This window comes from Solanum stenotomum, chromosome 11 (genome assembly GCF_019186545.1).
Source record: "Solanum stenotomum isolate F172 chromosome 11, ASM1918654v1, whole genome shotgun sequence".
In the NCBI taxonomy this organism is placed as follows: Eukaryota; Viridiplantae; Streptophyta; class Magnoliopsida; order Solanales; family Solanaceae; genus Solanum; species Solanum stenotomum.
Window position 1 is genome coordinate 11346706 of NC_064292.1, and position 72089 is coordinate 11418794.

Consider the following 72089-nt stretch of genomic DNA (forward strand, 5'->3'; position numbering starts at 1 on the left):
TGGGTTTAAAACCACACTTTTAGCACGTTTTTTAAAGTAAAAAAAAACTTGAAAAACAAACTGAAATTAAAAAAAAAAAAACTACAAAAAACTAAAACAAAAAAAAGAGAAAGATAAAATGCTTACACAAAGATTCGAACCATTGACATACAACTTAATTTCAAGGGGACTTGCCACTACGCCATCAGTTTCTCTTTGTTGTTGAGGGGGTTCAAAATATATATATCTACAAAAATACATAAAATTTACCTTATATATACCGTGTAATCTTTTGTCGAGGAGGTTCACGAACCCACGTGGATCCGCCCCTGAGTTTAACAGTACTTTTCATCATATGTCATAAAAATCAATGACATTTTTCAACATATGACATAATATATTCGATATTTGTATAAAAATGTCACTGTTTTAGCGACATTTTCACTATATATATGTCCATCGAATCAACAACATTTTGCAATAAATGTCTTAATATATTCGACATTTGTATTAAATGTCGCTATTTTAGCAACAGTTTTGCTAAAAGTCGCTAAAATCAATGACATTTTACAACAAATGTCACTATTTTAGTGACATTTTTTCTAAATGTCACTAAAATCAATGACATTTTGCAGTAAATGTCATAATATATTCGACATTTATATTAAATGTCACTATTTAAGCGATATTTTTTCTAAATGTTACTAAAACCAATGACATTTTGTAATAGATGTCATATTATATTCAATATTTGTAGCAAATGTCATCATTTAAATGACATTTCGCTAAATGTCGCTAAAAACAATGACATTTTGCAATAAATGTCATTATCATAGTGACATTTTGGACCAAATGTCATTATTTTTACGATATTTGATACCAAATGTCATTTTTTTTTACGACATTTGACATCAAATGTCACTGTTTTATGACATTTTGTTCTTAAATATCGTGAAATTCTTTATTTTCCGACATTTGTTTCAAATGTCACCAAATTAATGTCGTCATATGTATATTTTCTTGTAGTGGTTGCTGAAGGATCATGCTAGAAACAGTGAACTCGTCGTCTAGCTATGGAATAAAGGAAGAGGAAGTGACCTCATATGAAGAAGATCGCGAAAAGGAAAAGAATTACAGAGGTGTTAGAAAGAGGCAATGGGGGAAATTTCCTACTGAAATTCGTGATTCTACGAGGAATGGTGTTCGTGTATGGCTAGGTACATTTGATAATGCTGAAGAAGCTGCGTTAGCGTATGATCAAGTTGCATTTGCTATGAGAGGTTTGATGGCTATACTTAATTTTCCTGTGGAGATAGTGAAGGAGTCGTTAAGTGAAATTAAGTGTAGATTTGATGAGAATTGTTCTCCGGTGATTGATGAATTGAAGAAGAGATATTCAATGAGGAGAGAGTGTAAGTAGAAGAAACAGAACGAGAAAAGATGTTGTGGTGTTTGAAGATTTGGGTGTTGAGTATTTAGAGGAATTGTTAATTTCGTCACAAAGTATCACAAATTGGTGATTTCTTCCCCTGTTTTTCAGCTTGCTCCGTTTTATATAATGTTGAATTAGGACTTCATTTGTTTGATTGTTTTTTCATGGGTTAGGGTTGAATTATTAATTGGGTAAATTTTTTTAGTGAGTATAGTTGGCAGGCCTATGTGGCGGAATTAGTGCCATGTGGCTTGCTAAATCACTTATGTTAAGTTTTAAGGGTAATTGTGATTTCTTAGGATAACGGCAGGGGTGTTTTTTATTCTAAAATATAACGGAGGGTATAAGTGGTCTATATCTCATAGTTTAGGGGCAATTTTGACCCTTTTTCGTATTAGCTATCACATATAATATAAAAAGACAATCCTTAAAAGTATTGATAGCTTTTTCATAAGCGAAAAAATTGAAAAAAGAGAACATCTCTTCTTATATTTTGGATACAAAATCTCAATTTAATACTATGAATTAATATAATCTTATTTCGATTACATGTTAAATTCTATATGATGACAAAATTAAAATACACAATAGAAGATAATTTACAAAAAGAGTGATTGAGATAATATGAAAATATTTTCACTGAGAATTCGTTTAAAAACTAATGCAACAAAATTAAATAATACAAAAAATTGCTATCAATAATTTAGACAATAAAGAATTGCAAAAAATATAATGTTATTTGACCAATAAACACTTCGCATAAATCATATTTATTTTTTGTTGTTATCTTTAAATGCGTAAAATTATATAATGATTCAATTTTGAAGTAATATAACCGCGCACTGTAAAACTATTTAATGATTCAATTTTTAAGTAAAATGACTGTTCATCGTAAAACTATTTAATAATTTAAGTTTTGAGTAAAATGACCACGCATCGCGCGGGTAAGTATACTAGTATTTTTAATATATACAATATTCTTGGGCGAATTAATATTTATGAAGAACTCTTCTTATCACAATTTTTTGGCTGTTAAAACATCTTTGGAAGAAGTTATCATTGTTTCTTGTGAAAAAATTGTTTTAGAAGACAAACAAATCATTTTTTGGGTGGGGGAGGGGTGGTTTATAGTCTTATTCTTGAAACGACTTTTTTGGAAGAAGTTATTTTAGTTTCGGATTATAACTTTTGTTGATATAATGTTTAATTCCTAATTTTAAAAAAGATAAATTATGCACATTCAAATATTGAAAACAAACAATATTAATGATTCAATGTTTAGACCTAGAAACTACATCTTAATATTCAGATGTGCATTCAGATTCAAACGTCTTAATCTCAATGAAAACAAATGAGGCCTTAGAGTTGATATGTCTCTCGTTACAAAAGTGGCACACATATGCCCATATCGTTACAAAATAGGCTCACACATGCAAAACACCTCGGATCCGAAAGAGGGCATTATGGCTGACTTTAGAAAACTGTAGGTGGCAACCACGAGGACCACCCATGACTCGTGGATGGGACCACAGATCGTAGGTGTGGTCCGTGGGTGGCCCTGCAGGAGAAGAGCATAAAGCTCAAGACCACAGCCTGACCAACAGACCATTGGCCCGACCACGGTCCGTGGTTCGAGGCCCAAGAACCTTTTCTGACCTCCATCGATGGTCCACCAGGACAGACGGTAGGTCAGACCACGGTTCATCGACTAGAGTCCGTAGGTGGGAGGTCGGCAATTAAGTCTAGGGGCAGTTGAGTCTTTTCCTAATTAATTAACTTCTATACTACGTCGTTTTACCCTTCATTAAGACCCCTATATAAGTATTTTAACCTCCAAATTCAAGTCATTCAGGCATTTTTCCTAATTCACAAAAGAAAGATCAATTCTCATCTCTAAAATATTTCTCTCTCTAGAAACTTGAAGAAGAAGAAGGGTTCAAGCTAGGATCAAGGTCAAGCTTCAATTCCTCAATTGAAGATAAGCATTTGGCTTTGAGGTATGATATTTTTCATCCATGGATTCCTTCCATTCGTGGAGTTCTCAAATTCCTCTATTTTCAAAGTTAGAAATCCCCAATTGAGTTTGGGTTTTCTTCAATTATCACGAGTTCTCTTGATTATTGATTTAAATGATTGAATTATGATCTCATATGAATGAATTGATGAAATACTATGATTTTATGATGATTTCCCCATGAACTCATATTTTCCCATGTTTTCTTATAAATAATATGGATGTGGGATTTTGATTGTAAGGGAAGAGTTTTATGAAATTAAGCATGTATTGCTAGCTTTACATGAATTTATGATGAATTCCATATCTAACCCATGTTTTCTAAATGTTAATGATTGAAAGTGGGTTTTGAGCCTTGAAAGGTAAATTAGGGACTTATGTATTTTCTTATGAAATCTATGCAAATGTTTTAAGGATGCTTTGAGAGTAAAGCATCAAAGGTGATGTTGTTGTTGTGTTATTAAAAGGATATTCTCATATACGCACAAAAGTAAGATGTGAAAGGTTTTCTCACATAATAAGGATTCTATGGTTGAGAGTTTTTCTCACCTAATTGAGTCAAAGATTAAGAGTTATCCTAATGAAACTAGCTTTGATTGGTTATTGAAAGATATCTTTCCATGGATGATGACTTAGCTTGGATTGGCAAGATGATGTGCCTTTCCATGGATAATAAGAACAAGAAGAAATGACTATTTTGTGGGATTTATGCTTAGCACCGAAAGAATATTGAGATGGAAGCTCTTCCGTTAGTAGATGCCGGGTTTCTAGAAACAACCTTCTTATCCCTTACATATGTACCCCCATAGGATGATTTTCTAGATAAACATTAGATAGTGGATCCACTTTAGCTTAGATTTATGGTCCTTACCTTGGCAAGTAGGACACCCCTTTTCAGTGTGGGAGACACTAGGGGATCATGTTATAGCTCACATGGTCTCTATGTCGGTTAAGGCTAATTTCCCACATTAATAATGAACTAAGGTTACTTCAAGAAGTATCTCATATGTGTTCAAAGACTTTAAATGATGTTAGCTTGCATTGGCCATGGTTTCATGACTTATGTTTTCCAACCCTTTTTATATCATGTTTTAGCTTGGTCAATTGCATGCCATGAAATGAAATGTCCCTTTTAGCATGTTTTAAATGTTTTAAGCATAGCTGTCATACTTGTTACATTGTTTTGTACTAACGCATACTCTTGCCTACATTTCTCCAAATGTAGGATCCGACAGTCAGGTTTCTCAGTTTCGTGACTAGTGGTTGATTTCGAGATTTCCGAGCTTTGGTGAGTCCTCATGCTTTGAGGACCGATGTTCATTGTTTCACCTTCTTTCATATATTTCACTTTTGGACATGATGTATGGGCCAGACCCATTTTCATTCTATTTTACTAGATGACTATAGTGAGACAAGTGTTTTAGACTTCCGCTTTTCTTTTATAAAACTATTGGACTTGGACTATTGTTTTACTCTTATTGTTTAATTACTTATGTGTTAAAAGCTAAGTGGCTTGTATGGAGTCCTTAAAGTTACAAAATTAATTTTAAATTATTTTTTTATTTTTAATATTTAATTTTTTTTATGTATTTGATATTTTTCACACATAAATTATTTTTTGACTTCTTTGATTATTATTATTTGAATTTTTTATTCTTATTTCATTTTTTCTATCATTTGTCAGTGTAAAATAAGAGAAATAAGAAAGAAGTATGAATGAAAAAAAAGAAAAAAAAAATTAAAACTATTTTTTTCGGCTATATTGTAATTTAGTTTTTATATCTGTAATTTTTTTTAGGACATCTATAATAAAATTTATAAGAAAATAAGTGAAGAAAATAATTTTGACAATCAAAATAATAAATTCAATTAGCCATTGAATTTAAAAAGTAAAAAAAAAATGTGTGAGAAGAATAAAATATACCCCTACTTGAATTAATTTTTAATAAAAAAATATTCTTCACTTTCATTAGAGGATCAATATGTGAGTCATTTGTGTAATAATAGAGATGTATATGAGCCACTTTAAAAATAAGAATATATGTGTTCTAAATGACTAAGTTGAGGAACTTATTATCAAATCCCACGTGAATGGGCCTCATCTATATTTGAAGCAATTATAATAAACTTTAGACATTACGGGTACACTAAGTTAAAAAAGATGTGAAGGATAAAAAATAAATAAAAAAATACTAATTGTAACAAACTTGCCACATTTTTCTCCTGATGGAGTGCTTTTATTGAATTGCGGGTTTTATTGTTTTAGACATTTTGCAAGGATGGCGAAATCGAGCGCGGACGATGAGGAGCTACGAAGAGCTTGCGAGGCGGCAATTGAAGGCACAAAACAACAAGTTGTAATGTCGATCCGTGTTGCCAAAACCAGCGGCATCATAGGCATTGCCGGAAAATTGAGCCGTGGTGCTATGGCTAAACCCAGAGTTCTCGCAATCTCCAGTACGACTTTTCAACTTTTGTTTTTCAGTGTTGTTACATGTAATTTCACAGTTTTCTCCTTCATAACATGTGCTTTGTGCAGCAAAAGCTAAAGGCCAACGCACTAAAGCTTTTCTTCGTGTCTTAAAATATTCTAATGGTGGAGTACTTGAGGTAAATACTTACTTTTTCACTACTCCACATTATTTCACAATGTTCTAATTATGCAACATTTATTTGGTTCTGTATAAGGAAACTCTAAACTTGCCGGATTATTTTACTTACCCTCATGGATGGACCCAACTGAACTTGTGCTAACTGCCTCTCACAATAATGTTATGCTTCCACATGTAGCCTGCAAAGTTGTACAAGCTTAAGCATCTTTCAAAGGTCGAGCTCGTAACTAATGATCCAAGTGGCTGTACATTCATGCTGGTAATACTCAAACCTAAATTATTTTCCAATTCCACCTCCATCTAATATATGGACCTTATTCTTCATACAGGGTTTCGATAATCTCAGAAGTCAAAGTGTTACTCCACCTCAGTGGACAATGCGTAACGTTGACGATAGGTATTTCTATAATAATGACTCTCTATTTTATCTGTATAATCACTTTTCTTTTAACTAATTGTAGGAACCGCCTTTTGCTTTGCATCCTAAACATCTGTAAGGATGTCCTTGGTCGTCTTCCCAAGGTTGTTGGCATAGATGTGGTAGAGATGGCTCTTTGGGCAAAGGTACATATAAAAGTTCCGCCCAGTATCTTCCAACATATAGCCTAGGCCCTCGCTTGAAACTTGACTTGCTTCATTTAGTTACTCCATGTCATAAGGATTTTCTTAGTTAGTTTCGCCTAATTTGGTATATTAGAAAAATAGTTTTCTTGCTAAGCATTAATTTCTTTATGATGTAAATTATTTTAGAATTAATTGTTATGCAATATATAATACACACAAGCTAAGTATATGTTTGCCTATAGGTTGAACTACTAGCAATTTCTTCTCCCAGACATGACTCCCAAGAAATGAAATAGACCCACCAAAATCTCTTCTTTCTAGGGTCCTTCTGATCACCGGAATCTCCATCTCCAACCTTCTCTTTTCTAAGCCTTCCTCTACTCTAATGGACGGTATCTACTTTGCGATAGGTTCAAGTCTTTTGACCTCAAGAGAATTAAAGGAGTGCTAGGGGAATGGTACGAATGGCCTGAGAGGAGCAGAAATACCACCACTTGAGCTTTTTTTAACAAGGTATTTTATGTGTGAACAAGATGCATGATTCAATGGGCATCTATTCCTTCATTGCAGAACAACTGCAAATTGTGGAGTATGTTCTTATGCATTCTTGGTGTGTGCTTTGTAGTACCAAAAACCACAAAGGAGTTGCTGAATAGCTGGAAGGAGATAGGGAGAAAAGAATCTGGAGAAGACTTATGGGAATTAATCCCAACATGCATTTGGTGGGCTTTGTGGAAAGAAAGAAATGCAAGATGCTTTTGAAAGAGAAACAACATTCATAAGATTAAAATGAATTGTCTATGGTGGGGGATATAGAACTTTTTGTTGATTTCATAGGAAACTTGTAATCTCCCATAGGGTAGTTTTTGTTATGCTCTGATGAGATTGTAAGTGGCCTATGCTTTGATGAGATTGTAAGTGGCCTATTCTCATCATTTGTTTGACGATGAGTTCTGTTGTGAATACACAGTTACCTTTGCCTCCAAAAGTATATGTTTTCCATAAATCTTCAATCCCACCTTCAATTCTGCATATACAAAACTTGAGCTACCAATATTTTTATTTATTCCCAATTCCATGACTATATGACTAAAAGTTCAATCCCACTTTGTCCTGTCCATGAACCAGAGAAGGCTAGGTGGTGGCATTGATCAACTTATTGCCTCTTGTCTTCCTCTTAAAATCCCTAATGTTTCCACTTTTGTTAATTGTGTTGTATCTCCCCTCCCCCCTCTCCCCCTTCCCCCCTGATTTTAACTGCACAACAGGCATGTGAATGAAGTGATAAGGTTGCTCTTAAGATAATATAGTCATTCATGTTGTTTCTTCGTTTGATGTGAGAAAATAAGATCATTCCCATTATCTGATAAAGTATACAAATGTATTGTCTAGTTTCTGAAGATGGACTCAATTAGTGCCAATTTTTCTTCTTCTAATCTGTATTATCAATTACATATTTGATAGAGCTAGTTATCTCTTCTTCTTTTTTTGAGCAAGGTAAAGTTGTATTCCTCAGCAATGTGGGTATGGTGTCAACCATCAAAAAAATTACAATGCAAGTAATCGTAATTACAGAGCCTAGGAAGTCTGCTAGTTGTTCTACCTCATCTATACCCTTTTCTTTACACCAAAAATATAAGTATTAATGCAGTTTTCTTTTACTTTATGCATTGGATAAGTAATATTCTCAAAACATCTTTATTTCTTTCCCTCCAGACTGACCACCATATGTAAGAAGGGACTGGGCTCCACCCTTTTTTCCGTTTTTTACTCCCACCTCTCCTCATCCAGCAGGTTAGAAGATCTGCCGTATGCTCAGGCATCATCCATGGTTTTTGGAGGAGATTGAGAAACATATGCCACACCTGAGAAGTCACTCTACAATGAAGAAACATATGACTATTTGTTTCCTCCTTTTCATAGCAAAAGAAGCACCTTGAGACAATCTCAAAACCTCTCTTTTTCAGTTTCTCCCGAGTCAGACATGCTCTTCTACATACCTGCCATGTGAAACACTTGATCTTGGTAGGGATATTAGATTTCCATATTTTTTTCCAAGGTCCATGGATGTTCCAGGTTGTGAGGACAAATTTCTTCAGTACAATCTTCCAACTGAAAATTTTCCCTCCCTATCATGTCTCAATCTTATAGTAGTAGGGCTGGTATTTAAACTAGAGAAATCATTCAATCTTTGGAGTAAGTTGGCCACTCTCTCCTCCAGTCATTTAGAAGCCTCCTAAAGATGATATTCCATCCTTGGTTAGTGTAGGTCTCAGCAATAGATGCTTCAGGGTTGTCACAGAAAGAAAATAAATCTGGAAAATCCTCCATGAGTGAGTTCTGGCCGATCCATTTGTATTTCCAGAATAGAATTCTAGTCCCTTCACCCACCTTATAACTTATGCTCCCAGACAATTTATGCCACAAATTTCTGATAGTCCTCCAAACTGAGACCCCATATGTGTTAGTCACAGTATAGGTTGTCCATTGCTTAGTCCGTTCATATTTGCTAATGATAACATCCTTCCAAAGAGCATGATCCTCTTTACCAAACCTTCACAACCATTTTGATAATAGACATATGTTTTGCAGCCCTAAATTCTGAACACCCAGCTCACCAGATTTCTTACTGAGTTGCAAGGTGAATACCCTTTCCTTCCTTGTTACCCAACCAGAGGAAATTCCTCCTCAATTTATCCAATCTCTCCTCCATCAATTCCTTCTCAATTGATAGAGCTAGTTATCTTTTACTCTTGTGCCTTATATCTGTGGAAGGAAGATCACAAATGTGTCCGTTAAAATTGAGATTCTTATCTAAAGAAAAAGTTCTTTTAAGTAAAATTGATGGGAAAGTCTTTCTGAAAGGTCACTACACTTGGAACAACCTTTTGCATGTTCTGCCCTTTAAAGTTCTAATGTTACAATTTTTGCCTGTTAGTAGTTTTTATCAAGTTTGCTGAATGAGTCCTCTCAAATGGAGAGTTCTTCCATTAAATAGAAAGAATTCTGATTTACATGCCTAAAAATCTGCTAGTCACACCCCTAAATATTTGCTATTCCTAATTATAATATCACTAAAAATATGCTACATGAATCCCTCATATCTCCTATATATGGAAAGCAATTGACACAATCATTACACAAATATTTAGAGCTATTACATAGATATGTACAACTATTTAGAATCTATCCAACATACTAACACCCCCCCTCAAATTGATGTCGGTGAATTAAAAAAACATCAATTTGCCTACCAAAAACTAATGGCGTTGTCGTGCCAAAGATTTTGTATAAACATCAGCTATTTGAAGATCACCATGTGGAAGAGTAATGACCCTCTTATCTACAAATTCTCTAATAGAATGACAATCCACTTCTATGTGTTTGGTCCTTTCATGATAAATCGGATTATGTTGCCAGAATGGAGAGGAGTGGGACTAGATTGAGGAAATCCAATTTCTGCAAGTAAACCACGAAGCCAAACAATCTCTGAGCAAGCAGCGTGATACTCAGATTCTGTTGAAGATTTTGAAACACGGTCTTGCTTCTTGCTCATCCAAGATATCAAGGAATCTCCAAGAAACATACATCAACTCGTGACAGAACAATGAGTATCAGGACATCCAGCCCAATCAGAATCATTGAATGCAGTAAGCTGAATCAGAGAACTACTAGGAAAGAATAATCCACTAGTAGATCTTCCCAAGGGATATCGAATAATACGACGAATAACCACCAAATGTAGATGGCAAAGAGCCTGCATATATTGACTCACTTGTTAAAATGCAAAAGAGATATCAGGCAGAGTAATAATAAGATAATTTTGACTCCCAACTAGTTGTCGATACAAAGTTGGATCAGGAAGAAGATCTCCTTCCGCACGACGATACTTTACATTCAATTCCAATGGAGTATCTACAAAGGAAGATTCTTGAAGACCAACCAAAACAATCAAATATTGAGTATATTTGTGCTGGTTCAAGAACACACCTAAAGAATCATAATGAACTTCTAACCCCAAAAAGTATGTAAGAGTACCAAAATCTTTATATGAAAATAATCCATAAGCTATTGTTGGAGGCTAGCAATTAGTGAAGAATCAGTTCCTGTGATAATAATATCATCTACATACACCAAAAGAATAGATGTTTTTTGAAGAAACAAAGATGAATCATATTTGCTCTCCTCAAAAGAGAATTAAAGCAAAGTAGACCGAAACTTGTCAAACCAAGCTCTAGGAGCTTGTTTTAATCCATACAAAGACTGCTTCAACTTACATACATCTGATGTAGGTGATGAGAACAAACCAAAAGAGGGTTTCATATAAATATCTTCTTTGAGATCACCATGAAGAAAAACATTTTTGACATCTATTTGATGAACATGCCATTTTTTTGACGCAGTTATGGCAATAATAGTTCGCATTGTAGTCATTTTTTCTACCGGTGCAAACATCTCCACATAGTCCATACCTATGCTTGTTTGTTACCAAGGACCACCAATTGAGCTTTGTACTGATCAAGAGTTCCATCAGAATGAAGTTTAATTGAATAAACCCATTTGCATCCAATTGGACGGACATTCAAAGGACAAATAACAATATCCCATGTGTTATTTTCTTTAAGACCCAAAAGTTCTTCCTCCATTGCTTTTTGCCAACATTCAAGCTTGGAGACTTTTGAGTAATCTGTTGGAATAGAGATGGTGGATAAAGTAGAAGAAAAACCATACAAGTTAGGGCTATGAGATATTCTGGTTGATCGGTGAGGAGGCATAAGAGGAGAAAGCCTTGAAAAAATCTCAGATTCTGGTTGTGGAGCAGTCTCAAGTGGCAAATCTGTTCCGGGAAGGGGTAAAGTTGGTCGATGTCTTTCATATAAAAATCCAGGTTTGAACAGCTTAGAAGATGGATGACAAATCCTCAAAAATGGAAGAGCAGGAGAGATAAAAGATGACTCAACATGAGTAGGAAAGAAATACTGATTCTCAAAGAAAACAACATTTCTGGAAACATGAAACTTATTAGAACTTGAATCGTAGCAAATAAAACCTTTCCATGAAGTACTATAACCCATAAAAGCACATTTAGTAGACTAAACATTAAATTTATTGCGTTGAGAAGGAGGTAAATGCACAAAACAAATACAACCAAATATATGAAAATTATGATAACTAGGATTTTTGTGATAAAGACGATAATATAGAGACTCAAGATTTAATACTTTAGATGGCAGTCTATTAATCAAATATACAGCACTAGACAAAGCTTACACCTAGTATTTAGACAGGATAAATGACTGAATCAATAAAGTATGATTGACATCTAAAAGGTGATGATTTTTACGCTCAACAACCTATTTTGTTGTGGTGTATATGCACAAGAGCATTGTGAGACGATTCCTTTCTCAAGCGAGAAATTATTGAATTCATGAGACATATATTCTTCACCAGAATCAGATCTTAATATTTTGATAGAGGTGGAAAATTGTGTTTCAATATAAGCCAAAAATTTCTGGAACATGGAAAAGACCTCAGATTTGGAATGGAGAAAATACACCCATGTAAACAGACTATAATCATCTCAGAATGTCACGAAGTACTTGAAATAAGCATGAGAAACAATTGGTGAAATGCCCCAAACATCACTATGAATGAGATCAGAACACTTTGCAACAGAACTACCAAAATTAGGAAAAGGAAGAGTTATACTTTTGTCTAATTTACAAGTAGAACAATCAAAAGAAGAAACTGAAAATTATTTTTTATTTTCCAATAAACCAGAATTTGATAAATGAGACAACACAATAGAATTTGGATGTCCTAGACGTTTATGCCAAAACTTAGTCTTACTAGTTGTAGAAGTACAAGCAAAAGAGAGACCATGAGGAAAATGGAAAAGTGTATAGGAAACAATCTCCCAACTTTAGGCCCCTTCACGAATCATCCCCGACACCTTATCCTGCACAAGGCAACCATTACGTGAAAAATTCACATCACAATTGTTGTCTACCAATTGACCAACTAAAGTAAGACTAGTTGAGAGCTTTGATGATACAAAAACATTCTTGAAAGTTTGAGTAATATCCCCAACCTTGGTAATGGGTAAAGTACTACCAGTGGCATTCTGAATTGGTGAGGGACCATGATACTCATGAACATTTTTTAGCACACTAGCTGAGTTAGTCATATGATTGGACGCACCAGAATCAACAAACAAAAATAAGATGTAATATCGTTACCTTGTGTCCCTAAAGCTGAAAAGGCTGACACAATCATTTGTTGTACCATTTCAGGAATAAGAACTTGTCCAGCTGCTGGAGTAGCAAATTGATTGTTACTTCCCAATGAAATGAGCTATCAGAAGTTGGACCATTTATCCCTGCTTGAAAGACATTGATCCTGTGATTTTGAGGACGTGTGGGACACTCCTGGATGATATGCTCATGTTGCGTACAATAATTACAAAACTTCTTACCATAATTGCTAGCAATATGGCCATATTCTTTGCAACTATAGCATTGAGTTCGGCTCATATCCATTCCCTTTCCTTTTCCCTGAGCAGCAAATGCAACAGTGTTAATGTTTTCTTGCTTGGAAGCGTTTTGTGTGAAAAGATGCTGCTCTTCACGAAGTAATTCCCTGAAATAGATATCCAGGGAGGAGACGGATCACGATTCATCAAGTTAGAGCGAACACTCAAATTCAAATCGCAATTTCATAAAAAAATTGTCTCTCTTGCTTTGCTCATGAAATGCTTGAATTAGAGATAGAGATTCAGCAAGTATTTTAGCATAAACAATATCAGTAAATTCAGCCCACAAGGTCTGAAATCTAGAAAAATAATCCTGAACAGAGAGACCTCCTTGAGAGTAATTAGCAATTTCATGCTCTAGCTGAAAGCGTTTTGCACTATTCTCTTGATTGTAAACCTTTTGTAAATGATCCCACATGGCTTTTGCAGTCTTGTATGGCCTGAGATTAAGGACAATAAAATCCATGTCGTTATCCGAGCATCTTTAACCTTCCACTGATCGTAACTTCGTACAATCAACTGGAGCAGGATCACTTCCGTCCATATGGCCCTATAATTCTTTTCCGGTGACAAATAGTTGAAACTGAAACTCCCAGGCAGAATAATTCTTCCCGGTGAAACGAACATTGAAGGACTCAAATTGATGTGAAGTCATGTTCTCGAATACACAAGAGCCCTAAATGTGTAGGACTAACTATTGACGAATAGTCAGGAAGACCAAAACTTTCAAAAAAATATTTTTTTTTCTTGAAAGGAATCACTGAAGAATGACTTGAAGAATCAAACCAGTAGGCTCTAATACCATGTCAAGTTTGTTGAATGAGTCCTCTCAAATGGAGAGTTCTTCCATTAAATAGAAAGAATTCTGATTTACATGTCTAAAAATCTGCTATTCACACCCCTAAATATCTGCTATTCCTAATTATAATATCACTAGAAATATGCTACATTAATCCCTCTTATCTCCTATATATAGAAAGCAATTGACACCATCATTACACAAATATTTAGAGCTATTACATAGATATGTACAACTATTTAGAGTCTATCCAACACGCTAACAGTTTTACATGTAAGAAGCTCTCTATTAATCTTGCTTAAGGATCCAGAGTCGTTTATGAATGTTCTCTTATAAATATGCAGTTGGAAACACTCTACTGGTTAAGGAAGGAAACTAGTGGTAAAACAAATAGTCATTCATTATTATAAATGAAGTGTTGTCACTTGTTTCTCTAGTTAGAATGTCTTTGCAGGTCATATGCACATTCACTATTTAATTGAACATAAACACTTACCTTTTTTTTAACATTAGAAATAGTTATTCATTGCAATGAATTACATGATATGTTTGTAAACAGGAACTAAAATAAAAGCGATTGCTTGATGCATTTTATGTAATTCTAATTTATATAGGAAAATACTCCAGCAATTACCAAGCAACAGGCTAATCCTCAAGATGGGCCGGTCACTGCTGTAGCAGAAGAAGGTGAGATGACAGTTACTGTTGAAAGAGAACTGGTATCTCAAGCAGAGGAAGAGGACATGGAGGCTCTGTTAGGCACGTATGTAACCTCTTTCCCACTTCTCTTGACATTGCATTGTGCTGATTTTTGCTCGAAATCTAAACTTCTTATGTGTGCTTTACTTAAGTTGACCTCTTGCCACGACTTTATCATGTCATGGAGGGAGCTGGCAAGCTAAGTTGTTCAGACTCTCCAACATTGTTGCCACACCCGTGTCGGATCCTCCAAAAATATACTACTTTTGGAGGATCTGACACGCAACTGTCGACATCTTTGAAGATTCTGAGCAACATAGCTGGCTAGTATTCTCACTTCTTTTTTCTTTAAAAAAGCACTTATTCTCATGCATCATAGAATTAGGGTCTGTAGGTAGGAGTGTTACCTACTTCAAAAGACAGATTCCTTGCTTTTAGATGAGTAGATTTACAAAACATACAGTTTTAAGTGGAATAATGATTGAAACGTGTCTTGAAGTACTCTGAATAAAAATAACTCTCTACCTTGTTTTGTGTCTAGTGCCCTCCAGTCTCTTTTGTGCTTTATTCCTAATGGTGTACAAGCAGCGATCCTATGTCTAATCACTTTATTAATTGCTAGATTTAAAGTTTATGATAGGTTCAGTTTTGTCTTGAAATAATTAGGAAACAATTCCTGAAGAGCAGAGACGAGTACAAACAACTGAAGTTTTGGTTACAAAGTGTGCATATGACTATGAATGCAAGACTTCAGAGTTGTAAAATTAGTGTGTAATCTTGTGGTTACAATTGGTCTGTCTATGTTAACTTCTTGCTGAATTAACAAATGAACATAGTAATTCAAATGCCAGTACAATTTCTGAATTTTGTGTCTACAGCGAACCTACAGTTTGGTTGTTCTAACCTGCAAGCTGCTTTACTGCTGAGCTTATCTTGCATCAGTCAAGCTAGTTGCTGATAGAAATTACCTCGCAATGCCTTGAACTCTCCATGCTATGGAGAATTGAAGAATCATCTACTTTTATATATTTAAAAGGGAAAAGGGTTTGATATATTCTTCAACTTTGTCATTTATAGCTGATATATCCCTCCCTATAAAATCGGCACATATATACCCCTTATGTTACACAAATGACTCACATATACCCTTTTTCTGAAGTGAAAAAAAAATCAATTTTAAATTTATTTTTTAATTTTTTTTATAAAAAAATAATATTCATCGAAGGGGGTATATTTGATCCTTCTCACACATATATTTTTTGGCTTCTTGGATTCAACGACTAATTTATATTTATTATTTTGATGGTCAAATTTATTTTTTCACTAACTTTCTCATATAAGTCCCAATTTTTTTTTATGGATATAAAAAATAAATTACAACTTATTCGAAAAAATTGGTTTCAAATTTTTTTTTTCATACTTTTTTCTCCTTTTTCATTCGCACTTATTTCTTTCTATTTCTCATATTTTTATACTAAAAAGTAAAAGAAAAAAATAAAATAAGACTAAGAAATTCAAATAATGATACCCAAAGAAGTAAAAAAAAATCATGTGTGAAAAGGATCATATATCATGGTTTTTTTTAAAATTTTAAAAAAATCAAAAAAATAAATATAACATAAAAGTTTCACTCTGTTAAATAAAAGGGTGTATGTGAGCCACTTATGTAACAGTTGGGGTATATGTGATCCATTTTTATAATGGTAGGGGTATATGTGAGTCACTTTTGTAATGAGTGAGATATCAACTTTAAATGACAAAGTTGAGGGGTATATCAAACCCTTTTCCCTATTTAAAATACCTCTTCATCTATTATATGTTTACAAGACCATATACTTCAAGTGTAGTTAGGCTTTTTTGCAACCTTGATTAGTCATCTAATGTTGAGTTTGATATTACACAATAGGGGTTTAAAGAATCAATTAAAATATTCTAAATAACCGTGTTGGCTATCATTGTTTTCTTAGTTGGAGAATCTAAGTTGTTGTAGACATCACTATTAGCAGACACTTGTTTGGTAAGGAGGGAAATGTTTTCTTGAAAAATAAGTGGGTTTCTTTCTTAATTTGTAATGTTTGGTAGGTCAGCAAAAGAAATATTATCTCAAGAGTATTTATATGTTATCTGGCAACACACTATGGGGGTGGGATGTGGTGGGGAGTAGAGGCTTTGGGGTGGCAGGGATTGGGATGGTTAAGGAGAGGGAAGGGGGTGGGTGGAGTAGAGATAATGAACCATATTTTTAAGGAACTTGTTTTTCTAGAGAAAATATTTTGACCAACCAAACATGGGAAAATTGGAAAACATTTTCTGGAATGTTTTCTTTCATGCCAAACACACCCTGTACTGTGTTCTCCCTGATCTAAAGTTTCCTACTAAGTTGTGTTGCTGTTTTTTTATCGACAACCCTTTGTTTCACCCTTGCACTAGTTTGGTTGATTTCCTGATTCTGGTTTTCAAATTCAACAGTTATGTAATGGGTATTGGTGAAGCTGAGGCATTCTCTGAGCGGTTGAAGCGAGAGCTTCAAGCTTTGGAAGCTGCTAATGTGCATGCCATTTTGGAGAATGAGCCATTAATAGATGAGGTGACCCATTTATTTTTGTGAAGAGTTCTTATTGCTTTGATGCTAGTGGCAGAGAAGAGTTTGGTTTCTATTTCAGGAGTTGCTACAGTTTTCCTCTTTATGACAATTGATAACCTTATACTTTTATAAGACTTTCGGCTCGTTCTTTATGAACTTCTTCTCTGCCAAGAGCAATAGCAGGCAAAATTTGTCTTGTTCTCTGTTCCTTAGATTCAACTTACTACCATTTCCCCGATATGTATGCTCTCACACTTGATTATGTGTAACATTTATATCTTGCCTTGGGTAAGATGAGGTGACCATTCCATATTTTGCCTTTGGTAAGATGAGGCGACCATTCCATTTTTTAAATAAAGATAAATGTATGCTTCTTTGCCTAAATTTTTGGTCCTACCAGGTCTTGCATGGGCTTGAATCGGCCACCAACTGTGTTGAAGATATGGATGAATGGTTGGGCATCTTTAATGTAAAACTTAGACACATGAGAGAAGACATTGAATCAGTAAGAATTTCTGCATGGCGCTTCTGTTTATTTTATTTTATTTTATTTTTAGTTTTATTTTTATTTTTTATTTTTTTTGGCGCTTCTATTTAATCTTACCAGAAATGTTTATTTTTCTTTTCCTAGTTAATTGATTCATATATTTAATTGGCAAATCACTTGAATGTGAAACTTAACTTTGAATCATAGTTCTTTCCCTTCTTTGTGAATCCACCACAAAAATTTGCTTGTAGTTCCTTTCAAGAATTCATGGATTTTAACACTGTAGTAACTAATTAATCAAAAAGGAATATGAATCCCTTCTTGATTCAAAAACCATAAATTACTTATCCTAAATCTAAGTAACTTATTATGCTAAAAAGTTACTTCAGTAACTGAAAAAGAATTTCAACACTCCTCCTTTGCTTTAATTATTGCAATTTAAAATATGCTCCTCCTCAATTTCTACTTTGGCAATAGATGCTGAATTATTTTCATTGTTTTTGAACTTGCGAATTTTCTTCTTTTAATTTTTTGCTTAAAAACATTCTCAATAATCTTGTCTTGTTTATAAGCTCTTTTGAAAGTGCTTTTTTTTTTGGTACAATGATAGACTTGCAAGGAGTTGTTGCAAAAATTTTTCTTCCATCACGACATCCCATATAACATAGGTTTCAAAATATGATTTCATTCTCACCAGTCAAATTTGCTAGTTTTCATCGGTGAAAATTTTTGGGGCATTAAAAGAGAGATTGTTGCTTGCCATAGTTGAAAAGTGGGTTAAAAATTGATATTGGTTAATGCAATTAAATGGAAGATCTTATCTTATTCCAGTAGGTGAACAGTGAATAAATACAATACATAATGTGCTAACTAAGGAAAGAAATACGTGTCGATGCCAAAAATTTAAAACCCAATCAATTTAGCCAGACACACACCGTTACGTGCCGGTGTGTGATGAACAAAAGAACTATATGAGGGGTGCGTGACAACCACTCTCTTCACAATCAGATGCCGGTGAAGACTGGTTTGGCCGGAAAATATACTCCGCCTCCTTCTGTGGTGGTGATAGTAGACTGACCACTTTAAATCAGTGGAATAGAAATCTAAACTTCTTCCGTAACACACCCAAAATGACACGAACCTATAGGCTCCGATACCATGTAATTGAATGGAAGATCTTATCGTATTCCATTAGGTGAACAGTGAATAAATACAATACATAAGGTGCTAACTATGGAAAGAAATTAAGAGTGATTCCTATAGATCTGCAGTGATCCCTATAAATCTGCTGCCTATATATAGCTATGTATATTACTAAGATTAAGTCTACATACATTCTATAATAGTTAAAAATATATGCGTGTTGAAAATAAGCACGTGTTGAAAATGCGATGAAGAAGGTAAAATTAAATTTCTATAAGACAAAAAAGCTCTCAGACACGACTCTCATTGCAATTTTAAATTTTCCTGTCTTTCTATCTCCCCTTCCTCTCTGGTGGTACTTTTGACCACTGGAACTCCTCTTCCCCACTACTTCCTTTCTCTCAGAACTCTCTATCGCGAATGATGGATAACACCATCTACTTCGCAGTAGGGTTTAAATCCTTTGACATTGAAAAATTATCAGGGACTACTAGCAAATGGTATGAATGGACGGAAAGAAGCAAGAACTCGATTGTAAGAACCTCCTTCAACATGAAGGCGATGGAGTGCATAGTGAAAACACTGAAGGAGGTATCCAGGACAAGAGGAAACACTGTTAGGTGATGGAAGAAAACAGAGCCTCTAGCAGAGATCTTTTGTGCCCGTAATTTCGACAAATATGGTAGGTACATAAGCCTTATAATTGGAAGAGGGGGAAGGAGATCCGTCATCATTATCCCAGAGGCAACATTCAATGCTGGGTAGACAGGGATTGTAGGAAAAACGGAAAGGTTCATTAACAGCCATAGGACGAAGAACAACCTAGAGGAACATAGGCTAACAGACAACAAAATTCCTTATGCAGAAATGCTCAGGAGCTCTAAATGGGGGAACATAGAAGGTATAGAAGCTTATAAAGGGGTTGAAGTGAAAGATGAAGGAATCATTAGCATTGAAGGCTCGTTACTAAATCAAAACGAGGTTTTAAAAAGGAGTCTGGTAGGTGAATTTAATGCCACAACTACCCTAACTGAAGTGAGAAGATGGGCTAATAACCTTTGGAAGCTGGCTCATGGACTTATGTCTATGAGATGGGAGAGGTCTCTTTCTTTTCGAATTCTCTTCCAAAGCTACAACAGATCAAGTGATGGAGGGTGACTGGAATTACATGAAAATTTCTATCAGACTCCAATGGTTGAACCCTAAGGAATGAATGATATAGGAGAAGAAGGAAATCGAGGCGACTTGGGTCCAAATAATTGGTCTTCCTCTCCACCTGTGGACCCAAAGGGTGTTCAAAGCCATTGGCAATTTTTATGGGGGGGTTGATGAAACAGAGGAAACCAACCTAGGGAATCATCTCAAATGGGCAAGAATTAAGATCCAAGGTGATGGTCACAATATTTTGAAAGAGGTGATGGTTGAAAGTTATGGGATGATCTTCAAAATGCAGGTCTAGGCTGAAACTCCGGTGAGGTATTCCACGGGAAAAGAAAAATCCCCCATCGTCTTTACCCAAAAGTTCTTTCAAAGTAACACGATGGGTAAGGAGAGGTACGATGATACCTATAGAAGTCAAAATAAGGGAGGTAGGCCAGACCTATGTGCCAAGTCACATGTTGAGACAAGTGGGGATCATTCAAAATTAAATGAAGGGGGCTAGTTAGAGTCCATTCAAAATTTAAATTGGGCCTAAAGTTTTTATCAAGTTAAAGCTCAAGCCCTACAACTTTTACATCAAATATGACCAAAAAGAAAAAAAGCATGATGCACGCGACCTCTTTTAAAGATTTTGAAGCCGTAAAAAACTTAGCTATTTAGTTCCTTGAAATTGTTGAGTCATGAGAGATAGAAACTGAGATGAAGGAGATAACAAAAGTAGGGAAGAACCACCTTCTGAAGAAGTTTCACACATGCAGCAGTGCGATACGACACAAACAACTGAAAATAAATCGCAGAATCTGAATCAGACTGAGAAGGATGGAACAGACATACAAGTACAACAGATTTTTGAGGCAGAACCAGTGGCAATTCAGAACTCAGCAGATCTTGAAACAGTTGAAACAGAGGCATCAAGCTGGGTGAATTCCCACATTCTAGATTCAAGCAATACTTATGGAGTAGCTTTTGAGGGTTTCAAATCTAAAACTTTGTCGCTCCTCGTGAGAATTGACGAGAGAAAAGTTGCACTGGACAACAAGGAGATGAGGAAAGCAAATGTGACACCTTAGAGTAGAGGCATAGGCAAAAATGAGTTGAAAAACTTACGGTCAAGCCTGAACAAGGAGGTAGAAGGGGTAAGAAGAAGGGGGAAGACTCTCAGCTTAACATATAGATGAAGATCAAAATTCTGTCAGGGAACATGAGAGGTCTTACCAACTCGACTAATAAAGCTCTTGTTAAGACGTGTTTAAACAAATAGTAAGCATATGTAATCTGCCTTCAGGAAACAAGAATTAATAATAGTGTAGAGGAAGTGGCATATCAACTGTGGTCGTCTAGATGGATGCAATGTGGATTTATAGAAGCGGATGGAAGCAAAGGGGGTATACTAATTATGTGGGACAACAAAGTGTGGAAGGGATCAAAGGTTGAGGAAGGCAACTTCTCGATCACTTCTAGATTCGAGTCAGTTCTTAACTCTTTTTGCTGGTTCTTTATTGGAAGAAGTAGAAGCTATGAAGTCAATATGTGATGATCACTTGGTTACGAGGGGNGGGGGGGGGGGGGGGGGGGGGGGGGGGGGGGGGGGGGGGGATTTTGTTTAGACATATGGTAGAGAGAAGTGGATGCAACAGACTCACTAACATAATGCTTGAATTCTCCAGTTGGATAGAGGAGCTAGAACTTAAAGATCCAACTTCGATGGGTAGGAGTTACACTTGTTTTAGGGGGATTAATCACCAAACTGCTGCTAGGTTGGACAGTTTTTTGTATTCTATGGAATGGGAGGAGAACTTCAAAAGCATCAGACTGAGAATTCTTCCAAGAGTAGCTTCTGATCAATGTCCTATAATTCTTGAATGTGAACACTGGGAACAGAGACAACCTTATTTCAAATTCGAAAATTGGTGGCTCAAGGTGGAGGGATTTAAGGATATGGTACAGGACTGGTGAAGTAGCTTTGTTGTTGATGCGTGCCTTGATTACAAATTAGGGGCCAAGCTCAAAATGCCAAAGAAAAAGCTAAAAGAATGGACTAAGAAGACTTTTTGCTTGCCTAGCCAACAGGAAAAACAATTTCCTAGAGGAACTTTTTGAGCTTGACAAAATTCAAGAGGATAGGCCTTTTTTTTTTGTGGATGAAGTGACAATAAGGGTTACAATACTAGTGGAGCTAGAAGTTCTGGCTAAAGAAGAAGAAGCTAACTAGAGGCAAAAGTCTAGAACCCTTTGGCTGAAGCAAGGAGATAAAAACACTAGATTTTTCCGAAGAATGCCTACAATTCATAGGAGATACAATACTATCGACAAAATCATGGTAAGAGGTGAGGAGGTACAGGAACCCAAAGAAATCAAAGAGGCAATAATAGAGTTCTTTTCCAATTTGTACTCGCAATCTGAACTATGGAGACCTTTTAACCTAGAAGGATGTCTTACAATCTGTGTGGAAGAAAATGAGTGGCTCCAAAGACCATTTAAAGAGACAGAGGTGCTATAGATCATCAAGCAGTGTGATGGAGATAAGGCACCTGGACCTCACGGATTTACTAAGGCTTTCTTCAAAATATGCTGGATATCCTAAAAGAGGGGCTGATGCAGACCATTCAAAATTTCCATCAATGGAGTGTTTTAGAGAAGTCCTTCAATGCCACTTTCATAGCATTAATTCCAAAGAAGCCTGGCGCAATGGAGTTGAAAGATTCAGACCAATCAATTTAATAGGAGGGGTATACAAAATCATATCTAAATTGATAAGTGGATGACAAAGATGGTAACTACACCATATGGATGTGGTATCTGGAGATCAATAAGAAATCTTTAGCCTTTGTTTCTTTCTAGAATCAGATTCTAGGTGGGTAATGGAATGAAGGTGTCATTTTGGGAGGACAGATGGATAGCCCAAAGAACCCTGAAACCAATTATTCCCAGACTTATATACACTAAGCCTTCAACAAAATGCAACTGTGGCTGAAATGTGGACAGGACAGGGATGGAACTTACATCTTAGGAGGAATCTAAATGATTGGGAGATGGGGAACATAGTGGCCTTCCATGATACAATGGCACAATTTAGCAATCTGACTAAGGAAGAAGACAAGGTTGTGTGGAAGATTGGTAGCAAAGGGGTTTTCAGTGTCAAGTCAGCTTACAAAGACCTTAATCTATCAAATTCAAATGATAGGCTGGAGCTATGTCCATGGCGGATGATATGGAGACCTAAAATCCCATACAAAGTAAACTGTTTCACATGGTTACTAGCAAAGGAAGCAGTGCTGACACAAGAGAATATAAAGAAGAGGAAGTTCCAACTATGCTCAAGATGCTATTTGTGTGAGGAACATGCAGAGACAATCAACCATCTCTTTTTGCATTGCAAATGGACAGATCAATTATGGAGAATATTCAGTAGCCTTAGAAAGATCACTTGGGTGAAACCAAGAAACATAGTACAACTCCTAAATTGTTGGATCAATATTGGCAATACTACAATTAAGGAGGAGAGATGGAGGATTGTCCCAGCTTGTATATGGTAGACAGTGTGGAAAGAAAGGAATCAAAGATGTTTTGAGGGCAAGAAGAACAATGTGTAGAATTTCAAAATGAATTGTATAACTCTTTATTATTTTTGGTGTTAACAGAAAGTCTTAGTACAGGCAGAAGAACTTTTTGATGTTTTAGACTAGTTGTGACAAAAAGCACAGATAGAGTCAGTCTAGTTTGTAATACTTTTGGAAGGGGGGCTACTTTGATGTAGTATACCTGTGGATAAATAGACGAAAAAGTTACCATTATCAAAAAAAAAAAAAAACAATAGGTAGATTGGTGGATGAACACCAAATGACATTTTTGAAAGGAAGACAAATAATGGATGCAGCTTTGTTGGCCAATGAGTTGGTAAATTCTAAAGTAAAACAAAAGAAATTAGGCATCTTGTGCAAGCTAGACATTGAGAAGGCCTATGACCATGTTAATTGGAATTTCCTCCTAAAAATTCTAAAGGAAATGAGATTTGGCAACTGGTATAAAATTTTGCATTTCAAGTATCAAAATCTCTCTCATTATCAATGAGAATACCGAGGGTTTCTTCTAGTCACATAGAGGTCTTAAACAAGGAGATCCTATGTCCCCATTTCTATTCCTACTTGCAATGAGAGGGCTGAATCATATGCTTAAGATAGCAAAAACTAATGGTTGGATAAAAGATTTCAGTGCTCAATCAGGCAGGGAAAACCAATTGGAAATTACTCATCTGGTTTATGCAGATGATGCCCTCATATTCTGTGAAGCAGAGGTGTTGTAGATTAGACATCTAAGGGTAATTCTAACTATTTTTGAAGGTATTTCTGGTCTTCATGTCTACTTTTCCCTATCAATTAGGTTGAGAATTTCCAATGCTTAGCACAAAACTTGGGCTTCCACATTGGATCACTACCAACTAAATACTTGGGTATGCCATAGGTGCTAAAAATAAAGAGTTGGAGGTATGGAGTGAGGTGCTACAAAGATGTGAATTTTTTTTATCAAGGTGGAAGAGTAAGTATTTATCCCTCGGCAGACTTACACTTACTAAAGCAGTGCTTGATGGTCTTCCTACATACATTGTCAAGAATTCCTACATCAGAAAAAGGATGGGAATTTGGTCTCCTTATATGGACTTGGACAATCCTCCCTTCATAAGCTAGCTTTTGAGGTTGAGTTAAGCCCAAGATCCATCTTTACATGGTATCAGAGCCAGGCTCATCCTAATTTCTTTGTTCATCGATGTTGGGCCCCCATATTATATAGTCCACGCTCCAGTTAACGAGGTCTGGGCGTGCGGGGGAGTGTTAAGAATTCCCACATCGGAAAAGGGATGGGAATTTGGTCTCATTATATGGACTTGGACAATCCTCCCTTCATAAGCTAGCTTTGAGGTTGAGTTAGGCCCAAGATCCATCTTTACATACATGATGAGCCTATTTCCTATTCCTAAAAGCATATAAAAAAGAATCAATATATTGAGAAGATCCTTCCTATGGAAAGGGAATAAGCAGAAGAGAGGCTAAATTCTACAATATGGTGAAATGGGATATTCTTACCCTTAGCAGAGAACAAGGGGGTCTTGGACTGAGGAACCTCAGCAAACAGAACAATTGTCTCCTACAAAAGTGGTTATGGAGATTCTGCACAGAAGATGGGGCCTTATGGAGAAGGTACATAGCAGGAAAGTATGGCTTACTTAGCTACTAGATAGCTGAAGAAGTCATGAGCACATTTGGTTGTAGTGTCTGGAAAAGAATCAGGAGACTTTGGCCTTACTTTATCAACAACATCTCCATTGGTGGTGGTAATGGTCTGAAAAATGCTTTCTGAAATGAAGTTTGGGTAGGGGAGAACAGCTTGAGAAACTTATTCCCCCAATTATACTCTTTGAGCTTGCAGAAAAATGATACTATCTCTCAGGTGTGGAGCCAACAAGGATGCAACCTACTCTTCAGGAGAGCAATAAATGGCTGGGAAATCAGACAAGTAGCAAGCCTTCTGGGAACATTAAACACTTGCCCTGGTATTTCTATGAGCCCAGAGAAGCCAATCTGGAAATTACATAGCAAAGGCCACTTCATAGTCAAGTCATGTTACTGGAATATCGATTCCAATCAGATAGCAACAGACACAGGGCCTTGGAAGGAAATCTTGGAAGCTAGAAGTCCACCAAAGGTGACTTGTTTCTCATGGCTAGTGTGCAGGAAAGCCCGCCTCACACATGAGGCACTGCAGAAAAGAGGATGGCAGGTATGTTCTAGATGTTTTTTGTGTGAGTGGAAAACATAAGTCAATAGTCATTTGTTTATGCATTGCAACACTGCCACAAGCCTATGGAACAATTTCTTGTGCATTTTTGGAGTTAGCTCGGTGATGCCCAAGACAACCCTGGAGTTGATGAATCAATGGTCAGGAATTGGCAACAGAGAGAGATATGAAGATTGGTGGAAGACAATATGAGCTTGTATATGGTGGACCTTATGGAGAGAAAGGAATGATAGGTGCTTTGAAGATCAGAGAGTCAACATACTGAAGATTAGGATGAAGTGTATATGCCTGCTATTTTTTTGGTGTAAACAAGAGTTCGTAGGGGAGGCAGTAGATTTGGTAGATATCATAGGAAACTTGTAAATGTACCCAAATGGGGGTGTGCCCACCACTCTGTGGGTTGTAAGTTTCTAATTCATCATTCATTGAATGATGAATTTTATGTGTGAATACAAAGTTTACCCTTATCTAAAAAAGAAAAGAAAATGCATTGAAAATAGCCTCGACGGGTTAAAAATGGGTTGAAAATAGCTCTTTCTAAGAACTCACATATTCCATAAGATCAGTGAGACTATATACCACTGTTGGCACTTTTTGAAAAGATGGTACAACAAAAAAGGGCTGAAACTTTCAATAATTTTTAAGCATAGGAGGGCTTTAAATAGCCAATTTGAAAATATAATCAACAGAAAATCTGCATAACAAAAATTCAAAATGCTAAATAATCTCAACAACTAAAACAACCTAATAGAAATTTAAAATTCAAATTCATCCTAAATCTAACTAACTTATTATGCTAAAAACTTGCTGCAGTAACTGAAAGCAAATTTCAACAGCTTTAGACCACATTCAGAAGTCTTCCTTTTTTTCTTAGACTTTGTGCCAAGTCAAACGGTACAACATAATTGGGATGGAGGAAGTAAGTACTATTTGAATGTAGACCTCTTTTGCTAATGCTATACTGGTTCTTTCACAATATGCAGATAGAAACCCGCAACAACAAGCTGGAAATGCAGTCAGTAAACAACAAGGCATTGATTGAGGAACTTGATAGGCTTCTTGAAAGACTACGTATCCCTTCTGAGGTGTTTCTCTATCTTTCTTGGAGCTAGGTCGTGGTGACACCTAATAAATTAATTTTCTTCACATATTCATTCTTGGTTTTGTAGTATGCAGCGTGTTTAACAAGTGGTTCATTTGAAGAGGCAAGAATGCCTCAGAACATTGAGGCATGTGAGTGGCTAACTAATGCTCTACATGGTCTTGAATCACCTAAATTGGATCCTAGCTACTCAAACATGAGAGCTGTATGTTCACTTGCTTATTCGTTTCTGTCCTTTTCTTTTTGCTTCATTTTTGTTATTGTGCTTCAGCATATAAAGTATACATTTAAGGTTAATGTAGCTATGCATGCATATGTTAAATTAAGTACAAATTTGCCCATTCAGGACTTGGATGACTGGTTCCTATGAAGTGATTTGAGTAAATAAATTGTTTTGAATTATTGGGAAATCCACAGTTGGACCTGGCCTGGTATAAGAATGATTGAGTTATTGCAAAATACATGGTCATAGCGTCTAGATAGTACTGGATTCAAGTTCCTGCAAGTTTTTTATGGGCCAATGTTCTATACTGAAACTGGACAAGAAAAAGTAGAAATCAAACTGTCCTATCTTTAAATTTTTTGCTTGTTTACTGAATGAAGTGAAACCAAGTTGTCCTGTCTTTGCTATTCTAGCACTCGTCGGATAGGCGTTGCCGCATTGGGCCATCTCTGCATTTGAACACAGAAAGTTACTTATATCAAAATTAATACATTACTTGTAAAAGATGCAGCAACTTTTAGCTGTGAAATCCCTGAATCTCTTACAGGTGAAAGAAAAACGAGCAGAAGTTGACAAGTTGAAAACGACGTTTGTTCGAAGAGCATCTGAATTCTTGAGAAACTATTTTTCCAGTTTGGTGGATTTTATGATGAGTGATAAGAGTTATTTTTCTCAGGTATGTAGATCAGTTTTACTTGAACTAATTGTCATGAGTTTTCCAAAAATAGTTATTTGAAGACTGCTGATAATATAAATTAAACAGCGTGGGCAATTGAAAAGGCCTGACCATGCTGATCTCCGATACAAGTGCAGGACATATGCTCGTCTGTTGCAGCATTTGAAGGTCAGATTGATTCAACTTGTCAAATTTTAGCATTGTTTAATACTTCCTTGTGTCTTTCTCTCAATCCTTTGCATTTGCAGAGTCTTGACAAGAATTGCTTGGGCCCTTTAAGAAAAGCTTATTGTACCTCCCTCAACTTACTTTTGCGCCGGGAGGTCAGAAAGCTATTATCTTTATTAATTTGTCTTTTAATTCTCGTATTGTGCTTTTATTTCTTCTTTTGCTTCTTTCTGTTGAGTAGGTTACTTAAATGCCTATTAAGTTCACTGGCCGTTATTTGCACTTTTAAGCTGGTAGACATCTGTTTTCTTCATCTCCAAACTCTCAAAGGCATGTATCACCTGTTTGTCTATAGCAGCTTTCCCATCAAAGAATTGCTGGTTGAACCTTCTTTTAAAATGAATTTGTCTACTTTAAGAAGCACATTTTGTTGGGCCGTTTAGCTGGCCAAATCATTAAGATCATTGCAGTAGCATCTCAGAAAGAATTCAGAGAGCAAGCTGTTCTGTTGGAACAATAACAAGCTGTAGAGAAAGGGTATCTGTGGAGACACACAGAGAGAGGAAAGGCAACAAAGGTGTTAAAGTGGAGTAGCAGCATTGGAAAGAAGAAGAATGGAAAACAGATGTAAGGGAATTGAGAAATTATAGAAAGAAGAACAAGGGTACCACAACATTGTCAGTTCAAAGACATTCCTTCATGATCTAGGAGTGTGAGAGTCCTTTTCAAGAGCAAGAGTTCTTTGCTGCCAAGCAACTTGTAGTTCAAGTGTAAATAAATTTGGTAATGCCTTTTATGCTAGAAATTCGCTGAAGGAACTAAAGATAATTGGACCACATAACTCTTACTATCAAAAGTGATTGAGTAAATTCCTGAAACTTACTCCATGTAGGGTGCTGAAATCAAGGCTTAGCATAGGGTTAATTGTCTAGTGAAACCTAAAGCAAAGATTTGCATTTTATTTGATTCATGCATAGGAATAAGACTTTATAGTGTGCTCTAAAACCTTCTTTCACTTTTAGCTCGAACCTCTGTAGGAGTAAATCTTAATTCACATATGAAAAAGGTTTTCTCATATTTTCCCTGTTCTAGGACCATTACAAGTTGTATCTGTTAGAATATGAATAAGTATATACAATCCTATTTAGAATAGGAATCCTAGTTGGAAAAGGAGTCCAATGTAGTATCTACGAATAGGGTCTCAGTGTAAAATGTAGACACAACAATTCAATCATATTCTTCTCTAATATCTCTCACATGGTATCAGAGCCATGGTGAGAAAATTAAATCAGCCGTCACTGTGCAATTTTTCGGTGACCTAAATTGTTGTCCGAATAAAAATTTTCTGCCTGTGTTTTTCAAAAACAATTTTTTAAGCAATTTCTTTTTTCCGGTGGGATCACCTCTAAATTCCGAGGCTGACCATATACATTTTTTCATGATTCTGGCCAATTTTCTGGCGATCAGATCCTTTCAAATTCACAATATGTCGTTCGGGATTGATATTTTTGGCTCCAAAAATATAGGAAGTTCAAGTGCTATGTTGAATTGTAAATATCTAAGTATGATCAGATATGATTTTGTAGGATTTAAATTGATCTTATAAAATCATATCTAATATGCTATTGAATAGGTTAGGATATTGGATCAATAAAATCACCCCTTGATTCTCAAATCTGCCAGAAATCAAGGGATTTGATTGCTAGTTAGTTTAGTTTTCTATACTATAAATTTGTATCTCTATGGGTAGCAAATGTAAATGGAAAAAGGTGGTTTGTGAGTTTCATAGATGATCACACTAGACTAACTTGGGTGTACTTATTGAAAGACAAAAGTGAAGTAAAACATATGTTTGAGGCTTTTTATGTTATGGTTGAGATGCAATTTCATGAGAAGATTCAAATATTTCGGAGTGATAATGGGAGAGTATTTTAATGACCATCTAGGCAATTTTTTCACTTCCAAGGGAATAGTGCACCAAAGTTCATGTCCTAATACACCCCAACAAAATGGAGTAGCTGAGAGAAAAAATAGGCATCTTATGAAGGTAACTAGAGCCTTAATATTCACAAGTGGAGTCCCTAAATTTCTTTGGGGAGAAGCTCTTTTGACATCCACTTATCTTATTAATAGGATGCCTTCCCGTGTTCTAGATTTTAAAACCCCTGTTAGTATGTTCAAGACATACTTCCCTACTTCTAGATTGACCACTGATCTACATTTGAGAATCTTTGGATGTAGTGTATTTGTTCATGTTCATGTTCATGATCATAATAGGAGTAAACTTGATCCACGTGCTAAAAAAAGTATTTTTGTTGGCTATGCCCCTAGTCAAAAGGGATACAAGTGTTATGACCCAAATACTAGAAAGGTTATTGTCACAATGGATGTCACCTTTTTTGAATCTCAATTATTATTTGGAACTAATCTTCAGGGGGAGAAACACAGTGAAGATTCAATGGATAGTAAGGATTCTCGCGACCTCACATGCGAGAAACAAAAGGATCTACCTTTTATGATAGATACGGGAAATAGTACTTTTGGTAGTAACAACCTTGATAAGGTAAGAGATCCCAACTTATATAATGAAAATAAGGAAACTGAGACAGTAGAGTCTTTTCATGATGCAATTAATGACAAGGACATGGAACAAACAAAGGAATTGCAGGTTTACATGAGAAGAAACTGGAATCAAGAAAAAGAGATTAAGGATGCCCATCAGAACCAAAAGTCCACTCCGCAAGATCTTACTGATATACAAGGTAATTCTCCAGAATCTAATTCTGATTTTCTCCTTGTTATTTTAGACCTTGATCTTCCAATTGCCAAACGTAAAGGAGTAAGAAAAGTCACAAACCATCCCATGTCAAATTTTGTGTCATATAGAAACTTGTCTCCTTCCTATACAACTTTTCTTTCTCAATTATCTGGAATGGAGATACCGAGAAATGTGCAAGATACTTTGAATGTCTCCAGTGGAAAGAGGCAATTCTAGAGGAGATGAATGCTCTTAAGAGAAATGAAACCCTGGGAAATGATGGAACTATCACGTGAAAAGAAAATAGTGGGTTGCAAGTGGGTGTTTACCATCAAATTTAAATTAGATGGGTCCTTGGAGAGGTATAAGGCACGTTTGGTAGCAAAAGGGTTCACTCAAACCTATGGAATTGACTATCTTGAGACATTCGCTCCAGTTGCCAAGTTGAATTCAATCAGGGTTCTTTTGACCATTGATGTTAATCTTGATTGGCCCCTTCAACAACTAAATGTGAAGAATGCATTCTTGAATGGAAAACTCGAAGAAAAAGTCTACATGGATCCTCCTCCGGGTTTTGAAGATATGGAACTAGAGTGTGTAAGCTAAAGAAATCTCTCTACGGGCTCAAACAATCTCCAGGAGCTTGGTTTGAGAGATTTACTCAGTTTGTAAAACAAGGGTACACTCAAGGGCAAGCAGATCACACCATGTTCATTTGATGCTCTCTTGAGGGAAAGTGTATGTTGACGATATTATACTTACAGGAGATGACTTGCCCGAAATGAAGAATTTAAAGACACAGTTGGCGTCGGAATTCGAGATCAAAGATTTAGGACATTTGAAATATTTTCTTGGCATGAAAGTAGCAAGATCAAAAGAAGGCATTATGGTGTCACAAAGGAAGTATGTACTAGATCTTTTGAAAGAGACAGGCATGAGTAGTTGTTGTCCAGCTGAAACACCTATTGTTTCGAATATAAAATTTGGAAACAAAGAAGGAAATTCAGTTGACCAAAGTCAATATCAGAGACTAGTGGGGAAGTTGATCTACTTATCACACACTCGACCTGATATAGCTTTTGCTGTAAGCTTAGTGTGTCAATTTATGCACTCTCCGAAAGAAGAGCACCAAGAAGCGGTCTACATGATTCTTAGATATCTGAAAAGTTCACTAGGGAAAGGATTATTTTTCAGAAAAGGTCAAGATAGAGGCATTAAAAGCTTTACAGATGCAGATTGGGCAGGTTCTACTTTTGATAGGAGCTCTACATCAGGATATTGTACTTTTATCTGGAGAAATCTCGTGACTTGGAGGAGTAAAAAGCAGAATGTAGTAGCTCGAGCAGTGCTGAAGCTGAATACCGATCTATGGCCCATGGGATCTGTGAAATGATTTGGCTCAAGAAGATGATGGAAGAACTAAAAAAGTTGTTTGTGTTACCAATGAAGTTGTACTGTGACAACAAAGCCGCCATAAGTATTGCTCACAATCCTCTTCAACATGACAAAACAAAGCATGTTGAAGTGGACATGTACTTCATAAAAGAGAAGATTGAAGAAGGAAACGTGTGCATGCCTTTCGTAAAATACAGGATTTGATGCATAATGCCGATAAAACAAAGAGTGATAAATTACAGTGTTGAACTTCCCAAACCAAACTTGCAGACCGTTTCAGACCATAGAATGACTTACACAATTGACATACAAGGCTTCTAAACTCCTCCTGAGCAACAAAATTAGGTGGTTGCTCTATATAGACTTCTTCACAATGCAACTGTCGCCAGAAAGTGCTCAAAATCTAGTATAAAGTATATGGATAGTGTTGAAATCAATAGATGAGTCGATATTAAACAAGAAAGTCACCAAAAAATTGGCTGAAACATGTTCATACACCGGAGTATTAGATTTGATGGCTAAAAGTTGTCACAATCTAAGAAATAAAATTATATGGGTAGGGTCGAAATGATGGCATGACCCTACTAGAAAATAGAAATTACATAGGAAAGTTCGAATTGATGGCACGACCCTATTGAAAAAGAGAAATAATATGGGTAGGGTCGGAATGATGGTACGACCCTACTGAAAAAGAGAAATTATATGGGTAGGGTTAGAATGGTGGCACAACCCTACGCAAATCAGATTTGAGGAGTCACCGGAAAGACGAATGGAACTATGCAAATCAAATGTGATGAGTAACTGAAAAAGACACACGATGCTATGCGACTCAGATATGAGAAAGTAGTTCATAAAAATCGACAGTACTACGCAAATTAAATATGAAACGTAGACCGGAGAGATGCACGGTGCTACACAAATCAGATATGCAAAAAAAGGTAGTCACCAGAAGATGACACAATGCTACACAAAGTAAATATGAAAAAGTAGTTATCGGAAGGATGACACGGTGCTATGCTAATCATATATGAAAAAGTAGTCATCGGAAAGATGGCACGGTGCTACACAAATTAGATATAAGAACATAGTCATCGAAAATATGGCATGGTGCTACATAAATTAAATATGAAAAAGTAGACTAAAAAGATACACGGTGACCCTACTTTTGCTAACATAATCATTGACCAGATGGGCAGCATATACTAGTAATAGCCACCCGCTAGCTATGGAAGCTCTTTGATTTTCTACCAAGATCGTAGAAACTCTGATACCAAGTGAGAAATATTGGAAAAAGCTATCATTGAATTGTTGTCTCTACATTATTACTGACTATATTTATGGACACTACAATAGACTCCTTTTCTAACTAGGACACTACAATACAATCCTATTCTAATTAGGACACTATTTACTATTCCTATTACTATTACTATTACTAGTCATATTCTAAGTACTATTCCTATTACACTACCTATTACTATTCTAACAATGCTTATGTTTGCTATTCTTTCCAGGCTCGTGAGTTTGCAAATGAGCTTCGTTCCAGTACAAAGGCATCCAAAAATCCTATTGTGTGGTTTGAAGGTTTGACAGGTTTGAATCAGAGCGTGAATAATGCAGACACGTCTGCAGCCTCTGAGGCATATGCTAAAATGCTCACAATATTTATCCCACTCCTTGTCGATGAGGTTTTCTTCTAGTTTCTTTTTTTTTCCTGGTATATATGCGTATGAATGTCTATGTTGCTTTCTCAACCCAAAGTGTATCATCAGTTTTTTTTTTCTAAATTTCCAAATCCCAGAGTTCTTTCTTTGCACACTTTATGTGCTTTGAAGTTCCAACACTGCTTCCACCAGAAGGTGTTGCCAATGGAAACAAAGCTGGAGATGATAAGAATGATGATTTAGGCATCATGGATATAGATGAGAATGACAATAAATCTGGTAATTTTTCCTGGTTTCTGCTCTTGCCTTGTCCTGCTTGGAATTTATCAAGGACCACCATCTTGCTATTTTGCAGGACAGAATTCTGCAGATCTAGAGGCACTAAATGAATCACTACATGATTTGCTTGATGGAATCCAAGTAATGTTACAGTTTTCCCTTACAATAGTCTTGTTTTCTAATAACAAAAGTTTTTGTTAAGTGCCGATTATTCTTTCTCGTTTGATTTTTCCTGTTTGGTGCAAAGAGGACATTCCTTAGTGCATAATTTTTTGATTTTTGAGACGCTTAATGTACACTTTATCCGATTCTTTGTATACTCAAACATCAGTGCTATTGAAACAGAAAAGAGATGACACAATAGGTCAGGTTAATAGAGTGAGGAAGACCTCTCAAGTTTCACTTAATATGGATGCTGAAAACAAGACTACATCAGAGTCTTGTCTGTGTTTAGTTCATTTATTATTCATTGGATATGCATTCTATGATATCTGTATCTTCAAATCACTGTGGTGTTGATAATTTATCTGGTGGACTATAGCTTATGTTACTATCAATTCCATGCTACTACCTTAGTTGTCCTGTAGAATTTGAAAATTATTTTTGTAAATAGGAACAAGAATATCTATTTTGCTTCATCAAGCAGACTGCTTGACATTTTTTTTCTTTTCTTGTGTCAATGCCTTTGTACCTGATCTTAGCAGATGGACTTTGGACCTCTATGTTGTACCACTGCTTCCTTATGTGCCACAGAGAAGCAGGCCCTTGAGTAAACCAAGTCCGCTGATCTTTTTGTTGCATTGTTTAATATAATTTTTTGTCCTTATCATGAGGAATTAGCACTGGACTATTTTGTCAAGTTTTATATGTTCTTTTGGTACTCATTTTTTTTCAGCCCCCTCTCTCATTTTCTCATACATTGTGGTTTGGAATTTATGATTGCCACAATAGCGTGGTTCTTTTTCATGGGCATAGTTGTTGATTGGATTGTCGTTTCACTTAACTAAAGATCTTTCATATTTTTCTGACGAAACAAAACTATAAAAAGAATATCACTGATAATATTATCTTTACCTGTTTATGTGCTTCAGGAAGACTTCTTTGCTGTGGTGGATTGGGCAGGCAAAATTGATCCTATGTGCTGCATATCAATGCATGGAATCACAGAGCGTTATATTCCTGATCAGAAGGCTGAAACAGCAGGATTTGTGCGTATCTTGCTTGATGACTTGGAATCAAGAATTTCAATGCAGTTCAGCCGTGTGAGCTACTGTATCCCTCATAGCCATCTATATATTGCAGTTCAAAAGGGATGAAATTTTCTCAGTTTTCCCTAAACTTTGCAGTTTGTGGAGGAGACATGCCATCAAATTGAAAGAAATGAGCGAAATGTTAGACAGTTGGGAGTTTTATCATTCATACCGAGGTAAACTGAGTTTCATGTTATGTTTTTTGTATACTTCCATAGTTCTTTGGATTAGATTTACTGTCATAATGGTTCAAATTATGTTTGTATTTAGATAGAGTTGGAAGTGCATAGTTATTGTTAATGGAAGTAAGTCGAGATTGTCAAATTAAACTTCAGCCGCTAAACTAAGAGCTTTCTACTTTTATCTGTCCTCCCATTTCGAGTGTAATCTAATTAGTGCAACAGGTTTAGATATGCTAGTATGCTACATTATAACCCTTTTCCCGTATTTACTTCATTGGGAGATTAGTCTCACTATGAATGGTATATTGTGAAAGTTCTTTCATGAGGATATTATTTCTTCCCCTCCCCAGTATGGAAATGAAAAGTTGATCGATTTTCTACGGCTCTTTTATGTATACACGCAAATAGTTCCTCCAAATTTGAATGAAAGTTTGCCTGCCTGTGTTATTTCTATTATTTTCTGCTGATTTCTCTTTATCACATAGGAGCAAGAGTATACCATTTTATTTTTTATGTCCCCCAATTGAATAGTGCCTGAAATTTTCCTTAGTATTTATGAAATGTGGGTTTCTGCCTTGTCGCTGTTACCTCTTTGTTACAGTTGATTAGCTTCATTATTGCTTTTATGCTGTGAGCTTATTATAGGTCTGAGCCTTGTAAAATCCCTTCAACGACTCTTTGAATAACCTTATTTACAACTACAGGCAGTAAGCCTTTCAGTAATTCAGCCTCAAAATCAGAATTTGTACTTATTTTGTCTCAGAATGCTTTCAAGTATTTATTTCGGCCTAACTTGTCAATCATTTCATTGGGAGTATGATTTTTCATCTAGATTTGCCACCCTTGCAACCCGTATGGAGCAGTACATTCAAGGACAATCAAGGGATTTGGTTGATCAGGCATACACAAAGTTTGTGAGTGCTTCTGTCTTGCACTTGTTTTCTTAATGCATTACAATGACCATTAAGCTGTGATATGAACAGTTGAAAATGTTAGAATGACATAATATGTGTTACTGGTTCTCTTGTTTTACCATTTTTTTCCTGATGGGAGTATTGTGATAGGTAATGCAGTGACTTATACTGTTTAAATATCCAATAATAGAAAATAAAAGTAAGCTGAGTGTGAATTGGGAAATACTTGCAGAACTCTTTTTTCTTTCAAGGTGCAGTGAGTTTAATTTCTTAATTTGTGGTGGTTAGTTATATTTGTTCCCTTATGTATGTTGTATTTTGTGGCTCGATTGTTAATTATTTGGCAGGTCACTATAATGTTTGTTACTTTGGACAAAATTGCTCAAACCGACCTGAAATATCAAGATATCATGCTTTTAGAAAACTATGCATCATTTCAAAATAGGTATTGTTCACTTTTGGGTTCAGAAATATATTTATTGTACCCCAAAATCTGGTTCTAGTGCTGATTGAAACAGTTGTGCAGTCTATATGACCTGGCTAATGTCGTGCCAACCTTAGCAAAATTCTATCACCAAGCAAGTGAATCTTATGAACAGGCTTGCACACGCCACATCAACACAATTATCTACTATGTAAGTTATCCTATTTCATGCTTCATGGTTGTGTAATATTTCCTTACTATGCTTTTGCAGTGTTATTACTTTATTTACTCTCTCTGATGAGATACCTTAGAACCTGTGCTTTCTCCCAGCAATTTGAGCGACTCTTTCAATTTGCTAGAAGAATCGAGGATTTGATGTACACGATTACACCAGAAGAGGTTAGTTCCTTTTTCTTTTGAACTCCTCAGGCTATTGATATTTGCAGACTGCCCATCACTTCAGAGTATCTTAATTTGCCTTGTACGAGGATGGTGTCTTGACAATGCTCTGATACTAGATAACTTGCTAATTTGTGCCAGTACACGATTTCTATCAAAATTAAGGAAAATTGTGTAGTGTTAAATCTTTATTTGATTAATTTTACTTCTGTTGAACTTCTCCGTACAGCAACTGAAAGAATATATGACCAAAATAAAACTCTGGATTGAAAATATTATTTTTGCTTGGACATTTGAACATTTGTGATGAATTGCATGTGAGAAATGATGCAACCACATTCATTATCGGTTTAAAATTCCATGTCTTCTTTTTTGGTCTTTTTCTCTCTATTCCATTTTGGTGGGAAGACAGGTTGAACCTTGTAGTTCAATGGTTCTTTTTAATTGTGTCATGCAATTCTCTCTTACTAACTTTGAAGCTGGATGCAACTGGTGTTTCAGAACAATCTCTATTATTTGAATTTGATATAAAACGACTGATGTCCTACTATTTAAAATATCTCTGTTACAATTGCTTAAAATAAAAACTACCGAAAAGACGAAAAACTTGGATCAGATAAGAACAAGTGACTGGCCTTAACTGGTAATTCTAGTCGTCTATCAGTACTAATCGAATGAAAAAAATGGCTATATCTATCATTTGATTGATGTGAAAGTTCAGTTCAAGCACAGAAGGAATAAATGGCGAAGGTATATATGAGTGCCTTAATGACAGTACAGAGGATACTCAGTATATCTTATAGAAGATGATCTGATGCCAAATGTTCCAGTTAGACTTGTTCCTTGTTTAAGGTTTTGAGTTCCGCTGCCGCCTGTCTTGGGAGTACATATAGGCTTGAAGTAATGACCAATAAACAACGTTTATGATTTTTACCATTACTTTAGCCTCTTTGGCTCGATGTTGCATCCTTTTTGTTCCTTAGTTGTGCATCAAACTTTTAGGTTAAACCCAATTGACTATGTCTTGGCCTTTTAGGACATCTGGTTGTCAGTATTGAGGTAAATAATCCAGGTATACAAATCAGTATTGATTTGTATAAAGTTTGGTTGCTATTTTAGTTTCGTATAAATAATACCAGTATAGTTTGGCTGCTATTTGTATTGAGTTATAAGAATTCAATAGCCCTACAAAAGTCCAAGGATATTATTGTAAACAAAATTTTGTACAGTTTTACACCAAACACAAGTTTAAGTTATACATTATATATCGAATATTTAATACAATGAACGAACCACTAAATAAAAAATAATTCCCACCTCCCTAATCCTTGCATTACTAGTTTCAAGACTAGAATACCTTGTTTGTTAACCAAACATCCCTATATTTCGTTATCATCTTGTGCTAATGAAGTGTGGCATCTTTGTTAGATTCCATTCCAGATTGGATTGTCAAAAGCGGATCTTAGGAAGGTGGTGAAATACAGTTTATCTGGGGTAAGTCAAGTCAATGAATTGATGTACTGGATTTGGGTTTGTTTGTTAAAGAGTGATAAATTTTGGTTTAACAGGTGGATAAGTCGATCAGCACGATGTATAAGAGATTGCAGAAGAACTTAGCGTCGGAGGAATTGTTGCCTTCTCTATGGGATAAATGCAAGGTATATTGGTCTAATTTTTTCGTGTTGCTGCATCTGTGAGCACCATTGTAGTATTTGTGTTGATTTTATGATAAATTTGCAGAAGGAGTTCCTGGAGAAGTATGAGAGTTTTGTCCAGCTTATAAATAAGGTTTACCCGACGGAGAGCATCCCTTCCATCTCAGAAATGCGGGGGCTTTTGGCATCCATGTAAACAAGGCAGAAGCTCGCTCTAGTTTTGATTCTTTTTCTTCGCATAATATTCTTTTTTCATCATCATTTCTCTTTCATTAACTCAGGATTCATCTTTTCAGCTATTTGGGATTAAAAAACATATTCGGATGCTTTCAAATAAGAGTAATTAGTTTACAAAAAATATTCTCATGTTTTATTTTACATTAAATAAAAAGAATAGCCAAAATTATTATCATACTCTTAAGCAAATAAATTATCCTTTTCATTATTTCCAAACTATTTTCAAAAGAAATATAAAGTAATGAAGAATTCCATTAAATATCTAAAACAAGTATCAACAATTTAACAAACTATTAATTCAAAATAAATGTTATAATTACAGTTTCATTTAATTCTAATTTGTAAAAAATACTTTGACATTCGCCTCTCTCTTGAATATCGCTCGCCACTCTCTTTGGCCTCTCACTTTATACAAAAACAAATGTATAGATTGTATTTGTGTTTGTATAAATCGAGAGAGAAATGTATTTACAAATACATATACATATTTCTACGTCCTATACACTTATAACTATACAAATATAAATATTCCTCTGCTCAATTTTCTTTTGCCTTTCTCTTTTTCGCTTTATACAAACACAAATTATACAAAATACAATGTATAATTTGTGTTTGTATAAAGCGAAAAGAGATTTGATATACAAATACAATTGTTTTAACTCGATTCAATTTAATCCGAATTCAAATTTTATGCAGATATACAAAAATAAAGAACATATAAATATACAAACGCAATTTTCATATACACAAACACCTAATTTATACAAATCGCCGCGATTTATACAAATCAGATGCCTGCGATTTTATATAGTCAGATACTGCCTGCAATTTTATATAAATTTGATGCTTCATAGCAATATAGTTTTCTATGGAGTGCAAATAGACAAATTATAGCTATAAAACACTAATATGATTTTTATGTTTGCTAAACCTAAAATATACTCTTCATTCAATATACACTAAAATGATTTCTTTATAGTGGGCTTTGTGTTTTAGAAAGGAATTTTTACTTGAATAATATATTTTATTTCATTAATTATCATTTTAATGTTATTTTATATTTATTATTTATGACACAACTTTAGCTTTAATAGTCATTAGATATTCGATATCATCGAGTACATATATACTGTAGTGACATCAAGAAAGAAAAAGTCACTTCAGTGAAAAAACTACTAATTTACTCTTTGATATCATCTGAGAATTATACTCTGATGGTATTAAAAATTGATTCAGTGAAAAATACTACTCAGTTACTCCTTGATACCATTAGGTTATATATAAACCTTGGTAGTATCAAGTGTGTGTGTATATATATATATATATTACCTTAAAAGCATGAACTTTCAAACTTTAATGTTAAATTACTATAATACCTCCAACTTAAAACACTCAATATATTATATATTCTATATTTTATATTATATTTATTTACTCTATATTAAAAGTTGACACCTTTGCACATTGATGGGTAGTGACTTTTTTTATATACTACCTAAAAAACATGAACTCTCAAACTTTAATGTTAAATTACTATAATACCCCCAACTTAAAACACTCAATATATTATATATTCTATATTTTATATTATATTTATTTACTCTATATTATATTAAAAGCTGACACCTTTTCACATTGACAGGTAGTGACTTTTTTTTATAGAGTTATCAAATTTCTGAAAAGTTGTGGTTTTTTTAAGGGTTGTGACTTATCTGATAAGTCACGATAAATTCCTTTTCATACTAGCCTTTGTTGTCTATAAATAGAGGGGTTTTCTCAAACTTTTAAACTACAAATTTTGTAAGTTTTCTATTATTCTTCTTAAAACAAGGAAGATTGTGAGAGTTGTTCAATTATGCAATTACAATATTTTTTGTGGGTAAAATAGAGAGATCAACAATAATTGATGCAACAAGGAGAATGAAATAACTCAACTTCAAAAGAGAAGACTATCTAGATAATTAATATGTACTCATTTTCGTAGTCATAAATATACTTTCGCAACATCTTCTACTTGACAAGAAGTTCAATGATTTTATGTTGCACAAACTACAACTTAATGTTCAAGTTGTGAAAAATCTCAAGCTGTTGTAGAAAAGAGATTTGATCAAAAACATATTGGAAGAGTCCAAACTAGATTGAATAAGTACTCCTCTGTTTCCAAGTTATTTGTTGTACTTCAGTTTTTATTCAGTTTAATATAAAATGTTATTTTTCTTGGGAGTGGGGGCACATCTTTAACACCACAAAGTTAAAAGACATTTTTATATATTCTACATATCCTTGAATTAAAGTTTTCTTTATTTTTTAAAATTTAATATCAATTTAAAATTAGACAAATCTATATCTATCTTTTTTATCTATCTATTCTATATACTACCTTAAAAGAATAAACTACCTAACTTAAATGTTAAATTATTATAATACCCCCAACTTAATACACCAAATTTAGTATATCTTCTATATTGTATATTTTATTATATTTATTTATGTATATTATATTATATTAAGGTCATACACCTTTTCACATTGAAGGGTTGTGACATTTCCAGAGAGTTATAACTTTTCGGATGAGGTGTGACATTTTCGAAGGGTTGCGACTTTTCTATAGGGTTTTGATTTTTCCAAGGAATTGTGACTTTTTCGAAGAGTTATGATTTTTTCGATGAGTCGTGACCTTTTTGAATGGTTATGACTTTTTCATACACTACCATTTGTTGGCTATAAAATGTGGGGTTTCCTCAATTTTTTAAACTACACTTTTTTAAAAAGTTTTTCATTGTTCTTCTTCTTTTTAAAACACCCAATTTAGTATATCTTCTATATTTTATATTATATTTATTTATATTATATTATATTAAAAGAAGACACCATTTCACAATGAATGGTTATGACTTTTCCAAAGAGTTGTGAATTTTTCGATGAGTTGTAACCTTTCTGAAGGGTTGTGATTTTTATGAGAAGAAAAAATATGCACATGCTCATACAACACTTTGTTAACTATAAATGGAGGGGTTTTCTCACATTTTTGAACTATATTTTTAACTCTTCTCTTCTTAAAAACTCAAAGTTGATTTACAGACGTTGACAATCTCAAAGTTTAGTGAAATTAGAACACTCCCTCACATGAATGTTAAATTAATATATAGTACTCCAACTAAAAACATCCAATTTAACAAATCTTCTATATTTTATATCAATATTTATTTATATTATATTATATTAAAAATAAGAACTCCAACAATATAATAATAACTAAGTAATGCACTATAGGAGATGGAGGAGAAAATATATTTAAGAGGTGTAACTAAGAGATTTTAAGAGTGACTATCTTTCATTAGTAATCATAAGAAAATTTACATCCACTATTCATATGAACTTATACTTTATCATTCATTTTATAATTATTTAGTTAATATTTTTATTAAATAATATTCACATTATTTTTAAAAATAGTGTAGTGCATGATTTGATAATCACGTGCAACACACGTGCATAAAAACTAGTTACCTTAAAAGCATGAACTCCTAACTTGAATGTTAAATTACTATAATATCTCTAACTTAGGTTGCGACTTTTTTGATTAGTTGGACCTTTTCGATAAGTTGTGACTTTTTTCTAAGGGTTGTGATTTTTCGATGAGTTGTGACTTTTCCAAAGGGTTGTGACTTCTCGAAAAGGTCATGACTTTTCAGATAAGACGCAAAAAACATTTGTTCATACTATCCTTTGTTGACTATAAATAGAGGAACTTCCTCTCATTTTTCAACCACAAACTTTTTAATCTTCTACTCTTCCTCTTGGATTTTAAAATTTTTTGTGTGATTTATTGTTGTTGAGTGAGTTCAAAGTTTAGCAGAATATGAGGTACCACTATTCTGATGAAGTAAGTCGTTCTATCCTAAGTGGTTATATTCCATAACCTCGAGTACTTGAGGAAAATAATTTTGATAATATAATGATTATTTTTTTCTTAATATATACATTACTATGTAATGTTTCAATATATGAAGTTTATATGATTTAGTCTAAATTCATTTGTTTTTGTCAATAATTTCTATTGAGATGTACTTATATGCTTCTGAATATCTTTTCCAAAATTTAGAGAATTGTCACGATTTATTTTTGATGCTCAAAACAAAAGAATGACTTTATTTATCAATGCTACTTATGTGATTTAAACTCTCACGAAGTTTTCTTCAAAATAGTTATTACTATATAAACATTGCCCTTTTGTTTTGCTGATTTACTATTTCTTAATATTTCAGTATTTTAGACGAAGAAAAGTTTATATGACTTGTAATAACGCCAGTTGAAGTTTGTATTAGTTTAATTTTTATTATTTATTTAAAAGTTAATTTTATGAGATAAATATTTTCATTAATGCAAATATATATTTATATTTTGGTATGTATTTGTTTTTAAGTTAAAGTATTATATATGTCATAAATGTATTCTCAAGTTAACAAGATCTTATAACTTTAAAATATATTATTTTAAAATGTTTCTAGTTTTTTATAAAAAAAAAAAACTTACAACATATGTGAAAATATAAAATGTAGTTTTTCTCTTCAAATGTTCAATTAAAAACACTCAAATTATTATATTTATTAATTTAATTATATTAAAAGTATATACCTTTTCACATTTAAAAATTGTGATTTTTTCAGAAAGTTGTGACTTTTCCAAAGAGTTGTGGCTTTTTTGATTGGTTTTGACATTTTCAATGAGTTGTGACTTTTCCGAAGGGTTGTGATTTTTCAAAAGGATTGTGACTTTTCCAAAGGGTTGTACCTTTTCCGATGAGTTGTGACTTTTCCAAAGCGTTGTGACTTTTTCGATGAGCAGTGACTTTTCGAAAGGTTGTAACTTTTCTGATAAGGCACAATTAGCACCTATTCATACTACTATTTGTTAGCTATAAATAGAGGGGTTTCCTCTTACTTTTAAACTACGATTTTTTTAATGTTTCCACTCTTCTTCTTCTTATAAAAATCTCAAGAGTTATTTGCAACAGTTGATTAAGTTCAAAATTCAACGAAATTTGATGTACCACACAAAAACAATTTGGTGAAGAATTGTAGCAAATCATTCATCAATTCACACTTATACTTTTTCTTTTGATTTTCATGAGTTAACAGTGACAAAAAGTTGTGTGAAAGACAACAATAGTAAACTAATATGAAAATAGTCAAATATTTTGGCTAAGATATTTCTTATTTGTTTTTTCATTTTTTATTCTTTTACCCTCAAAAAAGGAGTTTCTTTCTAATTTTGCGAAAACAACGGGCATCAACATCGTCTATTGAATTATTAGTTTTGATGTTCAATCCACTATTTTAAAAATAGATTTTCACTTTTATTTATAATATGATAATATAGTCATGACAATATTTTTTTTAATAGACATGTAAGAAAAAATGAACGGAGAAAGTAAAGTGTTGGTGGCAAGATATTTCAATCAAATGGAACACTATAGTGAATATAACATGAACAATATCTTCATCTTCCTTCTTCATTTGCTATGTATTGTTCCATATATTTTTTCTTTTTTATATTTATATTAAGTATGAGTACGAAATTTTTTAAGTATGAATTTTCTGTTATTTTGTATTCATTTTAATTTGAGAAAATATTATGTCACAAGATAAAAATATATAAGAAAATAGTGATTAATCATAAAATAATCGTAAATCAAATTAAAGATTCTACAATAACACTTAAAATTGTATTCATCAATTAATTTTATATCACGATACAACTTCTGTAAGATATTAGATACCTTCATTCGACAACGACTATATGATATGTATGCGGCAAAAAAAGGAGAAAACTACAATTCTACAAAAATAAGGTAGAAACTTAAACAAATGAAATATTTTTCACCAAAGGTTATGTTGTTTATATATTACCTCACTATGACAGTCTTACTCAAATATTAGTTCAGTACTTATATTAAGTAAAAGATAGATTACGTATAAAGATAAAATATTGAAAATATTTATGGTAATCCTTATTAGTGTCATGCACATACTAAATTTCAAGTATGAAAATTTAAGAGAAAAATTATACTTTCATGGTGTCTATCATTTATGTTCATAACCTCAAGAGGAAAGACTATTGATAACATTTTTTTATAGATATTTTTTCTTTAATTTTGTCGGTTAGATTTGTTTACAAAATTGACTGAAGTCAAATTAATAATACTAAAGAAATGTCACTTTCTCCCCACATTTAAACTTTGAATGTATTTTGATCTCAAAATACAGGTTACTCTATGACAATATCTACTAATCATTTCAAAGAATTTGTCCTATGTTCTTTCAATTACAATTATTTACTAAAAACATTAATCTAGTAATTTTAATTCTATTTTACAACATCGTATACAATATATACGATACACACGTGCAACGCACGTGCCGTGAAACTAGTACTACCTTAAAAGCATGAACTCCCAAACTTGAATGCTGAATTACTATAATACGCCCAATTAAAAATACTCAATTTATTTTATTTATTAATTTAATTAATTTTATTATATTGAAAGTAGATACCTTTTCAAATTAAAGGATTGTGACTTTTTCATTGAGTTGTGACTTTTCCAAAGGGTTGTGACTTTTTTGACGGGTTGTGACTTTTCCGAAGGGTTGTGATATTTTCGAAGGATTGTGACTTTTCTAAAGGGTTGTGCCTTTTCTGATGAGTTGTGTCTTTTTCAAAGGGTTGTGACTTTTCCGATAAGCAATGACTTTTTCGAAAGGTTGTGACTTTTCAGATAAGGCACAATTAACACCTATTCATACTACTATTTGGTAACTATAAAAAGAGGGCTTTCCTCACACTTTTAAACTATAATTTCTTTAAGTTCTCTACTCTTCTTCTTATTAAAAAAATCTCATGTGTTATTTGCAAAAATTGATTAAGTTCGAAATTCAAACGAAATTCGAGGTATGTCATATGAAAGAGTTGGTGAAAAAATTGTAGCAATCATTCATCAATTCACACTTGTATTTTTTCTTAACATTTTCATGAGTTAAAAGTGACGAAAAGTTGTGGGAGAGAATAATATGAGTTGCGTAAGATATTTCTTCTTTGTTTTTTTATTTTTTATTCTTTTCCCTCAAACAAAGGAGTTTCTTCCTAATTTTGCCAAAACAATGGGTATGAACGTAGTCAATTGAATTATTAGTTTTGATGTTAAATTCACTATTTCAAAAATAGAATATGATAACATAGCCATGATAATAATTAATCTTTAATAGATATGTACGTAAAAATGAACGGAGAAAATAAAGTGTTGGTGGCAAGAAATTTAAATCAAATGAAACACTAGAGTGAATATAGCATGAACATATATTTTCGTCTTCCTTCTTCATTGACTATGTATTGTTCCATATAAGTTTTCTTTATGTCAGAAGATACACTCCTTACTAACTATATAAAAATAGATATGAAAATAGTGATTGATCATAAAATGATCTTAAATCAAATTAATGATGCTATAAATAATACTTTACATTTTATTCATCTATTAATAATTTTTATAATTGAAAAAATTAATTATTTTATATCATGATACAAATTCTATAAGATACTAGATACTTTCATTAGACAACAATTATATGATATATATGCGACATAAAAAAGGAGAAGACTACAATTCCACAAAAATAAGGTAGAAACTTAATGAAATGAAATATCTTTCACCATAGGTGATGTTATTTATATATTAAAATTAAATTATTCTATTGAAGTATATATAATCATCAATCATGATAACAACCAAGTACACTCTTTTGATAAAATTACCTCTCTATGATAACCTTACTCAAATACTAATAGAGTAATAATATTTTGTTAAAGATATGTTACATATAAAGATAAAATATTGAAATAATTATAGTAATCCTTATTAGTGTCATGCACATACTAAATTTCAATTATAAATATTTAAGACAAAATTTGTACCTAAATGGTGTACATCATTTATGTTCATAACCTTCAGAGGAAAGACTATTGGTAACATTTTTTGAATGAATATTTTTTTTTCTATTTTGTTGGTTAGATTTGTTTACAAAAATGAGTGAAGTAAGAAATAATATTATTAATGAAATGTAACTTTCTCTCATATTTAAACTTTCAATGTATTTTGAAATATTTTAATGATATCTGATCATTTTGATCTCAAAATACAAGTAACTCTATGAAAACATGTATTAATAATATAAAAATACTTGTCCCATGTTCGTTCAATTATAATTATTTACTAAAAAGGGTTTAGTAATATTAATTCTATTTTACAACATCATATACTATATATACGATACACATGTGCAACGCACGTGCCGTAAAACTAGTATATATACACACACACACACACCCCCTAATGGTATGAATTTTAGCTAAATTTATGCTTGATACCACCATAGTATACATATACTCTAGTGGTATCAATGAAGAAAAAGTCATTCAGTGAAAAACTACTAAATTACTTCTTGATACTATTAGATTAGATATATACTCTGGTGGTATACAAGAGTGATTCAGTGAAAAAACTACTAATTTACTCCTTGATACCGTTATGATATATATATATATATTAGTTTCACGGCACGTGCGTTGCACGTGTATATCATATTATATAGTATACGATTTTGTAAAATAGATTAATATTACTAAATTAAAGCTTTTTAGTAAATAATTATAGATTGAAAGAACACTAGTCAAGTACTTTTAAATGATTAATATAGATTGTCATAGAGTTAATTGTTTTCTGAGACCAAAATGACCAAATTTTACTGCAACATTTCAAAATGCATTCAAAATTTAAATACGGGGAGAAAGCGACATTTCTTTAGTAATATTTTTTTTTTACTTTACTCAATTTTTTGAACAAACTTTTTTTAAAATTTAAACTTAACCAACAAATTAGAAAAATAATATCAATATAAAAAAGGGCACCAATAGTCTTTTCTCTTGAGGTTATGACTATAAATGATGAACATCATTTAAGTACAATTTTTCTCTTAAATATTAATACGCATGAAACTAATAAAAATTACCATAAATATTGCAATATTTTATCTTTATACGTAATATATCTTTTAAAAAATATTATTACTCAATTAATATTTGAGTAAGGCTATCATAGTGATGTAATTTTACCAAAAGTGTACTTCTATAGTGAATTTCAACAATGTTATATAGAGACAAAAAATATAACATCAAAAATTAGTTCTAAAGAAAATTAGGCCGTTACAAAGAAATGTTGTTATAACATATGATGATTAAATAGAGGTTTGAGTGCGTGTCAAATATTTAGCTTTATATATATATATATATATATATAAATCAGTAGCACAATTTAATATTAATATATGAACAACATCACCTATGGTGAAAAATATTTTATTTCTTTAAGTTCCTACTTTTTCTTTGTGGAATTGTAGTCTTATCTTTTTTTATGCAGCATACATACCGTATAATTGTTGTCTAATGAGAGTATCTAGTATCTTATAGAAGTTGTATCGTGATATAAAATATTGAATTTTTTTAATAAATAATTAATTGATAAATAAAAATTAAAGTATTATTTATAGAATCTTTAATTTGATTAAAGATCATTTTGTGATCAACTATTTTCTTATTTATTTTATATACCTAGCAAGGTGTGTATCTTGTGACATAACATTTTCTTAGATCAAAATGAACACAAATAATAGGAAATTCAGACTTAAAAAAATTCATACACAATAGAAATATAAAAAATAAGAAAAAATATATGGAACAATTCATAGCCAATGAAGAAGGAAGACAAAAATATATGTTCATGCTATATTCACTCTAGTGTACCGTTTGATTGAAATCTCTTGCCACCAACACTTTACTTTCTCTGTTCATCTCTACTTATATCTATTAAAATATAATTATTCAGGGATGTATTATCATATTATAAGTAAAAGTGAAAATCTATTTTCGAAATAGTGGACTTAAAATTGAAACTAATAATTCAATGGACTGCATTGATGCCTGCAATTATAGCAAAATTAGGAAGAAACTCCTTCGTTGGTTAAAAAAAATAGAAAAACAAAGAAGAAATATCTTACCCAGTCATCTGCCTTTTTTTCGTATTTGTTATTATTATTGTCTCTCCCACAACTTGATCTATTTATTTTATTAGAAAAATAATCCACAATGTGTGTATTTGTCATTGTTCACTCATTATGTGAACACTAATTATTAAATTCACAAAACAATAAAAAGAAATGAAAATTCCCATGCACTATGTATAGAAATTTACTGTGTGAAGCAAATTTCATAGATAATTGCACATTTCTTTATTTTCTTCTTTAATACTCCCTCCGTCCCTATTTACTTGTCCATATTTCCTTTTTTGGTTGTCCCTATTTAGTTGTCCATTTTGACAAATCAAGAAAGGACAACAAATTTTTTCCTATTATACCCTTATTTACACTTCTTGAAAATTGTAAAAGTGTATGTTGTTTCCCTCCAATTTATTTCACTTTAATTCAAATAAGTGGTTGTAATTTTGAAGTGAAAAGTTGCCATAAGGGTAAAATTGTAACTTCACTGTGCTAATCATTGTTGCCTTAATCTGTGTGCCATTTCTAAAGTGGACAACTAAAAAGGGACGGAGGGAGTAGAAAGTCAATACCTAAATTTCAATGCTTAGAGCTTCAGTGAAACATTATCATGATCCACGGGTACCGCCTAGATGTAACATGGCGTATAGAACCCCGACGGACTCCATACAAGCCACTTAGCTCTCATAACATAGAAAAAGAATAATAAGAGTAAAACAATAGTCCAAGTCAAAAATCTTTTATAAAACGAAAAGCGAAAGTCTAAACTCTTGTCTCAACATAGCCGTCTAATACAATAGAATGAAATTGGGCCTAGACCATACAACATGTACAAAAGAGAAGTACAAGAAAGAAACTAAAATAATAACTCTGTCCTCAAAGCATGCAGATTCACCAAAGCTCGGGAAAATCACTAACTCAACAACTAGCCAAGAGACTCGGAAATCTGTTTGTCGGACCCTACATTTGGGGAAAATGTAGGCAAGAGTATGTGTTAGTACAAAACAAAGTACCACGTATGATGGCCATGCATAAAAAATTTAAAACATGCTAAAAAGGGATATTTCATTTCATGACATGCAATTGACGAAGTTAAATATCATATGAAAGAGTTTTAAAATATAAGTCAAAAATCATAGTCAATGCAAACTAACTTCTTCTTTAAGATCTTTTGAACTCATACTTTATACTCCTTGAGTTACCTTAGTTCATTATTTATTGTGGGGAATTAGCCTTAACCGACATGAGACTATGTGAGCTATAACATGGAATCCAATATCTACCCACACCAAAAAGAGGTTGTTCTACTTGCCTAAGGTAGAAACTTGAACTTCTAGCTTAAGTGGATCCACTAGTTAATCAACATATGTGGGCACATAGTTATGGAATAAGGAGATTGCTACTAGAAACCTGGCCTCTACTACGGGGGAGCTTCTATCTCATGAGATTACTTTGGAAACCCGACCTCTATTACCGGAGAGTTTCCATCTCACTATAAATATTCACTCGGTGCAAAACATAAATTCCCAAGGAATAGTGATTTCTACTAGACTTAATTACTCATGAAAGGGTGCCCTTGGCCTACTGATTCAAACTAGTTTCATTAAGATAGCTCCTAGTCTTTGATTCACTTAGGTGGGAAAGCCTTTCAACCTAAGTATCCTTTCCATGTGAGAAAACCTTTCACATCATGCTAGTTATGTGTTTTAGTGAGAATAGCCTTTCACAACACAACATCATCACTATCATTGGTACTTTACTCTCAAAACACCCTTAATACGTTTGCATAGATTTAATAAACAATGCATAAGTCCATTATTCACCTCCTTGAGGTCAAAATCCAATTTCAGTAATCAACTCTTAGAAAACATGGGTTAGATATGGATTTCATCATAAATTCATGTAAAACAAGTAATACATGCTCAATTTCATAAAACTCTTCCTTGAAAATCAAAATCCCTCAACTTACGGTTCATAACTTGAAAACATAGGGATCACATGGGTTCATAGGGGAATTCATCATAAAATCATTGGAATTCATCAATTCCTACATAGAAGATGATAATTAACTCATTTAAGTCAATAATAAAGAGAACCAATGTTAATAGATGAAAACCCTAACTCAATTGGGGAATTCTACCTTTTGAAATAGAGAGATTTAGAAACTCCATGGATGCAAAAGAATCCATGGATGAAAACTATCATACCTTAACTCCAAATGCTAGCCTTCAATGGAGAAATTGGAACCTTAGCTTGAAACCCTAGGTGAATCTTCCTCCTTCTTCTTCTTCTTCTTCAAGTTTCTATAGAGAGAATATTTGGAGAGGAATTTGGGAACACAATAATCCATCAAGGATTAGAATTAATAACTAGAGAAAAATTGAAAATAGGTTTGGCATCTCTAGATTCAATCAATAAATAGCCGCTAATCATTAATTCAAATAAATTACTCCCTCCATTTCATATTAAGTTAATTTTTGAGGTGTTTCACACCCTTTAAGAAAAGTAGATTAAAACATAAATTGAACCTACTTTTTCATTTTTATCCTTATTAATTATTGTCAAATTTATGATTAAAATAACTAAATATTAATTAATCACTAATTCCAATACTAACTAATGAAGGTTAAAATTGGAAGAACACTCTAAAAGTAGTCTTGAAAACTGAACAATTAAGTTAATTTGAAAAATGAAAAATGCCTCAAAAATTAACTTAATATGGAATGGAGGGAGTAATGTTTAGACAAATTGTTACACCCTATGTTCATTAGAGAGTTATTGCATCACCCTATCCAACATTAGCCCATTTCGTAAGAAATTAGATTGTCTCCACTGTTAAAATCTTTTAATTCACATCTTCAAAATTGAATTTGTAAATTATGAGTTTTATTGATGGTTAGTTAACAAACTTAATTTGTTTTGTTTGGAGTTCAACTTGTATAATTAGAATACTCATTTTGTATGATTTGGGTGGTGAAAAACATATTAAGAAGATAACTCATTATTATTGAGTAACCTTGAAGAGGTGGTTTTGAATTTCGAATATGATATTTATGAGAAAGTTAAAAGTGTGACGTTTAGACTAGTTGAAAATAGTCTAAGGAGGTTGTCTACAAATATGACGCCGTTTGGTGGAAATTTGGATTGATTTTAAACTAGAATTGAAACTAAATAAAACAGAAGGTCAAGTTCGTCAGTATAGCTAGTCATACTTAATACACTTTTATACATTACTATACATGTTTATTTAAGATAGATATATTTTAATATACTTTTATACAAAGTAGATACATTAGTTATGTAGGTGTATCCATATTATATTATACCATAATATAAAAAAGTGTATAAACACTACTGAAAAAAAAATATTTACTCTGCATATGTCAACTCATAAAATTATAGTTACACGGCTACAATATTGTGTTTGTGTTGAATTTCTCACATGATATTTAGAACAATCCTAAAGATGTTTCAAACAAAAAAATATAGTTTGATTTTTTTAAAAAAAAATATTAAAAAATTGAAAATAATCACATTGGAACCAAGTCTCGAACAATAAAAAAAAAACTGAAAATAATAATCAAGTCATGCTCTCATTAAATACCACAATTGCCGTAATATATTACTTTTATATATATAGTATAATAAATTGTTGCATCTTGGAATTCAGTTCATTATTTGAAAATAATACAAAACATGGAAATGTTCTTAAAATAACCCCAACAGCCAAAAGTTATCATCTTTGCTTAAATCTTAATTATCCTTTTTATAAGAGTTTATTAAATAGCAAATTGAGCTCTTGCAATTCTCTTGAGATTAGTGAAAAAGTCAATGATTTACAAATTCCATTCCCCAAAAGAGTCCATTTTGAGCAAACACTTATTTTTTTTTCTTTCTAAAATTAAATAAGGTTATCACTTCAAGAATATTTATAAGTTATTTGTCTAAGTAATTTTTCCCTTGCCCTTAAAAATAATTTATAGTTTTAAACTATTTGTTCGCAACTTAGACAAATATTCATATTACTTAAAATTTTAGCCAAATAGTTAATTACCAGATAACCGCATGTTAGCGGATGTTCTAGGTGCTTTAAAACCCTTCCTAGAACATTGATGTGAACCCCGAACCCTTTAATATTTTCAATTGATTTCTGTTTTAATCTTTTGAAAAAATTAGTTTTCTTAATTTTACTTTAAAAATTAAGTGGCGACCCTCTAAACCAGTCTAATAATTATTTTTAAATAAAACACATATATCTGGAAATTAAAATCTGTCACAAATGATAATTTTGAAAACTCACCAAAAAATACTTAACTAGACCCTAAACTTATAAGATATTATAATTTAACCACCTGAGACATAATAATAGCTGGAAATCATTAAAAGCAAATGTGACTCATACAAACAATCAAAAGTCAGAATGGTATTCTAATATATTCCTTCAATTAAAATCATTTGCTAAATTTAAATACTTAATAACTTTGTAAGATATATAATCGAATCGGGAAACTTCTACTTGCATTATATTATATGGTCAATTATCTGAAATGATAACATTCTAGAAGATCATACACAAAAAACAATTCCTTTTAAGCTCTCTCTTTCATTGTCGAAGTAGTCATAGTAGTTCAAAAAAATGTCTCCACAAAATTATACTCATTTATTTTACTATGGATATTAGGCAAAATATTTATTGGATTTAATGGAATGCATTAATTGTAAGCAATAACTATGGTAAGCTGTGTGTCCAAAACTATACATTGTTATGTTTTTAAAGTTATTGACAAAGTCTAACAACTAAATTAAAGGCTTAAGTCATCTGCAACCCCTTAAAGTTGTCTGTATATTTCACTTAAACATCTCAACTATAACTATTACCTATTGAACACCTGAATTGTTAAAAAAATATACCTATTAAACACAAAATATTGATGTGGCAAAAGAAGTATTTTACACTTTCGCTGAGCGCGTGAAAAAACTTAAATAATATTTTATTTTTTCCAAAAAAACTTAATACTTTTTCTTCTTTGGGTGCCACTTGGCATTTAAATAATTTAACTTTAACAAATATATATTTAAAAGTAATACTAATTCTTTAAAAAAAAAAAGAGAGCCCCCACCCTACCCCTGTAAGTCGTCTTCTCCTTGAAGACCACTGCACTCCATTTTTTTCTTTTCTTTTTCTATTATATTTCTTTTCAACATTTATTAAAAAATAAAAATTGAATCAACTAATTAAATTTGGAGGAAAAAAAGAAGAAAGAACATCAGACTGAAAAAAGTTAGCCGATCGACGTCCACCTTGGTCACCTTCGAACAAATATTATCATTCAAATTAAAATGTAAACCCACTAAAATTATCAAACATAATATCAGATTGATTCAATAAAATTAATTTAGGTCCTCTCGATTTCTCTTTGTTATCGATCTCAAGACGATTGACAGTGTCTTTCTTCATCATTCTTGTATTAGTCTCTTTGAATATATCGATCTCACGTATTAGGAATAAAAAATAATTATGTAAGCAATTAACAAAGAATTGAATTTTGTCCTTTGAGAAATAAAATCTTGCTAGGAAGAAGATGAAGAAGAAAGGGGGATGGGTAGGGTTGGGCTACTCATTTATTTTTATTTTTATAAAAAAAAAAAGGGAAAAAAACTTAAATATACAATTTAAGAACATAAATAACACGTATATAACAATAGTTTTACTTTACACCAAAATAGCAATAGAATCATTACAAAATAAAATAAAATAAAAAAAATATTAAATGAAAAATAACCCACGCACAATTCTATAGTAAATAAAATTCTAATCCCTTAATTTACTCCATGTTGTTATTTACTTTCCACAAATATCTCAATTGTTATTTAATATTTCTCTTTCATAACCTCAAATATAATTCCTTTTTCCATAGTTAATTTTGAAAAATATTTAAGAATTGATTGTTGTTTTTCATTATTTTGAATAAATATTTTTTTTCAGAATAGTATTTTATGCTATAAACGATTGCATAATTATTCAATGTTTAAGCATTTTTCAGAATGGTGTTATTTTTTCAATTGTTAATTTTATTTTTATTAATTCCAACGATGTTGGTTTTGTTATGGTTTGAAATGAATAATTTCGAACAAAAAAGATGTAAATCAATTAACATAATGTCAATATATTAGAAAATATTTATTTCAATAAATATTAATATATTATATGATTTCACGTTGGGGTGAAATATGGTATAAGTTAGTATATTATATGATATCTAATTGGTAGTATTTATTTCAATAAAAATTGGTATATTAAACGAAATCTTATTGATATGATATATGGAATAAAATAGTATATTATATAATGACTATATGGTAGCATAGATTTGAAGGAAAGTTGGAGTATATTATATGATACCATATTGGTGTGATATATGGTATAAGTTACTATTTTATATGACAATATGGCAGTATTTATTTCATGAAGGTTAGTATTTTATATGATATAATGTTGGTATAAATATGGTATAAGTTAGTATATTATAGGCTTAAGTCATCGAGAGCCCCTTGAAGTTGTCCGCATATTTTATTTGGACACCCCAATTCAACCTTATATCTATTGTACACTGCAAGAAATTTGTACGTTTATATTGAGGTATATTATTGGATTAAAATATGATATAATATTCTTGCTAAATTGATAGCTTGAATACCAACTTTTATACCATAGTTTATATCATATAATGCACGTTTGTTAATAATTTTATAAAAAAAAATTCAGCTAGTAATTTTATACCACAACGAACACCAACATAATTTCTATCAAATATTACCTTTCAGGTCCAACACTAGAATGAACAATACCACATTTGCGAAATATTATTTTTCAGAATTTCAAGAAAGACTAAAAATTAGGCACAACGAAATACCAAAAAATCATCAAAAAACAATTATTCTTGCTAAATTGATAGCTTGAATACCAACCTTTATACCATAATTTATATCATATAATGCACGTTTGTTAATAATTTTATGAATATTTTTTCAGCTAGTCATTTTATACCACAACGAACACCAACATAATTTCTATCAAATATTACCTTTCAAGTCCAACACTAGAATGAACAATACCACATTTTGAGAATTATTATTTTTCAGAATTTCAAGAAAGACTAAATAGGCACAATGAAATACCAAAAAATCATCAAAAAACAATAAAATTCTATTTAATTGTATGACAAAGTAATTTCTCAAAATAAGATAAAGTGATGGAAGAAATTGTTCTAAGATGAACTTCTATATAAAATTACTATCATACAAGTACACCTTCGAATCAACAGTTGAAACCTTTCTCCTTACCTTTCTTTTTTGTCAAATTAGGAGTCATAGATAGACCTTTCACTACCGATAACAAGATTAGGGAGACAAAGTAAATGCATTCAACTCGAAATTTAATCTCGAACACACATCAAGATTGTTAATATTGCAATTCGGCTGTCAATACCCAGATTATTTCTACAAATCGAATTCATGAAATTTTCCTATTCATGATCGTATAAATCAAAGAAAACACACAATTTTATCTCAAAATATAGATAATTTTGAAGAAAAAAAACAAGTATGAAGAAGAACCAAAATTCTTCATGAGAAAAGATGGAGATTTTATCCAAAAACTAATATGTGAGAGAATAAAAAATTAAATGGTGTGATTTCATGATAAAAATTAGGAGAGAGAGAGAAAAGAAAGATAAATTAAAAGATGTTTCTTTTAAAAAAAGAAACGTATCACAACATAACTGTGCTTGAAAATTCAAAAGGTAAAATAGTAAATTATCAATTCCATAACACACTACCCCAAAAAGTAGTAAATAAAACCGTATCCCACGTAAAAAAAAAGTGCATTTTATTATATTGTTATGTATATATTTGTAATTAAAATGTTAATGTTGTAAATAAAAAGATTAAAAGAATATTATGTAAATAATGGTCTTACATAGTATATTTTTGTAATTTTTCCAAAAAAAAAATAGATGGAAAATTTATTTGAAAAAATTTTGGAAAATTTTTGGGCCCAACGCCACATGTTATCTTTTAATTAGTCATTTTGCCACATCACGGCAAGTGTATTACACATACTTTATTTTTTTTTACTTATTGTCGAAAAATGTCTAATAGAAACAAATTTTGAATAAATAAAAGTGTTCAATAGGTACTAGCCCTGATTGAAGTGTCTAAGAGAATTATGCGAACAACTTTAAAAGGCCGCAAATGACTTAAAGCCTAAATTAAAATAGTCTGACGTTATATCACATTGTGCAATTGTCAAGTTCTGTTCGCATCACCGCAATTGTCACAATATATTATGGTAATAAATTATTGTATCTTGGAATTCAATTCAATATATGAAAATAATACACAACATGGAAATGTTCTTTAAAAAGTATTTCCAAGAGCCAAAAGTTTTCATCTTTGGTCAACCCTCTCGAATCTCGATAAAGTTACTCCCTCCGTCTTCAATTCATTTAATTTACTCTACTTTAGTCCATCTAAAAAACTGACACATTTCTATATAAGTAATAATTTAACTTTAAAATGTCAATTTTATCTTTAATAAAATGATTTATAGCCATATAAATATCTTTCACTTATTTTATATTATAAATTTTAAAAAATCTTCTTTTCTTTCTTAAGCTTTATGTCTGGTCGAATCAAACGAAAATTTTTATGGTGGTTGAGGATAAGTATGAGGTGGTTGTGTGAGGCTCCTTTCATAATTTGACAAATGGATTCTTGGGTCCCATTTTCAGAAAAAATGGGCCAAAGTTTTTTCTCTCTTACTTTTTAACTTTTTTCCTATTATTCAACTTTTTGACTTCTTGTTTTTTTACCATTATTTCAAATTTTGCTATTTTTCTTATCTTCAAATAATTTAAAAGTATGAAATTTAGCCAAACTCATCATACGCCTAACATTTAGTATTATTTTCCTATACTATATTAATTATTTAAATTACTAAAAATAATTATTAAAATTATTTATCAATTAACAAAAAGTAAACTATAATTTTTTTTTAATTTTCATTACCCTAACCATTAATTCTTTTGAAAGTATAAATAAAATTTGTAAAATTGCAAAAATAAAATAAATATAAAGGTAAATTAATAAATTATCATTTTTATTAATAATTTCTTAAAGAATGTATTAAAAAGTAAAATAACTAGTATGAAAAATAAAAGGAGTATAAAATTATTATTTTTTCTTCTCAATAATTTCATATTTTTTTAATTTCGTAAACATTAAATGTATCAAATATTCTCTATCAAGAAAATATAACATAAAGACCATTAGTAATCTTGATGAATACTTACATAAGTTTTGTTACTATTTTCATGTAACCCAAAATCGAAAATCATCCATAAACTCCTACATACATACATACTCTCTCAATTATATGATAATATATTTATTCTTGAAATTCAAGCTATGTGAAATTTAATTATTTTTAAAATTATTATTTTATTATTATTTTAACATGATAAGAATTGCAACTTATAGTGTTTGTGCAAAAATATAACCTTCTCACTATGTTGCAATTCAACCAAAAAAATATTATTAGTTGCAATTCCTTTCATGTTAATATAATAAAGAAATATTTTATAGTTTGAATTTCAAGAGCAAAAAATAATAAATTAATAGAGAGAGTAAAATGAAAAAAAAATCAATTAATTATATTTTGATTTTGTTGATTTACAAGTAATTTTAAATAACTATTTATATTTGTCCTTGAAATAATACAATTGATTTTGTATGACATTAAGCGAACAAATCTTAATTTAGCTTTTTTAAAATACGTAATTATTTGACTTTAAATCTACATTAATATTAATATATCTATTTATATTTGATTTTTAACAAATGAATATTATGAATTATCAACATAATAAAAAAATGAATTACTAATTTTAGGACATTACAATTGTTTATTGAAGAATTGAAGAAATAATGCGAAAAAGAGATAATGAAATATTAATTTTAGGATATTATTATTTTTATTGTGTAATGAAATTTATTTAAATTTTAAAAAATTTACAAAGTACTCCGTACTCTACATGGAGGGGTAAATAAAAGGTGGAGTGGAGGAGTGGGAAGAGAAATGAAAAAAAAAAGTTATAAAGAAATGGGACCCATAAATTTTTATCTATTAAAATAATCCCTCATACAACTATTACATGGTATGCCTCAATCACCATAAAATTTTTCGAATCAAACTAATACATACTCTTTCCGTTCCTTTTTATATGCCATCTTTTAATTTGCACTTGCATTAAGAAATTAAGTAACTTAACCCTTCTATCCTTATTTAATGTTTTCTTAAGTCAACTTATAATAAATGATGAATATGTTAGATTTCAAAAATTAAAATGCATTTAGATGACTATTTAAATTTTTGAGTTTATTTTTGGAGACAATCTTTTTCACCGATTGATCCAAAAGTTTAAAAAATTAAATTTTTTCCATCTCAAATTTCCTATATATTTTGTGTAAAAATATTTTAATTTGTTTGTTGATATTTCTTTTTCAAAATCAGATTTTTTAGAATAGTGAATGGAAAAAGAAGTTAATGTATCAAGATTGATTAACTACTCTATCAAGGGTATAATGGGAGGAATATGATAATTTATGTATTAATTTTATAAAATGACAAGTATTATGATCCAACTATTTATAAAATGAAATGACATATAAAAAGAAACGGAGGGAGTATAAAATAGGACAGAGAGAGTAGTATTCGTTTCAAATTTTTTTAAACTTTTAAATCGATTTCTTAGCTTCTTCTTTTTACTTGTATAAATTTTTTCCTTCTATTTTTGATACAATCTATTTTTGTACTTTAATTGGACTACTATTTTACTACAGTTATTACTCATATCTTTTTTCCAGCATAATTTGTCATTTTTTGGGATAATTTCAGAGACTTTCCTCCAGGTTTCGCTCTATAACACTCCCTTACCCTGTGGTTTACTATATTACGTCTACCTCCCTTATTTTCATTTTCTTGTAACCATTCTTTAAACCTATTTAAAATAAATACAAATTAATTTAGATTTGACAAGTTTGCCCTTCTATATATTAATTTCTTCATATTAATAAATATTATATAAAAACAATAGCTCATTTAACAAATACTTTAAAAATAAATCAGCACAAATAAATTTTCTTAAAAATTTAAAAATATTATTTATTTGTCATCTTTTCCTCCCGCCGAGGGTCTATAAAAACTATTTTCTTACCTCCCAAAATTAAAGTAAAATTTGTGTATATTCTATCATCTCTATATTCTATTTGTGCAATTACATACATTTTTTTTTTGTTGTATAGGGCCCTATGCAGTGTGAATTTAAAATAGTCGGGCTCCAGTCCAGATACCGAACACAAAGTGAGAAACAAAAAAAAATTAAGGAAAGGGAAAAATAAATCACTTTTATTACCACTTGTTTCCTCTTCCTCTCTATATATGTCAACTCTTGGCATGAATATTTTTTTAGTAGAAAGAACCAAACAATGGAGAAGAAAAAGGGAACAATTGTTCTCTTCCCCTTCATGGCACAAGGCCACATTATACCATTCTTAACATTAGCCTTTAAGTTAGAAAAAAGAGGTTATAATATAATCTTTGTGAATACACCTCTTAATATCAAGAAACTCAAATTATCTCTACCACAAAATTCCTCTATTTCCCTTCTTGAAATTCCATTCAATAGTTCAGAACATGGCCTGCCTCCAAACACTGAAAACACTGATTCACTTTCTTATAAACTCTCTGTACATTTTACAACAATCTCCTCTTCACTTCAACCTTCATTTAAAAATCTTGTATCTAGTCTTATTGACAGGGGCGGCTCAAGGTAATTGGGGGCCTAAAGCGAAATTTCAATTCGTGGCCTAAAATATAAATACACTTCATATACGTATTTATTCAAAAAAAGAAAAATTACACTATTAAGATGAAAATTATTAGTACTTAATATTGTTTTTTGAGTTACTAGTTTTAGGTAAGATTTTATCAACACAACATTGAAAAACATCCTTTAAGTGAGACAATTATTATATGCATTGTTAACATAATGATATAAGTAATAAGTTGATAAATATTAAATAAAGATAAGAGTTAGAAGTTTAGAATCATAGAATTTGACTCAAAAAGTTGATGACTTGGTATACCTCATTTTAATATGCTTAGAGTAATGCTTGAAACTAAAATTTAAAAAGAAATAAAAAAGAATTTGTAATTCACTTTGTTCAACATTTTTCACTGTTAATTCTTATTTTTAACAAAGTACAAAAGATGTTAAAGTGGATAAAATAATTTATTTTTAAAAAAATTATACTTTTTATCATAAATAATTAATTTTTCTATAAAAATTCTAACACATAATTTATTCTTAACAAAAATTTGGGGCCCCCGAAATTTGGGGGCCTAAGGCAAAGGCCTTATTTTTAAAAGCATAGAGCCGGCCCTGCTTATTGAAAAGCCACTTTGTGTTATATCAGACATGTTTTTTGGATGGTCAGCAAATATAGCTCATGAATTTGGAATTTTTCATGTCATTTTTAGTGGGGCTGGTGGTTTTGGCTTGGCATGTTATTACTCTACGTGGCTAAATTTGCCTCGTTAAAAAACAGAAAACTTTGTTTTTAATATGCCTGATTTTCAAGAAGGTGGTAATCTTGATGTTAGTCAATTGAATCCAAGTCTATTAGAAGCTGATTCTAATGATCCTTACACAAATTTCAACTGGAAAAATCTTCCTAATTGGATTAACTCTGATGGGATTCTTTTCAATACAATTGAAGGTCTAGACAAGCTTGGATTAACATATTTTCGTCGAAAATTAGGAATACCTGTTTGGGCAATAGGACCAATACCTTGGCCAGGAAGTAATAAACAAAGAGTTGGTAATGAAACAGGGGAAGAAACAGAGAAGTTCATCAAATTTCTTGATGAAAAAGAAGAAAAATCAGTACTTTACATTTCTTTTGGCTCTCAGAACAGAATATCAGCATCACATATGATGGAATTGGCAAAAGCCTTGGATAAAGCTAATAGAGTAAACCTCATATGGGTTGTTAGGCCTCCTTTGGGTTTTGACATTAACATGGAATTCAGAGCAGAGAAGTGGCTTCCTGAGGGGTTTGTTCAATGCGTTTTCGAGGATCAAAATAGGGGACTTATAGTGCCAAAATGGGCTCCTCAGGTTTGTAACCATTTTATCTGAAAGTCTAAATTGTTAGGTACTTCATCCACACTTTTAATTATAATATCTTAAAATGCTATCTCACATGTAGGTCTGATTCTTTTTTGTGGGACCAAGCTTTTGCTTTACAAATTGCTATGAGATTTGAATCCGAGACCTCTTGTTTGTCTAAATATCATATAAGCGTGTAACCATATAATCTAAAAGCTTACATTAATTTATTTATTTTTGGTTAAAGTAGGTTGAAATCTTGGCACACAAATCAGTTGGAGCTTTCTTGACACATTGTTGATGGAATTCAGTGTTGGAATCACTTGAAAATGGAGTGCCACTTCTTGGTTGGCCTATTGCAGCAGAGCAATTTTACAATGCAAAATTCTTGGAATAAGATGTTGGTGTGTAGATGCTCGGATTGGATTTCCGATAGTTTCATTGAATTCGGGGATGATTTTAGGCCTAGGTGAGGTCTTAGTTGAATATTTAGAGTTCCCGAACTTGATTTGACCTTTTTAGGCATTATGATTAGTTTCTTGGGTCTTACACGGGACTTGAAGGACACCTCATATTTGTATTTTGATGGTTCCATTGAGTCCGGAACGTCGAATATAGTCGAATCACATATATGGTTTATGTGTACGGTGTTCAGAATGAATCCCGATGGTCCTTTCGATGATTTTGCGTTTGGTTGATTTTTCTGTTCTGTAGTGCTGAAGCCAACCCTCCGCGATCGCGGAGGGAGGACCGCGTTCACGGAGGACCCCTGAACAAAATATCTTCCAAAAATCAGGGTTTCAACCTCATGTCATCATTTTTGAGTTTTGGGAGCTTTGGTGTGGCGATTTGAACAAAACTTTTGAGAAGAAATATTTGGGTAACGATCCCTAATCTTAAATCTTCATTTACCCATTATTATTTATGAATTTAAGTGTTCAAATCAAGTTTTTGAAATGATTAATTGGGTTCTTTCTTGAAGAACCCAAGAATTTAGTAAAATGGTGATTATGGACTGATTTTAAATCCTTTTTCGTAATGGTTTTCACCAATGAGTTCCAAATGCCTTGGGTAATGTTTTCAAGTAAATATTTTCGGATTCAAACCTCATTTTTGAAATTAGGTTCTTGAGATGATTTGACCCATTTTGCAAATGCTTGAATTAGGGGTTGTTATTTACGAAATCTTATTGTGATTATTTGATTGAATTAGATTGTCTGACTTTGGACATTGTTTGAAAACGGAAGACTCAAGTCTTGGATTGAAATTGAGGCAAGTGATCTTCTAAACCTTGTAAAATTAGTAGAATCGTGTATTTCTCTTCATTTGTATGTGTTTGGGAGAAATTAGAACGAGGTTGTGAGTTCAATTATTTCACTTGATTGATATTAATTAATAAAAAGGGGATTAATGACAAGGCAACGTGTTTATCATAATACTTTGTGAATTTGCCTTGTTGTGAACCCTAATGTGATGATTGATGAAATGCTTCGATAACTTTATTGTAGACTTGATTTGCTTTAGTTATTGTCTCTTCATTATGGTGTGAAATTGCTTACTTGCATTGATTTTTGAGCACCATGATGAGACATGTAATGATTATTGATGCCGAGGTCATTTCCGACAAGTGTTATTGATGCTAAGGTCATTTCCGACAAGTGATATTGATGTCGAGGTCATTTCCAATGAGTGATATTGATGCTGAGGTCATTACCACATAGTGATATTGATGTCGAGATCATTATTAGCAAGTTCATGAACTATGGGCTGTTTTCATGAGTTTCGATTGATATTGTGAGTGATAAATCTGTGAATTTGTGCTCAATGTGCTTGATTATTGTGCTTTGATGTACTTGATACTAACGATTGATGTATTTGACACTTGTGATTGCCATACTTGATACTTAATAATTGTTGAATTATGACTATTGGACTAGGGTTAGGGGTGTATATGACCGAATTGGTTCAGGTTTTTTCAAATATCTAACCAAACCATCTATGTCAAATTTTTAAATTTATAAACCAAATCAAACTAATCAAACTCAGATTTTTCGGGTTTTTCAATCTCGATTTTTTTCAGGTTGGTTCGGGTTTTTCAAATATCAAACCAAACCATTTGTGTCGAATTTTAAAATCAAACCAAACTAATAAACCTCGGATTTTTCGGTAAAGTATTCATACAAACATATAATTAACCTGTGCTCTAAATATTTCTTTAGTCCAACCAAAATACAACTATCTAAGGTCTTTCTTAAGAAAATAACACAAAATAATGAGATGAGTGATGACATTAAAATATTCAAAAAAATAATAATTATGAAATCGTATAAAATAAATATTTCAATTTGAAAAGTCATAATGAAAATGATCATAATTTAAAAGTACTAAATCATGCGAAAATAAGTCTAATAAGTATTAGTTACATGATTAAACATTAAAGAAAAATTAAGATTAGGTTATATATTTTAAAAATCTAAACCAATGTAAAAACTGTAACACTTCGGTATTTGAAAGAGTTAAAAATAGAAAGAACTAAATTGAAAATAAGCTAAATCTGAAAATTTTCAAGTTATGCTTAAGTTATGAGTTTGGGTCAACTTCAAACGACCATAACATTCAGTACATAATGAGTTAGGTGTCCCATAAGATATCAAATGAAAGGTCTTGGAATCCTCTTTCCAATGCCACTGAGTTTGCTAATTTTCGAGCTCGTATGAGGGAGATATGACTGTTTTAAGTGAGGCTATTCAATTAAGGAAAGTTACCCAAAAATATGAGAGGTATTTTGGTCTTTTCCTTACCCTTTCAGATTTAAGCGTTTTTCGTAAATAATTAGGGGTCTAAACTGATTTGGTTCAGTTTTCCCAAATCAAAATATGCTTAGGGTTTTAGAAAAGAGTTCAAGAAAAGAAAAGAGAAGAAAAGAGGAGAAGATTCAAGCGTTTGTCGAGTTCTTGAGTTTTCTTGCGGATTTTCGCCAAGGGTTTGATCCCTAAGAGGTATGTGAGTTCTCATAGTGTTGGGTTCGTTCACCCACATGCCAATCATGTTATTTTCAGCGCAAATTTGTCCTTAAAGTTGAAGGATTTGAGTTCTTGTTGAGTTTTCTTGGGAATACCTTTCGTAATCTTGATTGTTGGGATTTCGATGAGTTCTTGGGGTAAGTGTTAGTGTTTTGAGTAGATTATCGTGTACATATGTTGAGTATTCGAATCTAAGTGATTGGGGAAGAAACCATTTGATTTTAGTCGAATTAAGGTCATAAATCGAGTAGAAAAATTCGTTGAAATTGTCTAGGGAATGGTGGTGCGGCGCGCCACAGATGCGCCAGCAGGGCTGGCATGACGAGTCAGCAGTGCGCCAGAAATGGGTCTCTGAAGTTTAGGGGATGACGCCCCGCACCAGGGTTGCCTGCCCCCACCCTTTTTCCGTCGTTTAGCCCGTTTAAGTCCTTCTAAAGTATACCTTTACTTCCTATCGATTCTAACTACTCTAAACTACTTCTAAACATCTAGAAATCATTCAAACATGAATCATAACCTTGAATTCATAATTCAAATTCAAGGTAGAGCTAAGAGTCTAGTCTTGAGAGTTCATCTGAGTCATTTTAATAAGTCTTTTACAATCGTTTTAAACTTGTTTTAAGACTTGAGCATTTGAGTTTGAGGAAGAGTAGAGCCGAGTTCATTTTCTTTAAAATGATATATGGGAACTAAGTATTCCCAAGAGTAAATGTTTTTACATTTAAGCAGAGAGGAAACACTGATTTCCAAAAGAGTTTTCATGAGCAGTTTTTAGTACCATCTCTTTGAAGAGAGATTTTTGAGTAATAATCTTAAACCACAAAAAGAGTTATGTTTTTAAACATATGAGCTAGTTACATTTTGAGAGTAGTATTGATCACCGATATGGGGACGAGTTCAGATAACTCAAAGTCTCCATAAACCATGTATCCAACGTGGGTAGAAAGGGTCATACTTTTTAGATTATTCATTAATGCTTTTAGCATAGACTAGTGGATCCACTTAGTAGTAGGTCCTATACCTCGAAAAAGTATAGGACAGTTCTGGCAGCATGGGCTAGACGTTGTATCATCACAGAGCTCATAGTGATGGTTGTCGGTTAGAGAATCTCCCTCAGAGTTACTTATATTTTTATATACACACTGAGTTATATTGTATTTTCTAATACATTGAGTTATTATCTACTGATTTAAAAGCTTTTCTTTATAATGCATCTTTATTACTGCTTTATATTGGAATGAGTTGAGTTGAGACGAGGTAAGTTGTTTCTTTATCTCTAGTTCAAACTTATGTCATGTTTTAGAATTCCCCTCGCATGCTCGTACATTTCATGTACTGACGCCATTTGGCCTGCATCTTTTATGATGCAGATACAGGTAACCGGATCAACATCCAGCGCTTCGTTGATCCAGTTGAGCTCCAGAGTTGTTTGGTGATCTTCCTTGCTTCCGGAGGATCCCTTTTGTTATGTTTCAATTATTCAATTGTTAGGATGACCGGGGGTCTTCTCCCGACATCCCTCATAGTATTAGAGGCGTTTATAGATAGATAGACATAGTTCATGAGACTTTTTGATTTCAGTTATTGATGTTTGAGACTTGAGTTGCCACTTTGGCTTGTGAATGTTTCTTTAAATATTCTGAGTTAGTTATCTTGAGTTAAAGCTTTACTTTTAAAGTTATCTTATGTTGGGTAAGTCTTCCGCTGATAGTTAAGCCAGGCCAAGGGTTCACTTGGGGTCAATAATTGCTCTCGAGTGCCACTTGTGCCTAGGGTGTAGGCTCTGGGTGTGACAAAAACTAAAGAACAAATATTCAACATTAGTGTCATTCTTAGTTTTGAATCAATTTTTTTGTTCGCATTAGTATTAATTTGATTTTGAATTGAGTTATATTAGAGTTACTAATATCTACAGACTATAACCTTTACTAGACTATTCAAAATTTCAAGTCTCAAAAAACTTGAAAAAAATATGTTAAAAGATAAAAATTATGAAAACGTATAAGTAATATTTAGAAATTACATATGAGTATATACTTTTATGAATAAAATAAATTTTAAGAATTATATATGTAATGTTGGGTTGATTTGGTCTCGGGTTGATTTTATTAGTTAAAACCAAACCAACCCAAGTATAGTCGAGTTTTTTTTTTTGCAATACCAAATCAAGTCAAACCAAACCATTAGTCGGGTTTATTTTTTGATTTGACTCGATTTGTGGTTTGGTTCAGTTTTCGGTTCAGCTTTGTACACCTCTTACTAGGGTTATGAGAACTTGTGAACTGTATATTATGAACTGTTAGGTTGAGCTGATTTCTATGAAGGTTGTAGTTTGAGGAGATTTGGTTGGTATGAAATGAGTACTTGTTTTTTAGCTAGTTTTGCTTTGTTTATCAGGATGCTTGCTGAGTACCATGTTGTTTGTACTCACTCCTTGCTTCTACACTTGACACTTGTGCAGGTTCTAAGTCCGATTCCAAGCCTGACTTCGTGTGATTTCCCTTATTCTTCTATACCCACGACTTATTGAAGGACTTTGAGAGGTAGTTGTTTGTCATCTTGGCGGGCCCTCTTTTTTCCTTTATGTTATGCTTTGTTCTATTTGAGAAACAAAGACATTGAGACTTGTAACTTAATTATCTTTCAATTACGTAGGTTATGTATTAGTGGCTAGTAATCGTTACAATCATATTTTGGGGGTTATATTAGAATGACTAAGTTTTCCGCCTTTTTTTTTATTATTGCTCTACTTTCCGCATTTCTTTCGTTTCGTTGGGTTGAGGATGACTTGTTTTGGTGGAATAGACAAGTGTCATAACGTCCATTTTTGGGTCATGACATAGATACATGTATTTTTTGGTATCAGATAACTCTGAAATACATATACATGATAGGGATAGAGGCGAGCGAGAAAGGAGAGAGGCAAACATGAGAGTTTGTATATATATGTAAGTCACATTAGATACATGTATCTAGTCTAGATACATTCTGAAATACTTTGACCGAGAAAGATGTAACACCCCTAAATATTAATGTACAAATTAGAATTACCTATAACTTGAAAGGGAGGTGAGGTATATACATATATGTATATATGTATACATTTTGGGCAGCCAACCCTTTTACTTTTGGGTAACCAACTTTTTCTTTCAGCTATACTTAATAAACATCAATTTTATAACATATATTTTCACACCTCCTCTATAAGAATTCGTGTTCCTTAACTCTAAGAAACCTGGAGAACTTTCTCTAGCTATATTACTCAAAAAATCACAAGAAAACCTTGGTCCTTTTAGTTGGAAGTCGAGAGACATCCTACCTTTTGGTGAGTAATCGAAATATGTTTTTGAAGTGTTTAGTACTTTTAGAATATCTCGTTCTCTAGAACTCCTTTTTCGGTGAATAAATATGATTTGGAAATATAATACATATACCTACAACTCTTGTGTATATGTAAAAATCTAATTTTGCTGTTATCGATTCGAAATATGGGACGCAACATAGGACAAGTTCTGTCAAGATTTCTGATTTAGAAATCCTGTATGTCAACTGTTAGTGTTTTGATTATATATTTTTGTACAAAACGTATTTTGCGACGATTCTTGATTATTCGTAACCTTAATAGATATAACTACATCTTTCATGAAGGATATAAAGTCCAGTTTTTCCGTTTTCCTCTTCAAAACTAAGTTGCGACTTGAGGTACCATGCTGGATAGATTCACTATTTTGGGAGCATAGTTGTATTTGTACATGCTAGGCTTACTTGTGATGCTGATCCTGTTTTACGTCAACATTATTGAGCTAATAGAAGTTAAAAAAGTTATTTAATTGTATTTTTAAGGTTATATATACTCGTGTACAAGTTGAGGGCCTTGATACGTTGGTCGGTCTACGGTTTGAACTCTTGAAGTTTTGTTGGACTGCTTCTATGCTAAAACCCGAGGTTTGTGTATAAACTTGTACTTGTACTCTTGTTATCTGCTTGTATATTTGAAGGATTATCTCGATACCTTGGTTACTTCTTGTCATGTTGTATGTATTGTCATGTTGGTATTCTCTGAGACTTTCACGACACTTGTGTAACTCGCCCACTTGTACGGATTGCTTCATCACCTGGCATTCTTGTTGGGACTTTGTCCTTCTTGTGGATTTGATTTTGTCACTATTGGCATGCCTATTGATTCGGATTATTTGTCATCTTGACTCTGGATTTTTGGTTCATCTTAAGTATGGAAGTTGTCCATTTTAAGTATGAACTAGAAAGCCATTTTTAATATGGTTCTTGATTCTCTTGATTATTGGGCTTTGACCCTTCTTGATACAGGGCTTCGATCCTTCTTGATACTTGATTATGTTGGGCGTGACGGTTTGATGTATATATTGGGAGAGCCTTGGTATTGGATCTCTTGGGAAATGGTGTTATGAGCGTTCTTGACACTTGGATCTTTAAATATAGAACTTGATACCCTTGATATATTGTTTACTTGATTTATTTATTATGTTTCAATTGTGATGCCCATGACTTTTGAAAGGTAACTTGGTGAATCTAGCGGCTTGACGCATATAGTTTCTACACCACTAACCTTGATGCTTAGCGATAGTTGTTTCTATCGTAGGGAACGTTCGAGGGGATACTTGAAGCTGGCCATTGGAGACGGAGTTTTTGAGAGCTTTATGGAAGATCACATTTGCATATAGGCATCTATAGTTTGCAAAAATCTTGGGACTTGTACATGATCTATATGTTGTACATTTGCATGAAATTTTGAAGGCTAATTTGATCATGTCACCATGGGTTGTAAAATAAGTATGACCATATGTTTTACTGTTTTGGGGTGTGTAAATTCAAGTCTTATAATGTCTTAAATTTACAGTTTATTTTGAAGGTTTGTATGAAGCATGAACCAATCAAACTTCGGTACCCCGAAGTTGGTAATGATTTATAATGTGTCTGGAAGTAGTATAAATAATACATGAAAATCTCTTAGCGTATTTTTTAAAAATTATTTTGAAAGATTCTTCCGCCATAAATTGGGACTCTTGTCTTGTTTAAATTTGAAATCAACTAAATTTCTAAATGACAAGAATTTATACATTTCACTTGTTATTTTGGGCTAAATTCCTCTATTGAATTATAATTTATATATCTTAGATATTCCCTTTTAAATGTGCAAGTATTATATTAGCTTTCTTGTTAAGTAGTAGCATCCTTCCGAGAGGGTTGTTACATGCAAGCGAGATAGGAGAGACAAGCGCGAGAGTTAGACACATGTGAATTCACTTGGATACACATAATTTGGAATAAACATCACCTAATACCTCATCTATCTGAGTACATAGATCTGGAAATTAAAATCTGACACGAATGATAATTTTGAAAACTCACGAAAAAATACTTAACTAGACCCTAAACTTATAAGATATTATAATATAACCACATGAGACATAATAATATCTGGAAGTCATTAAAAACAAATGTAACTCATACATATAAACGAGTCGAAAAGATAACCTAGGTACGACTGCTCTCTCTTCTCTTCTGCGAACTATGTTGCCTTGAAGAAAATCCATGATAGTCGCATCCTCTCCCCATCATATGGTTGTGGGAGAGCCAAACACTAGTTCTAATCCAAAAGCAACTTATGCCGCATGTCTAAATTCAGTCCAAAGTCCAAACTTGACAAAACTTGAAAACAACAAAGCTAAAATCTATAGACATCATTCATGGAGAACCTACAATTACATTTACAGTGGAGGAGATAAATCAATACACTATGGAAGAAGGTCTACATCAAGCTCTAGTTTTCAAGTTTTCACAGGATCCAATTAATATGCAAGAGGTACGAAAGTTGTTGCCTATACAACTAGGAACTCAAGGTCGTTGCCTTGTCGGATGGCTTGCTCGTCAACATATTTTGGTGAGATTCGATAGATATGATGATTATGTATTAGCTGCAGCTAAAACTGTTCAGTACCTTTTGTACAATGGTTCAATTTAGAGTATTTCCATGGACAATTGGCTTCAATCCGAAAGAAGAGACATCAAGAACTTTTGTTTGGATATCTTTTCCTAACTTGCCGCCAGAGCTTGTTGCAAAACAATCCTTACTGTCAATTGCCTCGGCTGCTGGTAAGCCAATAGCGATTGATAAAGCCACTCAAGATAAGTCGAGACCTAGCACGGCTAGAGTTAAAGTCGACCTTGATTTGCTAGAAAATTTGCCATATCGAATTAGAATTCAATATGTCGACCAGAAAACAGGAAAAAGTGTGGAGCAATTTCAGAAGTTTGTGTATGATAATCTGGCGTTTTATTGCAACTTTTGTAAGCACCAAGGCCACAACGAAAGTGAATGTTGACTATTAATGGGAAATAATGCAGCAAGAAACCAAGAAAAAGCATCGCAAGTAGGCTTTGAGATTAAAAAATATCAAGGTGATGCTCGAGAAATATTAGATGAAAAGAGGGCTGAAAATAAATTCCTTGTGGTTGATAAAAGTAGTGGTGGAGCCAGGATTTTCAATAAGGGGGTTCAAAATTCGAAGGAGTAAACATACGAACTAGTCGAAGGGGTTCGACATTTATTATATTCATCTAAAA

General features: G+C 32.6%; 2 protein-coding genes and 1 pseudogene across 4 annotated transcripts in view; all 3 read left to right on the forward strand.

The window, feature by feature from the left end:
* Positions 1-1021: 1021 nt before the first annotated feature.
* LOC125845647 (ethylene-response factor C3-like) lies at positions 1022-1499 on the forward strand (annotated as a pseudogene).
* Positions 1500-5641: 4142 nt separating this feature from the next.
* On the forward strand, positions 5642-39236 carry LOC125843642 (exocyst complex component SEC3A-like). Of its 3 annotated transcripts, none has more exons than XM_049522794.1 (25): positions 5642-5882; positions 5965-6035; positions 6216-6296; positions 6367-6434; positions 6499-6601; positions 14547-14695; positions 17101-17218; positions 17616-17720; positions 26783-26884; positions 26969-27106; positions 27672-27800; positions 27888-27968; positions 28049-28123; positions 33636-33809; positions 33923-34064; positions 34141-34205; positions 35156-35326; positions 35411-35490; positions 36329-36410; positions 36758-36855; positions 36937-37045; positions 37165-37233; positions 38662-38727; positions 38799-38891; positions 38974-39235. In XM_049522794.1, the coding sequence occupies exons 1-25, from the start codon at positions 5705-5707 to the stop codon at positions 39082-39084; spliced, it is 2658 nt and encodes an 885-aa protein (XP_049378751.1). In that variant the 5' UTR covers positions 5642-5704; the 3' UTR covers positions 39085-39235. The 3 variants fall into 3 exon arrangements, with proteins under 3 accessions (XP_049378751.1, XP_049378752.1, XP_049378753.1); XM_049522795.1 differs by having other exon boundaries at positions 38802-38891; positions 38974-39234; XM_049522796.1 differs by lacking the exon at positions 28049-28123 and having other exon boundaries at positions 38974-39236.
* Positions 39237-61917: 22681 nt separating this feature from the next.
* LOC125845648 (UDP-glycosyltransferase 92A1-like) overlaps positions 61918-72089 on the forward strand; it is a 116444-nt gene continuing 106272 nt past the window's right edge. The window contains exons 1-2 of the mRNA XM_049525196.1: positions 61918-62472; positions 62714-62810. Of these exons, the coding sequence (XP_049381153.1) occupies positions 61918-62472; positions 62714-62764 (606 nt within the window). The 3' untranslated portion in view covers positions 62765-62810. The remainder of the gene's footprint in view (positions 62473-62713; positions 62811-72089) is intronic.

Excerpts from the sequence above, each read along its gene's own strand:
- LOC125843642 (XM_049522794.1), top strand. The coding sequence starts at position 5,705 with ATGGCGAAATCGAGCGCGGACGATGAGGAGCTACGAAGAGCTTGCGAG. Across the intron at positions 6,602-14,546 it reads AGATGGCTCTTTGGGCAAAG|GAAAATACTCCAGCAATTAC; the intron begins GTACATATAAAA and ends TAATTTATATAG. Across the intron at positions 34,065-34,140 it reads TGAGAATGACAATAAATCTG|GACAGAATTCTGCAGATCTA; the intron begins GTAATTTTTCCT and ends GCTATTTTGCAG.